Consider the following 72,089-nt stretch of genomic DNA (forward strand, 5'->3'; position numbering starts at 1 on the left):
ACTCCTGAAAATCCTCATATCATACATCTGGCATCCCTTCTCACTCCAGAGGAACAGCCTAAATTTATAGAGTTCTTCCAGAAGCGTCAGATCAACTTTGCATGGTCATATGCAGACATGCCTGGGCTTGATCCTGATTTAGTCATGCATCATCTCACAGTAGCAAAAGGAGCCAAACCTATCAAGCAGAAGCTTCGTAAGATGCATCCTCAGATTGCCGTGCTAGTCAAAACAGAACTCAAGAAACTCCTGGATGTTGGTTTCATTAGACCAATTGATTATGCAGAATGGATCTCCAATATTGTGCCAGTTGGCAAACCAAAAGGGGGCATCCGCATTTGTACAGACTTCAGAGATCTGAATAAGGCATGTCCTAAGGATGACTTCCCTCTACCAAATATCGACATCATAGTAGATTTGACAGCAGGACATGCCATGCTTTCACTCATGGATGGCTTTTCAGGATACAATCAAATAAAGATCGCACCAGAGGACCAACATAAGACAGCCTTCACATGTCCATGGGGCACATACTGCTGGAATGTAATGCCTTTTGGTCTAAAGAATGCAGGAGCGACCTATCAAAGAGCAATGACCACCATCTTCCATGACATGATGCATACTATGATGGAAGATTATGTGGATGATTTACTAGCAAAATCACTTACTAGAGAAGGACATCTTCACATCTTAGATAAAATCTTTGATAGACTGGAACAATACCATGTTCGACTCAACCCAAAGAAATGTGTCTTCGGAGTGACCTCCGGGAAGCTTCTAGGATACATTGTCTCAAGAAAAGGTATTGAGGTCGATCCAGCAAAGGTTAAGGCAATCATGGACATGCCACCTCCAAGGAATATCAGTCAGCTAAGAACACTACAAGGACGGCTTCAATCTATCCACAGATTCCTTGCACAATTGGCTGATAAGTGTCACCCATTCACACACCTGCTACACAAGAACATCCGCTTTCAGTGGGATGACAGATGCCAGCAAGCATTTCAGGCGCTTAAAGACTATCTCATAAATCCACCATTGTTGATGCCACCAGATCCAAGTAGACCGTTGTTACTTTATATCTCAGCGACAAGTACAGCATTGGGTGTACTACTGGCACAACATAATGCAGAAGGAAAAGAGTGTGCTATTTACTACATCTCTCGCACACTGGTGGGCTATGAACTCAATTACACACCTATTGAGCAAGCTTGCCTAGCAGTAATCCTGGCAGCCACTAAATTGCGGCACTATCTATTAACACACAAGGTACAACTCATTGCAAAGATTGATCCACTCAAGTATTTACTCAGCAAAGCAGCATTGACAGGTCGCTTGGCCAAATGGGTAATGATTCTAAGTGAATTTGACATTGAGTATGTGGACCGTAAAGCTATCAAAGGTCAAGTTATTGCAGATCAGTTGGTTGATGCACCTCTCATAGGCGATCATCCTCTCATTTCCAATTTTCCAGATGAAGAGATATTCATGATTACAGAAGCACAGTCATGGAAATTATACTTTGATGGTTCATACACTAGGCACGGCTCGGGGCCAGGCATTCTGTTTATCACACCTCAAGGTGATAGCATCCCGAAGTCTTACAGGCTCACATTTCCATGCACAAACAACATAGCAGAGTATGAGGCCTTGATCACAGGACTCGGATTAGCCATACAATGGAAATTAAAAGAACTGCAAGTATATGGCGATTCCCAACTAGTCATTCGACAAGCAACAGATGAGTATCAGACCAAAGATGATAAACTCATGCCATACAAGCAAATGGTGGACAATCTAAAGACATCATTTACTACTATCACTTTTGAGCAGATACCAAGAGATCAAAATCGAGCTGCTGACGCTATGGCTACCATCGCATCTCTACTAGATCTTCCACAGAATTCAACACGCTACGAGTTCTTGGTAGAACAACTTTGGATCCCGGCTTATGATATCCCCGAATCTGAAATGATATGTTGCCTTGTTGGTTCTGAATCCCCATGGTACGGTGAGTTCTACACCTATCTCCGCGATCACACCCTTCCTCCCAACCAATCAAATAACCAACGTAAAACCTTCATTCGCCAAACTGCTCGATATACCATTATTGCCGAAACCCTATACCGACGCGGTCTTGATGGTACTCTCCTTCGATGTCTGGAACAAGGTGAGATAACAAAGGCTTTGGAAGAGGTACATGAAGGAATTTGCGGGACTCATTCAAGTGGTCCATCACTCGCCAAGAAACTCTTGCGAGCTGGATATTATTGGCCATCTATGGAAAAGGATTCCTACTACTTTGTCAAAAAATGCAAGAAATGTCAAGTTCATGGCGACCTGATACATGCACCGGCCCAGGAATTGCAACCAATCACAACACCATGGCCTTTTTGTCAATGGGGTCTTGATCTTGTGGGTAAAATCCATCCATCTTCATCCAATGGCCATAAATTCATTATTACCGCCACCGAATATTTCACCAAGTGGATCGAAGCTGTTCCACTTACCCAAGTCACCGGCAAGCAGATCGCCTCATTCATCCTCAATTACATCATCTGCCGGTATGGTGTGCCCATGTCCATTGTCACAGATAATGGTCTTCCTTTCAAAAATCAGGATGTCCGTGAGCTTTGTGAGAAATTTCATATCCAACACCGCTTTTCCACTCCCTATTACCCACAAGGCAATGGTCAGGCCGAAGCATCCAATAAAAACATATTGAGGATCCTAAAGAAGACAGTCAATGATGCCGGCCGTGATTGGCATGTTCAATTGAATCCAGCGCTATGGGCATATCGAACTAGCATTCGGACCCCTACAGGTGCAACTTCTTATTCATTGGTCTATGGTGTTGAAGCTATCTTACCTATTGAGGTCGAGATACCATCCTTACGAGTTTCATTGCATAATCTCATCGATGATGAAGCCTACAGAGTATCCCGTCTTCAGGACTTAGAGTTACTTGATGAGAAGCGACAAGCTGCATACAATCACCTCAAAGCCTATCAGCAGCGCATGAGTAGAAGCTACAATCACCGAGTTAGACCTCGTACATTTGAGGTAGGTGATCTTGTTCTTCGAGAGAATCCTCGCAACCAACCAAACAGAGAACATCAAGGCAAGTTTGAATCAAATTGGCTAGGCCCATATGTTGTCACTGCTGTATTTGGGTCCGGGGCATATCAGTTGGCTACATCAGACGGAGAACCACTCGCAGATCCAATCAACAGCATGCACTTCAAACGGTTTTACACATAAGCTGTACAGAGCATCAGGCTCCCCTGCCTATCAGAAAATACCAAAAAACATTCAGAAAAATGTCCTGAAGAAAATATAAAAACATTCAAAAAAGTAAAGAAAAATCATGCATCCAAACGGTGCACAACCACTCCGGTGGCACCTTGGGTAAGAACGATGGTGAAAACCTGGCAAACAGGCGCCACTCGTAAAGGCTATGGCTCCATTATCTTTCAGACTTGTGGCGATCACATCTACTTCATACATACATCCATCCATCCATCAACCATGGCTTGTTATTCCTCTGCAATTATGATAGTACTCCATACATCTTGCATCCCGCTTTTTCATAGTCATGTCTAAAACTGGGGGCAATGCCTTTAACCTATTGATGGAAGTGGATTCTACATTGTCTCATGATTCATTAAGTTCTTCATTCAAACAATCATCAAAAATCCAAAAACATTCAAAAATATCTCGCAAAAATACCAAAAACATTCAAAACAATTCAAAATCCAAAAACATCGACAAAACCATTGAAAAATCACACAAAAACATGGCAACACCTTGTACATATTCATTCAAGCAGATGCAAAACCAACATTAACACAGTACTCACACAATGACCATTTATCAATCGACCACACAATCCACATCCAACAAATCAGAAACTGTCTTTAAAAACAAGGATGCATCCTTCCTTACCAAAACAAAGACAAAAGTGACATTTTCTTTGACAAGAAAATTATGTTAAGCTATCAAATGCTTGGTTGATTCGTGAGTAATTCATTTGTTTATCTGTATCGGGATCTTTCAGCATTGTTTTGTATCGTTTGCGCATTATTTTCGATGAAGTTCTGGGGCATGTACTAATGGTGTCTACGTGGGAAGTTCACTAAGCTACGTAATCTTATGCCAAATACAGTCATAGATCACTACGGCTTGCTGACTATAGCGTATACCTCGACCATATGAGCATGAACCATTACCAAGGATCCATATTCTTTATTCTTTATGTATATATTGTTTGTTTGCAGGTACAATTCTCTTTCTTTGGTTCCTCCTACCTCATCCAAACTGGATAAAGGTTTTATCTCTTATTACGGTATGCACTTGTCTCAGGATATGATCAGCCTAAGATCAAGGAGGACGATCCAAGTCATGCATGAACGGAGATAATCCTTGTCTGTTTCGCAAGCAATACTCAGGTCAACTTGATCCATTATATCAAGTTGCTTGTATTAACTTGCTATATCAAATCCATGTAAGAAATACTCTGGTCATCTTGAATCATTATGTCAAGTTGCTTGTATTTTCTTCCAACATTTTAAAGCTCAATGATGAAAAATAAAGCACCATGGATCGTCATTCCATCTCATCTGTATATACTACATTCCGTTGCATTCCAACCATCCATACATTCATAATAGCTGCATATCATGCATACATAGTCATAATAATGCATACTCTATTTTCCTCTTCTTCCATAGGAATGAGTCATAAGTCCTCCATATCTTCTATCTAGCATCGAATCCCCCCTCACCCTCCCTATCTTGATCATCAACATCATCCTAATCCCTTCATCACTTCCCATCCTCACTCATCCACAAAATTAAGCTAGTTACTCTGTCTACACAGATACATCGACTCCCACACACCTAGACTATCAACAGATACTCTGATCATGTATCTTCGGGTCTCAACAGGTAATCGATCATGGTAATCCTAGACTACATCAGGCATTTATCATAATGACCTAGTCTCAACGGGGTTGCTATGATTCACCACAATCATCCATCCCACGCACACACTATCAATTGATCAACCAATCAAACACAATCCAACGGACAATTACATCAATTGTCTACGTCTCAACGAGTATTTTGCTTCATATACCTTGACTTCATCGGGCAATTACATCAATTGTCTAAGTCACATCAGGTCACTTTGATTCACTTACTCAGACTTTATCATGTCCAAGCGACCAACTGACATCAACTGTCACGCTTTGACTTGACCGGGGCAATTAAACCAATTGCACCAGATTGTCCAACCAATTTTGATCAATTGTATAGCATCAATCCAAACCCCACCCTACATCTGCTATGTATCTCTTGCATGACCTCAGGGTACCCACTGGCTTGTTGTTTCTTCATATTCACTTCATTTTCTCCCATTCTTTCATCATTAGTTCTAATTTCTTCTATTCTACCTCCCCTCCGCTTTTCATTCTTTTTCGAGAGATCGCCCGATTTTTCAAAAAAATTCGGCCCATCCCTCGAGGGGGCATACCACCCATTAAATTTACATTTTATGGGGCATTTCTTCACACCTATTTTTCTTTCTTTGAAACGATGCGATAAACTGCACCATCTCAAAGAGGGGCAAATGTAGTCACATAAATCTGTCCACTTAATTAAATGAATACTTAGTATTTATTTGATTATTTAACCATCAATTAATAATTAATTAAATTAATATTTAATTAATTCATCTTAACCCTATTCTCCTATTAATTAAATAAATTATTCAATTTATTTGATTTAATTCACTTAACCAAATTCAGACCATTAATTAAATAAATAAATCATATTTATTTAATTAAATCTTCTCTCACATTTAAATAAATTAATATTTATTTAAAACCCCCAAAATCCCACCTCTCACATTTAAATAAATAAATCATTTATTTAAATCACCTTTATCCTCCACCCACTTGCATTTTCCTACAAATACAAGTTGCACAATTATTTTAAATAAATAATTTATTTAAATCACCTTTATCCTCCACCCACTTGTATTTTCCTACAAAAGCAAGTTGCACAACTATTTTAAATAAATTATTTATTTAAAATCCTATTTATCCTCACCCACTTGAAACCTTTAATGGTTTCCCTTAAAGTAGTCAAACTTGATGGCTTTAAAGTCTTCAAACTTGATGGCTTCCTTCTATAGTCTTCTTAAAGACTTTAATGGTTTTCCTTAAAGTCTTCAAGCCTTTAATGGTTTCCCTCAAAGTCTTCAAGCATTTTAATGCTTTATCTTCATTTTTCTCATTTAAATAAATTAATATTTATTTGAATATTTATCCAAATGCAACTTACACCATTTAATTGAAATAAATGATTTTATTTTAATTGAAAATACCAAAATTTCTCCCACTTGCATTTTCCTACAAAATCCACTTGTATGTCTAAACCCCTTCTAGATTCTTCTAAACCCTTCCTAATTAGCCTAAATCCATCCCCTAAATATTGTCACATTCCTAAGCAAATTGGAGTCACTTCTCAAAGACTCCAAAGTCTTTGAAAAGCAATTAATGCTTTGTGTGTTCAACAAATTAACCCTCAAAGTCTTGGATAACCTTTGAAAGCTTCCAACCTTCAACCACTAAATGGCTCAAAGTCTTTGATAACCATTGAAGGCTTTCAACCTTCAACCACTTAATCCCCAAAGTCTCCAATAACCATTAATGGTTACCTCAAACCCTCCCACATGGTTAAAACATTTGTTTTGACTCAACCTCTACCCAACCCAAAGGTCTCATCAGGCCATTAATGCTTTGACCATGATTATCTCTTAATCATTTGCACAAAGGTTTATCCTTGGATTAACTCTTAATCCAGTGGGTAATCTTAATTTAGACTTGACCCTTACCTTCTAGATAACCATGAAGTCTTCTCAGGCCTTTAATGCCTCCAACCTCTTCTCTCAACCCAATCCTATGTTGACACTTGTCACCATTTTATTGGTGCCAATTGTGCACATGGATCCCCAACTTTCAAACTTGGCCCTTGATTAAACCATTCAATCTTAACCCTTCATTTCCCCATTTCTTCTATAAATAGAACCCTTCTCCTCAAGCAAAAGGGAAGCATTTTTTAGAGTATTGTTGTTATACTGGCATTAGCATAGAGCTTTTTCATAGCATCACTATCTACTCTAGCATAGTATTTAGCTTTTCATTTCATATTTGAAGCTTAGTATTAAATCTCAATCCTCCATAAGCATCCATAGTGCAAAAAGTTGCTGAGAGCTACACTCATTTGGGACTTGGAGAGGAGAGGAACAAGGGAGGAGCAACTATGAGCATCTTGATTAGCTATTTCATTTTATGTTTATATGCTTTCTATTTCATGCTTAATATCTCTCTTGATATGCCTGTTTAGGATAATCTTTTGTTGCTAACACTAACGTTTGTTTCTTGTGCTCTTGTGTGTGTTGCCATCAAACAGGTTTTCTAATCCTTTTTGCAGAGCATCAGTTCCTAAAGGGGAACCGAGAGTCACGGATACTACACCAAGTGGTGAAGCCACTGATGCAAGTGAGGAAGCTATAAAAGTTAAACCATCAAAAAAGAAGAAAGGGGAATCCGATAGGGAACCAGTAGTGATTCCATCATTGTTGTTAATTGACACCTCGCAGGTTGAAAAGAAAAGCATAAAGAAGATGAGTTCTATTGAGCTCATGATGATGGCTACATAGAAAATGATGAAGGAAGGATCTATGGACAAAGGGGTTATTGATCAGTCTATCACTATTTTGTATAGACTTGTCCCAGAGTGCAAATTTGACAAAGAAGTGAGTCCATCCGACAAGCTTAAAAAAAATCATAGAGCACATTTCAAAGGACTTTTAGTCTTTATAGTAGATATCAAACCGATAGGAATTGGAGAGGTTTACACAAGAAAAGAGAGCTACATTTGATCAGATGATTGAGTCAAAGAGGAATGAGATTAATGATAAGTTGAAGTTGATAGATAATTCTTTGAGGCAGTGTACTAATATTTATAGAGTATGTTGTAACACAAGTTTACTTACTGCAGAGATAGATAAAAGGATTAAGGATATTCAGGAGGAGATTGTAGGTATAGTCAATTCTTTTGATGGATCAAATTATTTAACTACATCTATAAATGGTCAACATTTGGTTTTGGAAGCCCAAGTTTTAGCTTTTGAGAGGGGAAAAGATAAAATCATAAGGAGATCCAGAGGTCTTAGAGGATTGGTGAGTCCTCAGTTGGATTCATTAAGTGTACATAAGAAGTGTATAGATATGGCTGGTAAGCCCACATCGGCAGAGCTAAATGAGAAAGAGTCATATACCCATATGCTAAATGGACTTGTATCTATTTCTGACACTTTCAAATTAGGTTGGGATACTTATCTAGAGCTTTTGGAGAACGCCTATCCAGAAATTTTCAAATATATTCAACTTCAATAAGGTATTTTGGGACATTCATTGTATAGTCTTTCATTCTTCGTCTTGGTTTTGGTATTTTTTGGTAATTTTGGCATTGATGTCAAAGGGCGAGGTATAGGTGAAAATTATTTAGAAGATTTGGAGGTATGAAGTATTTTGTTCAGATGGATATTCAGCTTAGGGGGACCAGGCTCAGAATGAAACCGACAGATGGAAACCATGATCATTTTTCACATGAGTGTTGCCATCAATGTCAAAGGGGGAGATTGTTGGAAATTGACACTCAATTGTTTGGTTTCAATATGTTGTCATTTATGGAAACATGTTCTGGCTTCATATTTTGGTTTAGTAGTGTATTGGTAGACACTTCACCAGCACCAACACCGACATCGACACCGGAAGGTATCTTCACCGGTTGGAAGAAATTCTTTGGTTACCAATATTGCAGGCCAACATGGCTCACATTCAGGTTATCAGTATTGGAGTCCGCCATCATTTGGGAGATCCGACATCAGCAATTGATTTTAATAGTTATGTATTTATGTTATTGAGCCGACATGTATATTCATATTGTAATTATCTTTGTAAGCTGACATAAGGCATGATGGATTATAAAGGGGTATATAGGTCAGTTGATTAAATCATTTTGTAATAGGAAAGGATATGGAATATGATGGAATGTAATGTAATGCGATATATGAGAGAGATCATGTATGTGAGGATATTAATGTAAGAGGCTATTCCGGTAAGGGTTTAGGGTTTCATACCGAAATAAAAAGACCTTAACCGCAACTATACTCAAGCATAGGAGATGCTATCTTTGCAGTTCATTTATTTCTCCATATTGTAGTATGGATTTGTATGTAGTCAGTGAGGCTCCCTTTGTGATTGAGCAGCGTGATCTAGGCTGTAAGCCTTCCTGCATGTGCAGGCCCCTCTATTTTGTAATATCTTTTGATATGGCCAGTGGATTGATATTGTGAGTTACAAACCCCACCGTGGTTTTTCCTCTTTGAGGTTTTCCATGTATGATTCTTTGTGTTATGGTATTCATTTGTGTGATTGGCTTATTGGTTGCTTTACTTATTTCAATCTTATATGTAGTGGTATACCGGTGGGTGAATGCATCTTTTAATAAGGTTAAAATTGATCATTCTGGTAGAACACTGATTCAACCTATTAGGATTAATGATAGTCGCAAAGATACTGAGAGGGGGGGTGAATCAGTATCTAACTGGTTAGCAGAATATTTAAATTTATTAAGAACTTTGCATCCCAAAACAATGTATTGGTAAATAAGAATTAATGCAATAAATAGGAACAATAAAGACAACATAGAAAACACACCATAACACAAGATGTTTAATGAGGAAACCCGGTGTGGGAAAAACCTTGGTGGGATTGGTGACCCACAATATTCACTCACTAGCCAATGAATAAATATTACTTACAATGAGGGGCATGCACATGCAGGAAGGCCAACTGCCTAGAGCTCACTGCTCAATAAGAGTCACACTGACTACAAAAGTGGATTATGAAATCCAATACAATGTACTGCTTCAAATTAGCATCAACTATGCTAGGTTCAGTAGCGGTTTAAGCTCATTCTATAACCAAAACCTTCGCTGTCAACTATATCTCTTTATACAAAATATCATCCATATATTCTCTCCATGCATATTACCTTAATACACAAAATGACCTATAAGCTCTCATACATATATATGAGTCTTTTACAATTTTCCATGTCATCTTTTACAAAAGATAATTACATTTAAATACAATAAACAAAAGTTTATTCCCTGTCGGCTGGGGTGTCAGTATGCATTATTGCCATTGTTGGTGAAGTGTCTGCTGGTGTATGTAGATGTCTATGCCGGTGTCGGTGCCTGCCGGTGGCTTTACTAGATGAGTGCCAGAAGGTTGCTAGATGGTTTCCACCAATGAAAACACCACTATTCTCATAAGAGTGTAGAATTTCAACAATCTCCCCCTTTGGCATTGATGGTAACACTCATGAGAAAAATAAAAAAAACTATTCCAAAAACCGAAGTCCAAAAAGTTACCAAAAATATATGCTCCCCCTGAGTAGATGATCTCCTCTGATTAATCATTTTTCTCTATCCACTACTCCCCCTTTGACATCAATGACAAAGGTTGTCAAAAACTGTCAAACGAGTGCAACAATTTCACCTCAAAGTTTGTAACTTGTTGGTTACAATCTGGAATATATCTGCCAAAATCAAATTAAGACTCTGCATGAATCTATTGTTGTCATTCAGGGTTTCCTCAGTCTGTTGGATCATGCTGGTGAGATGATGCATGTGCTCTTCCAGTGATCTTTCTCCTTGAAGTAATGCCTTAGAGATTTCATTTCTCAGAGAGATGAGGTTGTCCAACTTAGGACCAAGTTTATACTTAAATTCTCTAGCATTAGCCTTAATCCTTGCCTTCTCTTTCTCAAATTTCTCCAATTTCTCCTCAAAACCTACTATTTCCTGCTCCATAACTGATATAGGTTTGGATGAACCAATTATGTTATCAACTATGTCATCTATTTCTTTCTGTAATCTGCTTATTTCTTTTTCTATGTCCTGTGTCAAAAGATGTGGTTTGCATGTTTCTCTGTACAACTCTTTGTATTCCAAAATTGTAGTGTTCAGTGCTGGTTATAGTGTATTCATGTGTTCTATGCACTTATTTATTGTATCCTCAAATAATTTATCCTTCTCCTTTTCAACTTTCTCTTTGAAGGTGTCCTCATTCACCTTATCAACCATTATTACATTGCCAGTAATAAATTTGGACAATGTGTCCAATTTACCTAAAGAATCCTTTACATGATCAATGTTACATTTCAGTGCAATCAATTTAAGAATTGGTATGGTGTCATCAATTTCCTTGTAAGCCAATGCATTACAGTCAATTATCTTCTTGATAGAGTCCAGGAGTACCTTTGTTACATTAATAGGTCTGAATTCACTTGATGAAGTACCAGATGTCTGACCAACTACCTTAATTACCTTTGTGCTTCCAATATTTGTAACCATTTTGCTTGAGTTAACCTCCAGTGGAACAGTCTAAGTTTGCATTTCAACTAGTAAAGGTTTGTCTGATTGCTTAGGTATCTTAGTGATTACCAGTTTCTCTGCTTCAATATGTACCTCTACCTCTGTAGGTTTCTCTGTATGCTCAACTGTCGGTATCTCAGTCTCAATAGGTTTCTTTGTGCCAGTATCTATACCTTCAGTATTCTTCCCAGTGTCCAATGGTTGCTTTGTTTGTAATGATTGCTTTGTTGGGATCTCAACCTCAACAGTCTCTACCAATTTATCAACAATGTTACCACTGTCAACATTATCATCCTTAGCCTCTGTATCGTCCTTATCCACAACAATATTCACTTCCTGAGTATCCACATTCATGGTGAATAGTATTTCAGATTTAGGATTAGTGTTATCATGCGTGATACCTTCACTTTCAGTAACCGGTGGATCAACAGTATGTACCGATGCAGTATCCAAAGGTGGTGGCTAGTTATCAGTTATCTTGATGTTTGGTATTCCACCAACTTTACCTTTCCCTTTGTCTTTATCCTTCTGATAAACTTTGAATGTTTTCTTTAGTCGGTTCAATTCCTCTTGTTTTTCTTTTTCCACAAAAAAGATCCCATTTATCAACAATCTCCTTTGCAATCTCATTTACTCTACCTGCCATTAAACTTACTTGTCGATGACCACTACCAAAAATGGATCTGTTAGCCTCACAAATCAGGTCATCAATCTCCTCTTTTGAGTTAACTGAATGTACAACTAGAAGTTTTTCAACTAGAAGTTTTTCAACTTTTAGTTTCTTGTCCAATTCCATCACTACAATCCTCTTAGCATCCAATCTTCTTTATAGTTCATTGGGAAAATCATCCACTACTTCAATTAAAACTTTCTTGTATATATCCAGATGTAAAATTATACTATTTTCAATGCTTTCCTTTTCTGAATCATTGAATGTGTTATACAATTTGCTTACTATTGGTGTAAATAATTATTCATCTTGGATATTATTACACCTTACTTAAGTTTACTTAGGAAATGCATTTCATAGTAGTTTGGGTATGAGACACTTGGGCCTTTGTGTCACATTGGGATCATGTGTGTAGGAGAATTTCCACCTTTTATGGTGTGATCTTGTTGTTGCACTTCACATTCAGTGGGTGATCCACCACATGTGGAATATTATATTGTTTCTCCTACCTACCCACACCTATTTCCTACCTACCCTTGTTTCTTATTGAGCCACATTTCATGTTTGTGTGCTCACATATCCATATAGCCTTGCCTATTTAAGCAGGCTCATATTCATTGTATGCAACAATTGATGATCCAGTTGATCAGTATTTTCATCTTGATAGAAAACAGTTTATTCCTATCATATATTTTGTCTCTCTTATTTGTTCTTTCCATTGCCTCTTTATCTTGGCAAAATCTCACATGGTATCAGAGCCATTAGAGTGTCATTGGTTTGCTAATTGAGAGAAATTTGATGCTATTTGGGGTTGTGTATTTTGGAGATTTCTATTGCAAGTTTTTATTGAAGCTTGATGGGTCAAATCTGAGGTCATCATTAAATTAAGGAGGTCCAAGAAAGTCAGTTTTGCCTTTTGTTTCATCCAAATCGAACTTCAGAGGCCAAATCTAGAGACATTTGAAGTTTGACACTGTGGCGGAAATTTTCCAGAAATTATAATTTTGCAGGCATTTTTTAAAATAGCGATATCTCACTCATCCGAACTCGTGTTTTTGAGAATTTTTTTTGTTTTGGGGTAGAATTTTGTGATCTATACAATGGTGCAAGAGTTTTCTAGTTTTCGGATACAGGTTTTTCAGAAATCATGAAATCTCGATTTTTACAACTTTGGAGGCTTCGTTTGGGCTCATATGGACTCCTTTTCAGGTGTCATTTTTTTTTAAAGTGCATATTTTTCATCTACTTTCATAATATGCCATCTATTTGTAGTGATTTTAAGTAGAAACTGTACTTTCAGTATTTGGCCATTTTTGGCATATTTGGTACTTGCATTTTGCTTGGATCTCAGTTTAGATGACTAGCAATATTTGTTGAACTCTCTTAGATCTCATTTTGAGAAGTTGTAAATTGAAATCAGAAGTCCACTTTGCCTTGTTTTGCAAGTGGCTCATTGTATTCACACTAAGTATAAAGTGCCAAAATCACCATTTTGGGGGGATTTCTTGATTGAGTATTTTGGGGGGGTTTCTTGTGTGATTGTGCCTCTCTATCTTGTGTTTTTTCATTTTGGTGCTATGGGTTCTCCTAAATTTCCACTTTTAACTCCTCATAATTATGCATCATGGAAAATTAAGGCATGGAGTAAACTAATGGAAAAAGGACTCATTCATTATGTAAATGAAACTATTACAGCATCACCTGATCCTAAGGCTGATCCTAATGCTCAAATTGAATGGCTTACTAAGAATGCTATGGCACTTGGAACTCTTAGAAAATATGTATCAGATGACCTCATTTTTCACATTGATAAGTGTACAACAATTAAACAGGCTTGGGATATTTTTAAGAAATTGTATGGTCAAGTTGATGAGATTAAGGGCTACAAGCTTGATAGTGAACTCACAACTTTGGATCCCAAGGATTTTGATACAATCCAAGATTATGTCACAAAAGCAACTGAGCTAAGAGAAAAACTAAACGATTGTGGAATTGACAAAAAGGATGCTCAATTAGTTTATAACTTGTTGGACAAGCTTCCTTCAAAGTATGCAACCTTTGTATCTAGCTTTCACACCATAGGTTAGCTCAAGGTTCCTCATACACTTCTCCCTCATTTGATTCATTCACGGAGATGTTGATACTTGAGCAATCTAAGTTGACCACGATGGGGATTCCCAAATCTTCAAAGTCACAAGCTTTGGTGGCTAACAAAGGGAATCAAAGTAATCAAGGAAAAGGCAAGAATCAAAAGCAACCTAAGTCTAAACCACAACAAGATGGAGCACAATCTTCCTCTCCACAAAAAGGTGATTCACCATTCTCACCTAAGAGGAAATCATATAAGGACAATCTTTTTTGTAGATATTGCAAGAAGTTAGGACATGATGAACATCATTGTTATAAGAAGGATATTGATGAGTTGAAGAATCTTCTTGAGAAGAATAGAATCAACCTACCTTCTAGAATGTCTACATCGGCTTCTTCTTCCAAGGATAAAGGAAAGGATCACTCTTTTGGGACAGATAAAGGAAAAGGACAAGCTCTTTGTGCTACTTCAAGTCATGATTCAGGGAGATGGCTTCTGGATTCAGGGGCTTCTCATCATATGGCATCTTCACAGTCTATGTTTTCTACATTTGAGCCTTACCACATGCTGCAGATTTTGATGGGCAATCATACATACATGGATGTGATTGGGAAAGGATCTATTGACATTGGGGATAACTCCTTCAATGATGTGTTGTGTGTACCCCACTTGACAAATAATCTTCTTTCCATCTATCAAATCACACATGGGGCAACTAGGAAAACTGTGGAGTTCACACCTGATTTAGTTATCATTGGAGACTTGGAGAGTGGAGCTATCATTGCAACTGGGGTGGTTGATCATGCATCTCGGTTGTACTCTTTTTCAGATTTTGGTCCTATTGATGAGGTTGATTCTTCCTATGTTGATGATTCAGATTTTGAGGAGAACTTTGGGCATTTGAACTTGGGGATTCTCACATGTGACCCCATTCTTGAGCCTTGCATTTCATCTCCTTCTATTGATATCACACCACCTATTGCACCTAATGATGCAACTAGTGCAACAGTTTTGCCTTCTTATGATTCAATGCAGCAGGATATTTCATGTCTTCTAGCTTTAGTTGATTGGGATGCCTACTTGACAGACATTGCAGGTTTGTTTGTGGACTCCTACATTATAGATTTGGGAGATACCATTGATGACATTCATCTTCTCTTTGAAGAAGATGATCCTTCTTTGATTGTTGCGAGGGATCACTTTGACCCTCTTTTGCATTCTCTACATGATCAATCTTTAGAGGTTGACATGATTGTGGATACTTTTGTACAACACTTGGAGGAGGTCTCTTTATCTTTTGAGGAGACATATGAGTCTTTGGATATTGTTCTACATTCATCTCCACTAGATCTTGGAGTGCCTTTTTCAGCAGTGTGGCACAGTTTACCACCTTTGGAGGGAGTACCTTTCAACATCGACATGGGGACACTTGAGTAGTTTTCAGAGATTCCTTTCATCATGAGTATTTTTTCTCCATCTTCCTTTCATGGTTGGGGAAACCTTTTGGATCCACCTTTGGTTTTGTTTCTTCCTAAGGGGACGAATGTTGTTCGACGTTCATGGAGCAGTTTCTTCATTCATCTTCGAGCTTCTATCATTGGTGCAGATTTCACATTGAGGGGGGGCTTCCTAGTCTCTCTTCTTCTTCTCTCATATGGGGGGGACTTTTTCCTCACATGGGGTTTTGTCCTTCACATACTTCTATGAGAGTTCTTTGTATCTAGTTTTCATCTCTCTTTTGGGGGAGGGTTTTTTCCCATTGGGTTTTTCTCTCTTTCCCTTCTTTGTGAGAGATTTCCTTGCATTGGTTTTCATGCATTTGCATTTGTACATGGGTACCTAACATGGCCTCGTAGCCGGGACCCATCTTGCATTGCTTAGTTGCATTGTAGACTTAAGTGCATTCCCCTAAGTTGCACTTAAGGGGGGGTGTTGGTGTAAATAATTATTCATCTTGGATATTATTACACCTTACTTAAGTTTACTTAGGAAATGCATTTCATAGTAGTTTGGGTATGAGACACTTGGGTCTTTGTGTCACATTGGGATCATGTGTGTAGAAGAATTTCCACCTTTTATGGTGTGATCTTGTTGTTACACTCCACATTCAGTGGGTGATCCACATCATGTGGAATATTATATTGTTTCTCCTACCTACCCACACCTATTTCCTACCTACCCTTGTTTCTTATTGAGCCACATGTCATGTTTGTGTGCTCACATATCCATATAGCCTTGCCTATATAAGCAGGCTCATATTCATTGTATGCAATGATTGATGATCCAGTTGATCAGTATTTTCATCTTGATAGAATACAGTTTATTCCTATCATATATTTTGTCTCTCTTATTTGTGCTTTCCATTGCCTCTTGATCTTGGCAAAATCTCACACTTACATTAGCCAAATTATCATCATCAGTTATTTCATTTAACAAATTATCTAATGAGGGTATGACCGGTTTTTGTTTCTTCTTGGGAGTTAGTTTCTTAGCCGGTTGCCTTACTGCCTGTTGTTTCTTCCTTAAGGTCCTTGTTTTTCTGGGTGGAGGAGAGGGTATCGGTGAAGTTTTTCTCTTCCTTTCAACTCTTTTGAATTTAGTTGGTATCTCACTGTCAGAAAATGTGCCGACCGGTGAAATGTGTGCCTCTGGTTGTAGTCCTTGTAGCTCACTAGTTGTTATACCAGTAATGTTCATAACATTTTCTTTGATTTCCTTTACCTGCTTTGATGCATCTCTTATATATTTCTCTCTTTTCTTCCTTTGCTTCATTGTTTTCACATTACTTTCAATTGTTTCAGCACTACCAAAAACTTCTTCTATTGGTTCTCTTGGTGCATCTAACAAAGCTTTTGCATAAGTCTCAATATTGTTGAGATCTACCTCATAGCCCATTTCAATTAGCCATACAATCCTAGGAAGTATAGCTTCCATCCATGTTTCATCCTTGATGACAAAACAAATTTCTTTATCATATTTGTCCACTACACTCTACAGTAGTCTTTCTCTAGTTTTCATTTTGGCTTGAAAAGCTTTAAAGTATTCAGTTATATTGTTGTCCTTTGCAGTTACCATGCTAGTAAAAGCTTCCTGTAATTGTTTTCCTACCGGTATGTCATATCCAAAGTCTTTTTGTCCTATACTAGGGATTTCCTTTGTGAAATACAACATTAATCATACTAAGAGATTACCAAAGCGAAATGTCCCTTTCTTATCTCCTTTAATCTTTTTCAAACTATCTATGAGTTCATCTTTCAGCCATTCACACACATCTATTTTTGCATTGTTGTTCATCATTTCATAAGCACTATTAATGCAAAGACTAGAAACTGAATTAAGTCTATTTGCATGAGTAGTCTTGTAACCTAAAACCATACTTATGAATCTCACATTGATGTCCTTGATGTCATTCACTCTTAGTGATCTACTATCTGATGTTGCTCCAGTTAGGGTCATTACTTTGTTATTAGGAGCTTTCTTTGTTTTATCTAGTCTGTTGTCGGTTGAGGGTAAACCTATTACTACCCTAATTGCTTGTCGGGTAAATTTGCAGACAAAGTCTAACCATAGAAATTCTCCATGTGCCCTACTTAGGACAATTCTCACTACATCTTCCAGAAATTTAGGGATATTCAGTATCTCAACAAAACCTAAACTCTCCACAATCTTGTGCTCGGGTTTAACGGTGCCATTTTCATCACAAATTATGGTTTTAAACATTTTCAACAATTCTTCAGAAGCTAATTCTTCAATGTTGCAATGAACATATATCCTAGGGTCTTCAGCATAAGCTACACCTTTAGGAATCTTCAAAAATGCTCCTATGGAATCATCTTGCTTAGCTACTTTGGGAATACTTTTAAACACGAGCCTAGGGTATTTTACGTTTTCCACAATAGTAGAGTTTGCAATAAATTTGGGAGCAGAAGAAGAAGCCATTTGAAAAATACCTTTAGCTTCTTGATAATGTCTAAATGCTTGAAAGAAATCGCTTCACACCTTTTCCTTGAATGCCTTTGCTCAGATTTCATGCTCTCTGCTAATTTGAATGTTTGATGAATCAAAAATAAGGGAAAACCGATGATTTATAATGAAATTTCTCTCAACAACCGCATTAAATGCTCACCGGTTAAGTGAAACCTTAACACATCTGCCGGTAAAGAAGAAATCTATCTTCTCACCATCGACCGAGGGTAATTTGCATGATATTCAATTTGCTGCAATACCCCCAAAGGGTTACTTCTCAATTGGATGAAGAATCTCCTATCGGTGGAGTAATACTCTATTCTACCGGTGAAGAAATAGTCTCATCAACATTTTGATTTGTCTTCCTAATCCATTGTTTTGAAAATTCTTGCTTTACCTCATCTACCTTTTCTTTGCCTTTCAAACTGGGTCCTTTATTATTTGCCGGTGAAGTCTTGCTTCTACAAAATCTTGCAATATGTCCAATTTTGTTACAAGCATAACAAGTCACATTATTCCTCTAAATAAATTTTCCATATCCTATGCCGGTTTGTGTTCTACATTGATTAGATAAGTGCCCAAATCTTCCACAAACATAACATCTCACATTCATTCTACAGTTTTCTGAATTATGACCAACTTTGTTGCATTTGGAACATTGACTGGTGGGTGCATTGATGTTCTAATTATTTCTGAATCTACACTGATTTGCTCTATGACCATACTTGTTACAGTTAAAGCATTTCCCATTAAATTTATAAGCACTAGGTTGTCTTACCGGTTTACTGTGATCATGATTGTTTGTAGTACCAAAACTTTCTCCAACTTCAAATCCAAGTCCACTAGTATCTTTATTAGGTTTCTGACTTTTTAGCATGTTATCAAATTCTTCTAAGCTTTACTTGAATTTCTCTTTGTCTTGATTTGCAGTAGCCAACTCATTTTCTAGAATTCCCTTTTAGCTTATGAGTTCAATTTTATCATGTTGCATGTGAATCAGATCTATCTTCAACATATCATTTTCATGATTGAGTCTTAGATTTTCGTTTCCAGCATCATTGAGTCTCCTAGTCAAGTCATCTTCATTCTTCTTTCTATCTTCAATGTCTTTACAAAACCTCATAGTCATATCTTGCATTTCATTCTTCATAGTATTGTTTTCTTGTCTCAACTTGTTCACAAGTTCATTAAGAGTTTCCTTTTCATCAATATCACTCTGCATCTTCTCATGAAGTTCTTTTCTTTTATTTCAAGCTATAGTAAGATTCTCCTTAAGTCCTTGAATGAATTCCTGTGCAGTCCTCAGATCATCTTCAAGTTTGATATTCTTCAACTTATCTGCATCATAGTCTACAAGAGCTCCTTCCAATTGTTTTCTTAAGTTCTCCATTTGTACCGGTGTCAGAATCTTCCTCAAGCTATTAGGATTTTGAAAATAGAGGACCAGACTCTGATACCAATTGTTAGGATTAATGATAGTCCCAAAGATACTGAGAGGGGGGGGGGAATCAGTATCTAACCGGTTAGTAGAATATTTAAATTTATTAAGAACTTTGCATCCCAAAACAGTGTACCGGTAAATAAGAATTAATGCAATAAACAAGAACAATAAAGACAACATAGAAAACACACCATAACACAATATGTTTAATGAGGAAACCCGATGTGGGAAAAACCTCGGTGGGATTTGTGACCCACAATATTCACTCAATGTCCAATGAATAAATATTACTTACAATGAGGGGCCTGCACATGCAGGAAGGCCAACTGCCTAGAGCTCACTGCTCAATAAGAGTCACACTGACTACAAAAGTGGATTATGAAATCCAATACAATGTACTACTTCAAATCAGCATCAACTATGCCAGGTTCAATATTGGTTTAAGCTCATTCTATAACCAGAACCTTCATTGTCAACTATATCTCTTTATACAAAATATCATCCATATATTCTCTCCATGCATATTACCTTAATACACAAAATGACCTATAAGATCTCATACATATATATGAGTCTTTTACAATATGCCATGTCAGCTTTTACAAAAGATAATTACATTTAAATACAATAAACAAATGTTTATTCCCTACTGGTTGGGGTGTTGGTATGCACTGTTGCCGTTGTCGGTGAAGTGTCTGCTAGTGTATGTAGATGTCTATGCTGGTGTCGGTGCCTTCTGGTGGCTTTACTAGATGAGTGTCAGAAGGTTGCCAGATGGTTGCCATGAATGACAACACAACTATTCTCATAAGAGTGTAGAATGCCAACACACCCCCCCACTCAATGTTCTTGGATTCCAACACTTTCTTTCATCAAATACACTCTTTATCCTTGATGTCAAAGGGGGAGAAAGTGCAATATATGGAGAAAGAGTTTTTTAGATGATTGAGTAAGGGGGAGTTGTGAGTTATGTTGTATGATATGTTTGTCATCAATGACAAAGGCGGAGATTCTTGGATTTGTGTGAACTTTGTCATTGTTGTCATTAATGTCAAACTCGGTCACTTGGACTGGTTTGGATGTGGTACGTTGAGCAGATGAGGTTGGTATATTTTTTGTTTGATGTTGTGTAGTGATAGAAAATGGGTACATGTATGATGCAGAGCTATAAAGATTGTATAGGTCTCTAGAGTCATTTCCAGAGGTGACCAAAAATATTATATCTTGATCATGTTGGTTTATGCTTATGTTTTTGGTCATGGTTATGTCACTTGTATTCTATGCTATGAGTTCTATATTTTGGAATTAGTGGCATTCATATTATGGAGTCATTTTCTTAATGCTTGGGAATTGTGCTTATGGATCCATTCCTATGGGTTCGGTAGATGCTTTTTTGGTCTTGGTTGTGAAGCATGTAGAAGATTAGTGAAGACCGTCTTGGTTGTCATATCTTTAATCAAAGCATTTATGGTAATGTGTCGATCTGATCAATTACATCATTGAATAAATCATTTGTTCTTGGCTAACATATCATTTTAGTGGTTATGCTTACCAGTATATATATAAAAATAGAAGGTGTGTTTAGAGGAGAGATATGAATGATCATATAAGGCAATGCGCGTGAATGAAGAAAATAGGGAGTACAGTGTGTGAAGTGTGAGTTGCAGACAGTGAAGCAGAGTCAAAGTGAAAATAGTGTTGTGGTAATCCTTTACTAGATCTATTGCAGTACAGTGATCAATGTTGGCACAAAGATTCTTTACTGGATCTTTTGTGAGTTAGTTTTTTGTTATCTAAGCTTATATTGGAACTATTTCTATGCATTTAGAGATGTACTTTTATTCATTTGATCCTTTTATGTTACAGTAATCATTCTGGTTGTGAGTTACTTTTGTAATTTTACAATGAGCCACCCTTTTTGTAAACACTATATAACTGGTTATATTATCTTGAGACTTAACACTCTCCGTGGTTTTTCCCATTTGGGTTTTCCACCTATAAAATCCGGTGTTCCATCTGAGGCTATTTTTTCATGTTTATTTTGCATTTTCCATTTCATGTTGTTGTGTTTAATTGATAAATTTGTTATAACAGTAAAAGGTTAAGTAGTTGAGAGAAGGTTTTATGAATTGATGGGAAAATTGATTCACACCCCCCCCCCCTCTCAGTATTACTGACCCTTCAACCAATCCAACAAACATAATGAACATCAACCGTTTTATGCTTACCATCAATTGAGATACTTCCTATTCCGCAAATAGGTGCAACTTCTTCTCCTACAAATTTCACTAATCCTCCATCATACTTCTTGAGATTAATGAACTTTTCTTTATCACCAGTCATGTGATTTGAACATCTGGAGTCAATGATCCAAGCTCTCAGTTCTACTTTAGCATGTAGTGCAGTCTTTTATCTTGCAGACTTCTTGTTATTTTCCTTTCCTTTTGATCTTCTGGACCTATCTTTGTTCTTCTCCTTTATATCCAAGAATAGAGATTATTCATTTGATTCATCACCATCTTCATCCTCTAATGAATGTGTCTCCTAGAACATAGGCTCCTTTTCCCTTTATCTCTATCATTTGTCATCTTCTTAAAGTCATGTCTTCTATATCTACTTTTCTTTTCATCATCATCATCAAACCTTTTGTAATCCTCCTTATACATACATTTCGAAGGATAATGACCAATTCTACCACAATTAAAATATTTCAAGGGTGGCTTATCTTTTTACTTTCTAGTTCCTCTCTTCAGTCTTCTTACAAAATTTGCTTCAATCTCATCTAGGTTCTCACTTGCTTTTGATTTATCTTGATGCAACCATAACCGGTAAACCCTCAAAAGAGAATTGATTGTCTTATGCAGCAAGAGTAACATAACTAAAGAAACAAGAAAACATAGCAAGATTATAGAAACAGATCATATTATTGTCTTAGAACCTCTGAAAACTAGCCGGTTATCATCATACAGTCATCATAAAACATCCGGTAGTTAACCTGTTACATGCAGGCTACAAGCTAGATACAATCCATTTGGAATTCTCAGAGTCAGATCACTAATCACCAATCTAAATATTTATTATGATTTCTACTTCCTCTGTCCTACAAATGATTACAAAATAATTTATATACCCTCTAAAACATATCTGGGTTGGCCATAATAGATTACATTTATCAATGCAGGAAAATGAAATGTGCAACTAGGTCAGCCCTAAGAATGAAAGAAATTCTTCCAGAAAATAACAACCAAGAAGTACAGATCAGCACGAAGGTCGGCCACACACCAAATAACATCAGACAAGACCCCAAATAGATCCACACGCCAAGAAAACACTCCAAAAATGAAGAAAAACCAACTAATAAGCTCAAGAACTGTCCCAGAACCTAGAAACAGTCAAACCGAGAGTGATAACTAACTGGAAAGAATCCAAATCGACTAAAAATCTGGAATTAAGCACATGAACTAGCCTGGAAACAAAAATAGGATCTGCAATGAAAAGCAAGCAACTACTGGCAGGAACACAAAAAACTGCACACTAAACTGAACAAGAACTAAACTGAAAGGAAATATTTTTGGTCGATGCAAGATTGCTCATAGACTGGGGATGCTCCTACATCATATCTTCTACCATCTTTGAAACATTAAATGTAACCTCTTTCTTTTCTCTTTTTATTTCTTCCATCTCTCCAATTTCAAAGGTAGATAATGTTCCAATAAGTTGATCAATTGAATAGTTATTCAGATCATGACATTCTTCAATTACACACTTCTTAGGTTTGTAGGGTTTAGTCAATATCAACAAGATCTTTCTTATAACATCACCTTCTTCTAACGTTCCACCAACACCTCTAATAACCTCTGCAATATCATTCACTATATGTATGTAGTTCTCAACACCTTCATCATCAACCATCCTCAAACACTCATATTTTTGTTTCATATTCATTAACCTGGCTTGCTTTATCTTAGGATCACCCTCATATGCATAACATAATTTGTTCCATATTTCCATAGTTCCTTTAATCCTTTAACCTTACCAAATACTGCATCACTCAAGCAACTGAATATTATTGTTCTAGCTTTTGCATTAGTCTCATGATTCTTAACTTCATCTGGAGTTTGAGGTCTATTCTACGGAGGCTTATAACTAGTCTTGATAATATCCCATATTCCATTATGTAAAGTTTCCAAATAGGATACCATCCTATCCTTCCAAATAGAGAAGTTTGTTACATAAAACAACGATGCCTTAAGATGAAGTTCTTGCACCATTTTAGGTCTACCTCAATTAAATAAGCTTTACATAGATGAACCTTTCTTTGATACCAATTGTTGAGCCCAAGGAAGGACTGAGAGGGGAGGTAAATTAATTATAAACAACAATTGACTATACTATGACAATACTGAAAACACATCAACCATTAACACATAAATGCCAAATTTACGTGGAAAACTCAAACAAGGAAAAACCACACTGAGAATCAAACAATAAATATGATTACAAAGTTTTAGGCTTACTACCAAGGAACGACAACATCTAATGGAATGTCAAAGCTAAGGCATGCTACCTTTGGGAAAGATACATAGACTTGCACAACTAAGGTACACTGCTTCAGGGCAAGATACACAATGTTGCTAAAGGACCCACTATCATTCAACAATAGAAGAAATAGTAGAACTAAAATAAGAAGGATCACCTGAACATGAGATTGTCCTTCAACATCAGTATCAAGTGACCAACATAATGGAAAACATATTTGATCACTTCACTATCTCAATGCACTGTCTCATAGAATATGTCACCTTCAAAGCCCTTCAAAAACTGACTTTCACACATCTGTAATCTCAAATCTGCTTGCATATTATTCAAATTTTCTTCTCATCAATTCATACTTTATCCCATACTCAACTCACACAACTGCACTCATTAAATATAAGATACCTCATCAAAAACCTAATTGAGGGTTGGCCACAATTGGAATAAACATTATTACATAAAATAAGCCACTCAGACCAAAAATATTCAAGGCAGTCCACTCCAGGAGAAAGAGGGGACCTAAATTTATCATGACACATCCTTCCAAAATGAATCTAACGATCTGCACACACTAACACATCCTCCAAATTCACCATCAAAAGTAATGTGTAGATAGGCAATAAAGCTTGTCAAACAATCAGCCAAAAAATATCTTTTGATGCAAAATATACTATGTAGATCTCCACACATAAAGTTGAGATCCTGTAGTGTCATAAAATTGTGACCATATTAGGGTCTTCACGTTGGCGATTTGAATCCCCAAACTTGATCGAAGACCCAAGACTTGCTCATCCCCACAAACTACACTTTTTCTACCCTTCGCACTGCCTGAACCTGCTTCCTATCCTGAGACAAGGGTAGGATAGGGGTGTGGTGCCCTTGTCCTTGCCCTATTTTGGGGCCCCTTATGTCATATTTTTGCATTGGAATTTTTATAAAGCGGGAAAATTTTCCCTATGTCGGCCTATGATGAAAAATCAGTCAATTAACCCTAATTGATGAGTATATAAGTCACATTCGCCCTCCCATTTGCATAAGTTGGATAAGTGGGAATACATTAGATCACACATTCAAGCATTCAAGAGAATTCAAGCATTCCTTTCCAGCATTGAGAATTCTCAAGTCTCCCTTCAAGGCTAGGTGTTGCATTCAAGTCAAGGATTCAACCATTGCAGAGGAGATCCCTTTCAACATTCAATTCAATACAATAAAATCTACCTAGATTCTATCTACAACCTCCCTTGAGGTGAATTACATTTCAGACTTTCATTTACATTTACTTGCAAGTACTTTCTTTCATCATTTGGTTAATTCCAAAACTGGGGTTTAACTTGAAGGCAAACCCCCAACCCTAACCCCTTTTCCTCTCTTTTATGTGTGTAGGTTGCAGGTGAGCAATTGTGTTTGTAGATTTGGACTCCATTTGTAGAGGCATAAAAACCATTTTTGTTTCATGGATTTTTCAAAGGACTGTGTGCACTTTCAGCACGGTCTCGACAAATTTTCCTCAAATTTGCAAGGCGGCTTTGTCTCGACATATTATAGCCAGATCTAGGTGCACAACTTCATCTCATGCTTCTATCTTGAGTTATAATTAGTTCTTTGCTACTTTTACACTTAGTCTTACAACACATAATTCAATCATTTTCCATTCTAAAAGAGGGGTTAGCTTGTCATTTCTATCTCATTATCAGTTCATTTAATATTCAATCTCTTTTCCAAGAGACTGGATCTATTGAATTTCCCCCCTCTTTTAAATGTAATGTGGATAAAGTGTTTGAAGGGAAATCCGCAGTGAAACTTTTATCTCTCCTCAAAGGGAAGAAAAGTTTTCCTCTTGATCTCTCCATCATTCACCTTTTTCACCATTACAGATGCATAAAAACCTTCTAACACATTCTCCAATTCAAATCCAAACCAAAGAGCATGATCCAAACAAGATAACTCAACCAGACACTCCAAACCATAACACAACTAAATATTCCAAACACAAATAAACATATCTCTCTTATGAAACACAAAAACCAACAAAGTAACAAACTAATAATATTACACAAGCCATATAATCACATCCACTAAATCACATCATAAATTTCAACATATCTAGAGGCCACTGAAGACTTTTTGGATCAGTCTGATAGACACCCTTATTGCTAGATAATAAAAACAACTAACTTCTGCAATCCAAACTCTTCCTACATATTGCCACAAGCAACCCCAAAATATCAAACTCAATTGCAACACCAAACATAAAAAGGAATATATTTGAACTAGAATCCATCCGAACAACCAAGTTTGACATCAAAGACAACCATACAAGCTCATGTTTCCAACAATGTTGATGTTTTAAAATAAAATATGATTCACATTATTGAACTGGAGATTAATTCAAGGCAAGAATAGGTCCCAAAATACTTAGAGGAATTAGAAAATTAAAATAAGTGCTAAGGAGAGTGTGAAATTGAACTCAATTTATGACACTACAATGGTCTATAAAACACCCAACACAACACAACTTGTTGGCCAATGATATCCATATGAATCATGCACTAATAATCTAGTATAGTGTAGTTTTCTATCTTGACCCTTGTTGTTGTTTACCTCCTTGAGGTGTTGGCCATCTAGTATAATGTGGCTTGCTAGTTTGATCATTGTTTTTGTTTATGCATCTTGCTCATTGATCACTTGGTATAATGTGACTTTCTAGTTGTGATCATTTTGTTGCAATATATGGATCACCCAACATAAAATAGCTTTTTGGCCAATGAAATCTATGTTGTATACATGAATCAACCAACATAACACAAGTTTTTGGCTAGTGAATTTGTGTAGCTTGGAGTGTTTGTGGACCCCTACACATAGCATGACTCACTAGTTGATGGACCATGGAATATCATCTTAATGGTGTATTCTCTTGTCTCTTTCCAGAAGCTCACTTGCATGTTTTTCAATAGAATTTCTAGGGATGATACTTAGCAATTGAGACCACTTTTACATTGAGGTATCTTCACCTAGTCGACTTGGATCTTTTTAACTAATATTTTTGGTATTATTTTCTTTTGATTTTTTTTCTTTGTGTGTTTTTATGCTTTATGTGCCTTGTGTTTTCTTTGTAAGTGGATCCTACTTTGAGTGTTCTTGTGTGAGTTGAAAAGATGCTAAGCTTGGGGGATTGTGCATCCCTCAACTTAGTGTCATCTTATACCTAGTGTGCCTTGCTCTTGGTTGATCTATTCCTTAACCATAAGTATGAGCATAAGTTCATACTCCCACTAAAGTGGGGGCTAAATGCAATGCCATAAATTGTGTACTATAACAATTTTACATTATATTTGGAAACTACTATAGTGTGGTTTTCCCTAGATCATTTTAAGCCCATTTATGGTCTAATTCTACCCTATAATTTTATTGTTAATCCTACAATTTAATCATCATCAAAGGAAAAATATAAGACTAGGTCCTATATTTAGGGCCTTGACACTTTTTATCCCCTTTTGGATGTCCCCTTTTTAGTGGACCAGGGCACCCAATGTCCTAGTAACTCCAAAAGAGGCCAAAATTTTAAATAGTATGAGTGTTATACTTCATCATTCATGATCTAATCTTAATCTTTTTATTTGATAATCATTTGCTAGCCTGCATTCAAAATAAGCTTTGTGATCCCTATATAAAAAAATATCTTCTATCATTCATAAGGTCCAAAAAATTAAGAATTTGACAAGCATTGCATTCTAATCCAATCTAGAGCTACTAAGCAGTGGACTACACAAATTCTACATTCAATTATGGATTCATTATTTTAATTTATTGTTATCATGTTATTGCATTAACACTTGCAAGACTTACAAAAGAGAATTACATCACTTCCTTTACATGGAACTCCTTGACAGGGTTTCATACCTAAGGTAATTTTTTTATTTCAACATTCAACCTTATAAGGGATCACATTCTTTTCATTATCATAGATGATGTGGAGGTGGGATAAGAAACACAAGGTTTGACTTAGGCAATACCTTATGTAATACAACACAACCATTTCCCCCATTTTTTGTGTGCAAGTTTAGATCTAATAGTGGGAAAGTTATAGAAGTGCATAACAAATATTGATAGACTGTGATAGATTTTGAATAGACAAAAAACCTTTGACTAGGGCACTTAGAGCCCTTGAACTAACATTTTGAGCTATATTTTTGGGAGATAGATGTACAAAACTTCTTAATTACATTTTCAATCATCTTCCAAAGTTTTAGACACCTCCAAACTAGGGCACCCAACACCCCTTTCCTGCACAATAAGCTCCATATTTCAAATCTAGGTTCCTCTTTGTGTATCTATTCCATATTTTCCTTATTGTTGATGATTTCCATTCTATATTTTTTGTGAAATATTAAAACCAATCACTTTGTCTTCATTGACCTAGATCAAATACATAGACTTCACTATTTCATTCTTTTGCAACAAAAGAACAAAATCCCAACACCTAGATCTCATTTGAGGATAGTAGTTAGGCCTATTCTTGCACCAATGTTACAAAAGAACATTGAGATCTTTAGGTTACATTGCTTAAATTTAGGGATCTCAAATCCCTTTGGTTTAAATTGAAATTAGAAAAATAAAGATTAATTTGAAAGGCTTAACAATTCTTACTCAACTACTGCTATCACATATTTGAAATACCAAGCCATGAACTTTTATGTAGAGAATGTAAGTAAAAGAGATTTAGAATCGATCCAACACTAAAATATTATATAAAAACTATTATGATAATGATGATGACCAGAACAATATTCTTAAAAGGTAAAAATTGGTTCAAGGATAAAAACATTATAATGAAAAATAAGAAGCAAGTGAAAGCACTAATCTAATAGAATTAAAAAAGAATAAAAAATAGAACATCCACTCATAGAAAAAGTATATAAAAAATTATATTATTCAATGTGTCACAAATCCTAAATAGTGAATATAAATTAATGAATAAACCTCAACATGATATTCATAGTTACTATATTCACCCCTAGATTGAAAAAAAACATTTAATGTTTTTATTTGTCAATAAATTATATTCTTCAATATGTGATAAATCATAAACAATGAATGTAAGTTAATTGATAAACCTCAACATAAGTTTTGTAGTTACTATATTCACCCTTGAATTGATAAAAAAATATGTTTTTATTCATAAATACATTATATTCTTCAATGTGCACAAATCATAAATAATGAATGCAAAGTAATTGATAAACCTCCACACACAATTCATGGTTACTATATTCACCCTTGAATAGCTTTAAAAAATCAATAGTTTTACACATAAAAATGTCATATTATTGAAATAAATAATAAATAAAAATGTAACACAACATTCTCACCACTATTTTGATGTTGATAATTCGTTGTTGATAGTCTATGATTATGCTAAGGGTCAACACCTTGGTTAACGCTTCTTTACTAATCAAAAACATTCTCATTATTATTATTTTCTGGACATAAAATCACCTTTCCAACATTAATTAAAAAAACTAAAAAAACTTGGAATACCACAATGTAATTAGAAAGAGGAAATATCCAAGAGTAAAATGGACCATTAATGTATACCCTAGTTTTATGTCCCCCACAAAATTAATAAGACATTACAAATATGTTCAGGTAAAGTGAACAGTGATAAAAAATCAGAGCTAGAAAATATTAAAAAAATCGGAAGTTAAATCATCACAACAAAGAATGAATGAATTGGGCATTTAAATTAATTGATAAACCTCGACATGAGATTCATAGTTACTATATTCATCTCTGATAAAACATTCAATATTTTTATCCATAAATAAATTGTATTCTTCACTGTATCACAAATCATAAACAATGAATGTAAAGTAATTGATAAAGCTTGGAACTTAAACTGCCATAGGAAAGAATGAATGAATTGGGTATGTAAATTAATCGATAAATCTCAACATGGGATTCAATTATAACATTCAATCTTTTTATCTGTAAATAAATTATATTCTTTAATGTGTTGCAAATCATAAACAATGAATACAAATTAATTGATAAACCTTCATATGAGATTTGTAGTTACTATAATCATCCTTGAATCGATAAATTTTTTAATATTTTAACCCCATAAAATGACATATTATTGACATAAGTAACATATAAAAATATAACACATTCTCACCAGTATTATTTTTTTCACTCAAAATCACCTTTACACCATTAATTTGTAAAAAAAAAAATTGGAAGCCCACAATACCTAATGTAAGTAGAAATAGGAAATAACTAGTAGTAAAATGGACCATTAGGGGAAGCGTAGCTAACTATGTGCATCCACAAATTCTAAACTGTAAATCAGATTTTGACGATTTTTTTTATTGTCTTGGAAAGTGACTTAACTACTTATAGCTATTGTTGTGGCTTCTAGGTGGTGACAATGCATGTTGTGGGATTTGTAATGTGTGCAAGGGTCAAAAAGTACACATTTCAAAGTATCGCCTAAAGGTGCCCCAATAACTGTGCACTTAAAATTGCCAATACTTATGCACAAATGCTCCAATAGTCATGCCTTATGGGTACCAATTAAGGTGCACAAATGGATCAATTATGATCTAAAAATGCTAAAAAATGTGTGACTATTAATACATGTAAAATTTATCATAGACTTTTAATTTATTTTTTAAATTTCTTTAAAATTAATAATTGAAAAATTTGATATACAAGAAAACTATAAAAGGTACTCATAGTCTTCCCTAATATAATGCACCCCACAAAATTAATAATAAGATGTTACAAGGGGTGATCCGCGTAGTACAATTATTAAAACACTTGCTTGGTGAAGCCGCCACCAAGGTTCAAATCTCAGTTGGGCTACTATGCTCTCAGACTTGGTACTTCCGCTAGATTTGAACAACAATAGTATTTGTAACTCTCTGAGCTGGTGTGCTCGACATTACAAATAGGTTGGGGTAAAGTTCACGGTGAAAGAAAAACTCAGAGCCAGAAAATATAATGGGCTGGTGTGCTATTTGTAACTTGTTGGACTGGTGGGATCGCAGATTTGAACAACAATAGTGTATAGTGTTCCACGTTACAAATAGATCGCTGACCGGTGTGCTGGCAGATTTGAACAACGATATTACTGGACATATCCCAATTTCACCGTGAAAGAAAAACTCAGAGCCAGAAAAAACAAAAAAAAAAGCGACTGGGGAGTTAAACCGCCATAGAAAATAATGGATGAATCGGGTATTTAAGAGGGCTCCTCCATTTTAGCCCATCCGAGTAACAACGATGAAAACGTTACGTAGCGTCTCATCCTTCTCACCATCGCCGACAATTTAGAGACGGTCAATATCAGTGTACAATCTTTTTTTGTTTTCTATGCGAATCCCCCCGTGACTCTTGTTGCTGATTCATCCCCATTTCTTATTCAATCTTCATTCAATAGCACAATCTCCCTATGATTTAAGGCCTAAAGGCAGGCAAAATCTTTTTATTCAGCCATGGAGCGCATAGAATGTTGTACCAATCCCAATGGTCTGAACAAGCAGAGGACCAATATGGGCAAGGTGAGGCCTTACAGAGGAGTAAGAATGAGAAAATGGGGTAAATGGGTTTCAGAAGTCAGGGAACCCAATAAGCGCTCTAGGATATGGCTAGGGTCATATGCTACTCCAGAGGCTGCTGCAAGGGCTTATGATACTGCTGTTCTTTATCTCAGAGGGCCTTCTGCTTCCTTGAATTTCCCTGAGGAGGTGCTTAAACAGGAGTTTAGGGACCTCAAGGCATGTGACCTCTCACCTACTAGTATTCAGAAAAGAGCCCAAGAGGCTGGTGCTGCTATGGACCATGCCATACAGTTGCAGAGGGGTTTGCCTTGTAAGCCCAAGAAAATCATTCATGGTGGTGCTGCTGATTGTAAGGTGAGTAAGGTTGAGGTTAGGAAAGACAGGGAAATTGAGGAGGAAGAAGAGGAGGAGAATGAAGAAGAATCTAATCATAATAATAACCACCATCCTGTGGTTTATCATGACTGGTTTGCTCATGAGGCAGAGGGGCCATTGTCATCCTCACCTTCATCTACATCTACTACAACAAGTGTTAGTTCAGTAGGATCAAACAGTGGGATGAATTCAAGGCAGTTGTTGGCTTTTGGACCCAGTAACAGTTTTCCAGACCAAACACTGGGACTCAACAGTTTGTACAGGCCAGAAAAAAGGGTCTGAGTATTTTCACAAGGAAATACAATAATTTTTTTTTTTTTTTTTGCACTTTGTGGTACCTTGATTTTTTTTTTTTTTTAGTGTAACATGAAATAGGATTATTTTCAGAAATCTTACAAGAATGTTTCTTTCAGAAACATACTGTGTATGTGCATCAATGTATTCGATTGTACTAAGCAATCCATCACAACGTGTCTGATTGCACCATCACAAAGAAGAGAAAATATGATTTTCCTATTTCATCGATGGATTATAAGACTGAATTTTTTTTAACCCATCAGACAGCTTTAAAAAAAAAAAAGTTATATGTACAATAATTTTGTTTATATATTTATTGTTCATATTTATTGTTCATAAATGAAAATCGAAGAGAAAATCAATAAACGGGTTGGAAAAAAAATTAAATTCAGTTTTAGATTCTTAAATGGAGCTGGTCTTTGCTTTCTGCTACTGTTCCTGGATTCTATGTTCTTGTTTCATGCCATTGCTGTTCTTTAAGTTTTTGTTTCATTTTATTAATTTTCTCTTATCACAATTAATGCAGTAGAGAAGATTCTAATTGTTACTCATGTTTGTTTTATTGATAAGATAGTTTTCGAATTCAATAGTATGTTTGCTTTGTTTTATGTTAAATCGATTTTTGAAGGAGAAGGTTCTAGTTAGTTATAGATGTTATGTGTGCTTTATTGATAAGATAGTTTTTGGACTCAATAGCATATGTTTGCTTTGTTTTATGTTAAGATTTTTGAACAATAAGGTTTTGGGTATTAACTGTGTTTTTATTGATAAGATAGTTTTTGGATTCAATTGTGTATGTCAACATGTTCAGACTTATTAATATGTATCATATTTTCATTTTTTCTTCGATTTTTTTTTATGTACACACTGAATGATTATCAAATTTACACTCAGAAAACATAATCTTATATCAAATGAAAGAGAAGCTTGTGCAATATCTTGTAAATTAAAGGATGACTGGAAATATTTTCTGTTGATGTTTATGTTGGTGGGGTGATTATAAGTCTCCTCTCATTAATATATATATATTTTTTAATATCATGAGATAAGCCAGTGGTCCAGTGTAGCTATCCGACCATACCATGTCTCGATCTTACTTTTTTGTCAATTTTGGGATATAGAAGGAACAAGCTCGATCTTACTTTTTCATGGAATTTTGAGATATGGAAGGGACAAACTGAAACAATAATACCTCAATGGATGATTGAACGACTAAACAATGCAATCTCTAAATAATATAATATTACTGCTTATTTGATTAAGCTCCAGTTCCCTCCTCTGTGGCTAAATTTTTTTCAACCATATTAACTAAAACTGCATATTAAGGAACAAAACATGTTCTAAGATACAGCTTTAGTAATGAACTAAGCCTCCCCTATTACGTTTTTGAACTGGAAAACTTCAATACCATATTATCTGAGCATTTAATGAATGGCATGTTGTTATGGTCCTTGTTTGGCTCTGTGAGTTATTGCTAGGCATGTGCAAACACAACTTTGGGGCAGAATAATGAAGCAGAAGAGACACTTCAAAAGTTCAAATTTTTTTTTGTTTTCTTTGAAGCAACCTTGGCTTGTATTCCAAGGCAAAATGCTGACATAAAGTTATGGAATGAAATATTTAATGAAAAAAGTTGCTGGTGTAGAAAGCATGCATGTGATGAATGGTCGGTGGGGAATGCGGTGGGACAAATTATTTTTAAAGAGTAAATTGTATAAAATTTATGATAGGTAGTGGGCAGATGGAGGTGGTGGATTAGGCAGTTATAGATGTCGGTGGTGACAGGCACTGAGAAAAAAAATCATACATTTTTCTTTTACTTGAATAAATGGGATGAATGTGCAATGTCGGTGCAGGCAATAAAAGGGCCCAGCTTAACTTTTCAACTCACTAAAAGTAGCTTTCTATATTTCGTCACATCCATTAATTTGGCCACAAGTCAGGTTTGGTGTGTTTTTTATGAGCCCACGTGCTCTGTTTTTATACCAGTTGCACTCTAAATCTCAGGATGCCCATGTGCCCTCTGTACCATGCACCCTTGCACACACAATTTTCTAACTGTAATTTCAATTTTGATTGAGATGTACCTTTTTAACAGTGTTGGTTTAAGAGGTAAAAAAAAGTACTGTCAACAGTTTTGCAGAGAGGAGATTTTTCTTTCCTTTTTTGAATTTTTAGTAACAGGGAATGAATGAAGTAAATATATTTGTTTACAATTTATCAATCATGAGAAAAGATTTCAGAAATTAGATGAGAGGACAGATAAGACTACACTCAATCAATTATAATAAAATATTTCAGAAGTAAGGCAAGACAGCGAACAACTAAACATGGAAAAGTGAAATGTAATCAACTAGCAATTGCACCTTGGTGTGCAATGGGTACGCCGAAAACAAGATTATTGATCAAAACAATAAACATTAAAAATAGAAGAATATTTGTAAAAAAAAAGAATTGATAAAGTGACATATTGTAAATCATTTTTTTAAATAGGTTGAACAAGTTTAATAATTCATCATATAGAGATAATTCATTTATGACCAATAGAATGTCATTGAAATGAAGGATATGAAGATTCATATGTTAGAATTTGTGTTATATATAAATCTGAAAAAAGGATCAATGGTTAATGGTGTTTCAAATAAGTATGTAGAATGTGTACAATATAATAACAAACAATATGGAGTTGACCACATGGTTTACATTATCTATGTTTGAATATAAGAACTTGAAATGTTCTTGGAACCTGTCAACCCAATACAAAATCAACATGTATAGACAAGATCCTAATTTTTTTTATATCTTCCCCATTAGGTTTTGCTTCAATTGATTTTTGATCCTTGTAAGAGGATACATAATTACATAGTTGATTTCTAACTATAAAGAAGAATAGTGGTCAAAATTTTGATAAGTTTAACAAGTTTAATAATTAAACCTATAGAGATCATTCATTAATCGTCAATATCAAGTCCTTGAAATCAAGAATGGGAAGATTCATATGTTAGAATTTGTAGTATGTACAATATGTATCTTATCAATTGTGTTAATGATCTAATTGTAAAAAAATTAAATGAAATAAATTTTTAAAAATAATTTTTAAAAAACATAGGAAGCATCAATTTATTTGATCAATTAAAAAAATCCATACCCTGTTTCTTGGTTATGGTTGTAACATTTAAAAGGAGTAAAATAATCAATGTCAGATGAAATATCTTCTATTGTAAATTTGCCATTTGTAGAGAAAAGTTTAGATGTGCACAAAAATGATCATTAAGAGGCAAGCTAATTTAAGAGCTACCTAAACTATCAAATGCACTAATACACCTTTATTAATAGAACAAAATAATGTTTCAATGAAGAATTTTTTTTTTTTAAATTAAAACAATTACAGATGGAGCATTGTTTTGACAGACATTTGCAGTAGGAATGACTAGGGATGATTTAGCAAATGGCTATGACATAATTCTTTGTGATAATTTTTCAATGAAGAAATTTTTTTTAAAAAATTAAAACAATTACAAATGGAGCATTGTTTTGACAGACATTTGCAGTAGGAATGACTGGGGATGATTTAGCAAATGGCTATGACATAATTCTTTGACCACAACTCTCATTTATTAAGAATCTCATAGACTTTTCCCAATATTTACAGAAAATAAAGTAGTCTAAAACCTTTCATCAATTTTTATTTTAGGAAATTTATTTTATTTTAATTAAAAAGGTGTAAGATGCTTAGGAATTTTGGAGTGGAGACCATATAAATTTTTATGTCCATCTAAACATTCTTAAAAGATTAAATGTGTACTAGGAAATTTATTACATGGTAGGGCAATGGAGTTTGATAATGATTAGTAGGTTCCTATCCTTAATTTCAAGGAATTGATATTGGTGATTAATGAATGATCTCTATAGGTTTAAATATTAAACTTGTTAAACTTATGAAAAAGTTAAATTTTGCATTATGTCACTTTATCAATTATGGTTTTGACCACTATTCTTCTTTATAGTTAGAAATCAACTATGCAATTATGCATCCTCTTAGAAGGATCAAAAATCAATTGAAGCAAAACCTAATGGGGAAGATATGCAAAAAAAAATTAGGATCTTGTCTATACATGTTGATTTTGTATTGGGTTGACAGGTTCCAAGAACATTTCAAATTCTTATATTCAAACATAGATAATGTAAACCATGTGGTCAACTCCATATTATTTGTTATTATATTGTACATATTGTACATACTTGTTTGAAACACCATTAACCATTGATCCTTTTTCAGATTTATATATAGTACAAATTCTAACATATTAATCTTCATATCCTTCATTTCAATGACATTCTATTGGTCATAAATGAATTATCTCTATATGATGAATTATTAAACTTGTTCAACCTATTAAAAACTAACCAAGAAATTGGGTATGAATTTTTTTAATTGATCAAATAAATTGATGTTTCCCCTTTTTTTTTTAATTTCATTTTCTTTAATTTATTTGATTTCATTTTTTTAACAATTAGATCATTTACACAATTGATAAGATACATATTGTACATACTACAAATTCTAACATATGAATCTTCCTATCCTTGATTTCAAGGACTTGATATTGGTGATTAATGAATGATCTCTATAGGTTAAATTATTAAACTTGTTAAACTTGTCAAAAAAAAAAAAAAATTGCATCATGTCACTTTATCAATTATTGTTTTGACCACTATTCTTCTTTATAGTTAAAAATCAACTATGCAATTATGTATCCTCTTACAAGGATCAAAAATCAATTGAAGCAAAATCTAGTGGGAAAGATATGCAAAACAAATTAGGATCTTGTCTATACATGTTGATTTTGTATTGGGTTGAGAGGTGCCAAGAACATTTCAAATTCTTATATTCAAACAAAGATAATGTAAACCATGTGGTCAATTCCATAGTGTTTGTTATTATATTGTACATATTCTACATACTTGTTTGAAACACGATTAACCATTGATCCTTTTTCAGAGATATATATATATATATATATATATATATATATATATATATATATATATAGTACAAATTCTAACATATGAATCTTCATATCCTTCGTTTCAATGACATTCTATTGGTCATAAATGAATTATCGCTATATGATGAATTATTAAACTTGCTCAACAAATTTCAATCCCATTAAAGAATGAGTGGATTTGTCCGTAAATATTTACCAGGATGTGTAGGAAGGTAGTTGTGTTTAAGGCCATGTACTTATTATTGTTATTATAACTTTAAATGATAAGCGTAAAACATGAATTCATGCCATCAATAAACTGAAGAGCTAAATAATTTATACATAAATTTCAAATTTCAAATTTATAAAATATTTATTGCCATATAAGAATTGTCTAATAATCCAATGGGCTCTCTCAACGATGGTTTAGATATATATAAATTGAAATTTTCATTTTTTTATAACTATTATTCTCCATGAAATTTTTATCAATTTTTTAACCCTCCACTAATTTATTTTGCCTAGTGAACAATATCAGAGGTAAAGAGAGGGATATAGAGAGAGTAGGACACATGGAGTGAATAAGAGATAGTGGGAGAGAAATATAGAAAGGATAGAAGACAAGTAGCGCAATATAAAAAGAGGAAGTAATAAGGAGAGAGGAGAGATAGAGATAAATAGATAAATAAGAGAAAGAGATTTCAAAACATATTTCAAATTTCTTGTTAATTATTTATCTCAATTTATTTTCAACTATTTATTTTAACAAAATAAAAATAATAAGTTTTGTATAATAATAAAAAAATATGTTTTATTTTCAAGCTTGAATCTAAATTAAATAATAAAATGGAGAAAAATTAAATGTAAAGTCAAAATGTATCAAAATCGAAATATTAATAAAAATAATAATTTAAAAAAAATTAAAATAAAAATATTTTTCAATTTTAAAATTAAATACTTTATTTTAATATTTTTTTAAAATAAATTAGTATAATACTTTTTTCCAAATTATATTAAAAAAATTAATAAATATAATTAAAATGTATGTAAATTTAATAATTATTTAAAAAAAAATTAAAATAAGAATATATTTCAATGTTAGAATTAAATATTTTATTTTTAAATGAATTAGTTTAATAAATAATTCAAATTATATAAAAAAATTAATTTTACATTATTATTAAAATACATCTAATGATCTTCATGTTCAAATGGGTTTTTTTTTTAAAAATCTATTTTATATTATGTAAGCTTTTATAGGTAAAAGAGGCATTAATATTTGGAAGGAAATAATTGCAAGAGGTTGTTGGGGGTAGAGTCCGCTTGGGAACGTGTCCTCAAAACTTTAATTTTTTAAATTTAATTTCCTGCACCTAGCGGTACTATGGCAGTGTATAAACAGATAAAGTATGAAGTCGCAGAAAAAAGAGCAGATATGATTTACAAAAAGCATTATGGCGGACGGGAAATGGCAACAGGAAAATGGAGACGGGTTCGAAAATCGATCAACGGCTGCAGACGTCCCAATCGTCTTGCACGCCTCTCGGGAAACGTAGATCATTGATAGACAAAATCAGCTCGGTGCATTCCATAGTAGGAGACGCCTTCGGCGTAATAAACAAATGTACATATTTATGTATAATTAATAAAAAATCTTAAAAAAGATTTCAGAAATCTCAATCAGTCATAATAAAATACTTCAGAAATAAGATGAGACAATGAGCAAGTAAATATAAGGAAGGTAAAATGTACGAACAAGCAAACACATATATTTATTTACAATCAATCAATTATAATAAAATACTCTAGAATAAGACGAGACAGTGAACAAGTAACCCCTACCCATAAAGCCATGGAATTGGATACTGTGGAAGGAAAGCATAAGACTCGCTCACCAAACAAGAAAGGGAAAACCACGACCAAGAGGGCTAAACTCACTATCCATAAAGTGGGTTTTGAGGATGAAGCAGTTGAGGAAACTGGCACTCCCAGGAAGTCTAACGGACTTGCTTCTCATCCTACTATAAAAGGGAAGAAAAAGGACACTAAAGATTCGGGGTTTGAGGAGGCAGAAGAGCATAGGAGTGAAGAGATGGATAATAAGAGCAAAAAAAAAAGGTGTTGTCGAAGAAGAAAGTGGAAAAAGGAGGGGAGGATTCGAAGACTGCTAATAGCTTCACCCATGTGTCTGAATCTGGTAAAGATGGACCCATTGACCTTACCTAGTATATGACGTCGAATGTGGTGGAGGAGACTGCAAGGGACTCATTAAGGACTTGTAAAAATAATCAATTGGGGACCTGTTTGAAATGTACTGAATTGGAAGTAGAGGTAAAAAAAACTAATGGGAGGTTGCCTGAGCTGGAAAGCAAAATGGCTAGCATCTCCAGGTTTAGCCTGAGGGTGATGCATAGCTTGGCCACCACCTCATGCCTTCTACAATAAGAGATGCTTGGCCAGGATGACAAAGTGGATGGGGACTGTAAGGAATTGTTCAAGTTCCTCATTGAAGATTGGTCAAATGTGTTGTAGTAGGCAGGGTGCAAGATTGGAAAAGCTCATTGGTGACGTGGTCCCTTATGCTTTTTCTTTTATTGCTTTAAGTCAGGCTTGGATAGACTCTAAAGACTTTATTATTATTATGGTTTTCTTAAAGTAGTTCGGCTAAGATTGCTTAGTGTAGACGTATAAAAATGACCATATTCCTAAATGAATATTTTATGTTCATGTCTCTATTTAATTAAATCCAATTTAATTAAATTACCCACATTCCTCTATTTAATTAAGTAAATTATTCAATTTATTTAAATTAAATTCACTATACCCATTTAATGAATAAATCATTTTATTCAATTAAATCCCCCTATCCACTTTTAATTAAATTCAAATTTAATTAAATAGTTATCCTAAATTGAATAAATCTAATTTATTTAATTTCCCCAAATTACAACCAAATTGAATTAATCATTTAATTCAATTAAATCCTACATCTCCCACATTGCCTTCCTAAACCCCTTTCTAATCCTTTCTAGACTCTTCTAATCGCTTCTAAATTAGCCTAACCCATCTTCTAAACTTTGTCACATCCCTAAGCAAGAGAAGGTCACTTCTCAAATTCTTCAAAGTCTTTGATAACCATTAAAGGCTTCCAACCTTCAACCACTTAATTCCTCAAAGTCTTTGATAACCATTAAAGGCTTCAAACCTTCAACCACTTAATTCCCCAAAGTCTTCATAACCATTAATGGTTAACTCAAACCCTCTTACATGGTTAAATTATTTCTTTTAACTCAACCTTTATCCAACCCAAGGGTCTCATCAGGCCTTTAATGCTTTGACCATGATTATCTCTTAATCATTTGCACAAGGGTTTATCCTTGGATTAACTCTTAATCCAATGGGTAATCTTAACTTAGACTTGACCCTTACCCTCTAGATAACCATAAGGTCTTCTCAGGCATTTAATGCCTCCAACCCCTTCTCTCAACCCAACCCTATGTTGACACTTGTCACCATTTCATTGGTGCAAATTGCAAACATGGATCCCCAACTTTCAAACTCAACCCTTGATCAACTCTTTCAATCCTGACCATCCATTGCCCTGTTTTTGCTATAAATAGAGCTCTCATTCCTCCATTTTGAATATCCTTCAAATTTGTAGTATCACACTTATGCTCAAATACATTCAAGCTTTCATATCATTTTTTATGCTCATCATTTTAGCCTCTTTTAAATCAGGAACTAGACTAAATATGCATGTTTAGAATAATTTCTTTATCATTTTAGCTCAATCATAGACTAAATATATCATGTTAGGATAGTATTTATACTAACCTTGTCATCTTATCATCTAGTTTATTGCATTTCTACAATCATGCATAGCTTATGATGCATCTCATATTAAAACCAACAAAAAGCATCCCTCGTTCTTGCATTTGCCATCCCTAAACCATTTTGCTCAGTGATCTGAGAGCAAAAACATTGGTTTGAGGGACATTGTAAGATAGAGAACCATGGGACCAACCTTGGGAAGCTGAGTAATACTTCATTACTCCATAGCTTGCACCAAGAAGTCTTGTGTGTGTGTAGACAGGGATTTTGGAACATTTTTCACATATTGAGTTCTATCAACTCGCTTTTTCCGCATACATTTCTAGTGCCCACCGTGGGGCCCAATCCCATATATCAAATCGATTTTTAAAATTAACCACTTTTGTAGGTCCGTGGGAAACAAAAATCAGCGCGTGAGAAACATTCCCTAGCGCATCCGGTTAACAGTCTAGCGCTTCCCGCTTACTGTTTAGCGCGTGGGGTCTCTACTCTAGCGCATGAAGTCCTTTCTTTAGCGCATGACCTCCACTAATCTTTTCCTGTAGGTCTCAGCGCGGAAGAAAAATAGAGTAGCGCATCTGAAAAATAGTTTAGCGTGTCGGGTCTATTAGATAGCGCATCCGCTTCACTATCCAACGCGTGAAGTCCATCATCCAACGCGTGAAGTCCATCTTTTAGCGCATCAAATCATCACTTTTCCTGTAGCTCTCAACACGGGAGAAAAACAGAGCAGCGCTTTCGATGCACAAAGTAGCGCATCCAGCAAACAGTGTAGTGCATTTAGACATAACTTTAGTGCATCTAGGTTATATTGTAGCGCATACAGTTCTTTTTGTAGCACATCACAGACAGAAGGCAAAAATAAAAAATTGTAACCGAAATTAAATTTAGACTTGTAGAAGTCCACCAAAATCCGGATTTTTCTAACTATTTGACTGGAAATTTGTACGACTTTGACAATTTCTTGCAGGTAGAGCTGGAAAATTTTCTTTTATCGATTTCTTTTGTTAACCACCAAAGATCGAAATTTTGCTTTGTTGACCAAATTATTTTCCTAGATTAGAAAATCATCGTTATGAAGGATTAAAAAGAACATCATGCTTGTTGGAGCAACATCTCCAAATAGAAGTTAGCAAATCATTGTCTTAAAGGCTAAAAAGAACAACTTGATTGCCTTGTCTTGAAAGTGGAAGGAATATGCTCTCCCCTTAATTAGGTGATCAAAAATCCAGACCACTCTTAAAAGCTTTCTTTACTTCAAGCAATAAAACCTTTAGCAGGCCTACCTTCCCGAGGAGTTAAAATCAACTCTTAAAGTCGTTTATGGCTGGTGTGAAGGAAACGACCTAAGTGGGGCACGAATTTGACGCTAAGAATTCCAACCCACTATAATCAAACGTGGAAAGTGACGAAAGTCTTTTTCAATGGTTGCATGCAGTGATTAGCCTTCCCCCAGTATCCTTGAGATACGTAAAGCCTTTGTTCTAAAGGTTGGGAAGCCTCCTGAGGGAGTTTATCACTAACGGCCAAACGGGAAGCCTGATTACGAACCATAGAAATAGAAGCTTTGAACCAAGTCAGTAACCAGACATTTATAACATCATAGTGCAAGGGTGGGGAAGAATCCACCCCCAAGATTACTCACCATATATCTCCCAAGATAACTACTCAATTGTGAAGCGATTCACTTTGGGTTAATTTCTGGCAAAAGGCAAAAAAACAGGCGCCCCCTAGGGGGTGACACGGTTGTTTGAGCTGATGGAGTATTGAGACTAGTGGGCTATGATGTTATTTATGACCCTTGACTAAAGAGTCTTTCTGAAGTATATTTATTCGTATCAAAACCTGTTAAAACATTGAGGATTTGAACACATCCTCGCAGAACATACACTTTTTGTTAGATTAGGCAAAATGGTTGTACTTTTTGTGTCATGCTTGCATTTACTACTTCATAAAATCATCCATCGAACTTGAAAATTTCACAACAAAAGTCCAAAATTTGAAAAAAATCAACTAAAAGAAAAATCAGGGCAGTTTAGCGCATAAGAGCAACTTCTTAGCACATGCAGAATTTTTATTAACGCATCCAAACGTCAAATTAGCGCGTTGGTTCCAAACAGTAGTGTTTCATATCAAAGCAAAATAGTGTGAAATCATTTAGCGCATCAAAGAAACAGTCTAGCGCGTGGAAGCATCAGCTTAGCCTATGGAGGCTAAACAGTAGCGCATCAGGTTCACAGGTTAGCGCGTTGCAGGCCTAGGGTAGTGCATAGCTTTTTCAAAATAAATAGAAAACATTTTGAACATTCAAAACCTTAGCGCGTGTCTGGGGGCAGCCTAGCGCGTGTGGTCCCTGTTTTAGCGCGTGGGGTAAATTTTGTAGCGCATATAGTCTCTGTTTTAGCGCATGATCCAAAACACAAAAAATAGAGGGCAAAACAGTGAAGAATTTAAAAAATTTCAAAAACATTTTTCCAAAGCCTTCTTCATCAGACATCATTTTTTATCAAACAAGAGTAGCAAAAACAAACCGTTAAGACTGTTTCTTAAGCCAATTTGTGTCAAAACAAACGTTGTAAAATCCTAAACAAATCACATGATAAAACATGTCTATCTTATCATAATCTAGAAACCTCATCATTAGTATCAACAAAATTCTTTACCATCTTACGGATTTTATCTCACAAAAATGCTTGTTTAAAATTTTCAAGTTGCCAAATCAAGTTTCCATATCGGGAAGCTTTTATCCATATCATTTGGCACACTTTGTCGTGAAGGGGCATCTAAACCTTCACTCTGACAAAGTAAAATTTGAAATTTTTCAAACAAGATCAGCTGAATCCAAACCAATCAAAGGAAACCATTGATCACTCATGCATGACTAATCCTCATATTCTAAGAAGAAAGAACCTTTATCGTACCATCACGTTGAAGAAACAACAACCTAGTTTTTCCAAATTCATCAAAAGAAACAAGTTCTTATACATCAATCGTCAACTTTTCAAATCTCATCGGGTATTTCTTCATCACGTCAAACGTTATATCCAAAACAAATCCAACGAATTTGACAAGGAACCCTTGAAGACAAGAGCCTACTGTCAAAAGTCTACTTTTAATCAAACCATAAACCGCGGCGGAAAAATCAATGTAGCATTCTTGTCCGACAAGTGTATCACTTATAACATATCTCGAACAGAACCACCCACCCCCGAGCAACATATCAACGAGGCTTTTGTCCCTTTCATCACTGAGAGTTTCTACTAAAATGCTTTTTACTCGCTCTCAAAGAAACAAACAAAGTGAGACACACGCTGAGTCTAGTATGAATCGAAGATTGTCAAATCCTTTTGAAGTTCCACCCTTAGAAGAACTTAAAATTATTGAAGCACTTCTTTAGGAATGTCAGGAAAACCCCTCATTTCAAAAGCTTGTAGAAAGGCTCATGGAAAATGACAAAGAAAAATATCTGCTCATGCTTACAAGTAAGGGCGTTAAACTTCCCAAAGATTTAGACTCAAACATCTTTAAAAATGGATCTCGACAATATGCATATCAAGAACAACAAAGAGAAGAAGAAACCCGTAACTTTGAACAACACATCCCTGAGCAACATATTCCAGAACAACGCATACCAGAAATGCGTATACCCAAACTAGAAACACCAGAGCAAAATATACCATGTACCACACCTTTTCATCTGAGAATAAATACAAGGGAAGAACTTTTCCCTCGACAAGACAATATGCCTTTGGCGGCCCTTACTCAACAAATGCAAATGTTGCAAAGGCAAATACAGGATATGCAACAAGGGACAACAGTGCGGTACTCTTTAAACGAAATATGTCCTTATCCATTTGACAAAAGATTGAACATGGTGCCTTTTCCTCCAAACTCAGACGTTCTCAAATTTGATAAATATGATGTGAAAAGTGATCCCCAGGATCATGTTCGAGAATTTTGCACAATGAGCCTTGAATTTGCTCATGATGACACCTATTTGATGAGGTTATTCCCCAGAAGCTTGGGAGGGCAAACCATGGAATGGCTATCCAAAATTACACCACCTGTCAGATCATTTGATGAATTGGTTAACAAATTCATAACCCAATATTCCTACAACATCCAACATGCCATAACTATGCTAGATGTTTGCAACACCAAACAAAAGAACAATGAAACATTCATGATATTCCTTCAACGGTGGCGACGTATGGTATCCAGATATCCTCGAGATATTCCCAAGAAGGAGAAAATGGAAATCTTCATCGATAACTTGAATAGTGAAATGAGTTACAGACTAAAACTTCAATGCATACCATCTTTCGCTAAATTAATTGAGAATGGCATTCAAGTAGAAGAAGCATGTGTCAAAAAGGGAACACTCAAATTTTACAAGGAAGGAACAAACTCATCAAATTACAATAACTAGAACAACACCAACCTTGACAAATCTCGATTTTGGACTGGAAACAAAAACGAAGGCAACAATGAATCATATGATCCCAAATCTAAGCAACCAGTGCTCGCATTATCCGGAAATCCTCAACACACGAAAAATCCTAAAACTGCTAATCCAAATGCTAACAAATATGCACCTAACACCGATCACGAACAACTCAATACAAACAACACCAATGATACTCAAAGCAAAAACATGAATCCAGGACCTAACAACAATTCACGCAACAACACAAACAATTTCCAAAAGCGTATCTTCACACCACTGGGGCAATCACTAGAATCAGCATTCAGAGAACTTTTGGCACACAAGATTCTTTCTTTGCCTCCAATCAGCAACTATGAACCCCAAATCAAACCGCCTTGGTGGAATGATTCACACTATTGTGATTATCATCGTAACAAGGGTCATCAAATGAACGATTGCATGAGGTTAAAACACATGGTGCAAGATATGATTGATCGAGGTGACTTGACAATAGATGGTCTCAAAACAAATAGTGATCATGGAGCCTTTAAAAATCCTCTTCCAAATTACAAAGATGGAGCTTCAACCTCGGATAATACACGCGGAGCTCGTGTCAACCATATCTACAACAACACCATAAATCACATATCATCTGAAGAACATCAAGTAAATGTCATCATCATCCGAGATAAGCATGATCATGAATCTGTCAATGTAACAACCCGAACTTAGAAATATGTCTTGAAAGGACATACTGCACCTACAACTATCACACCAAAAATCCAATATGAATTGGTTAGCCAACTACGTAAAACTCCAGCACAGATATCTATACTAGAATTGTTGAAACTACACCAAAGCACAAAGACATATTAGAACAAGCGCTATTGGAAACCAATGTACCTCCAAATTTGGATACAGATAGATTTCAAGCCATGGTCGCCCATATGACTGGACCTCATAACCTCACCTTCTCAGAACATGACGATGCTTCCTTAATCCATCCGCATAATACTCCTCTCCATATCGAAGTCATTGTTTGTAAACACCGAGTAAAAAGAGTCCTAATAGATGGAGGAGTCGGACTTAATATATGTACTTTAAAGCTTATCCTTGCATTAGGCTTCTCAGAAGAATCTATTGATCCCTGCAAGAAGATTACCATAAAGGCATATGATGATGAGGAAAGGTCCTCTAAAGGAACTATGATATTACCTATTCAAGTGGGACCAGTACAAAAAGATACTATATGTCAGGTCTTGGACATAGACCTTACCTACAATATTTTGTTAGGACAACCCTGGATACATGAAATGCAAGCAGTACCTTCTACATCTCACCAGTGTGTCAAATTTCCTTATGACAAACAAGAGGTCTCCATATCTGCTGATCACAATCCATTTCAACATTGCAACGCAATGGGGGCAGCCCAAGATAGTTTGGTTCCTCATAATAGAGAAAAGCAGCGATCTTCAACATCAGATCAACAAACAGCAAAATCCAACTCCTTATGGAGAGACTTCAAACAGAAAATGCAAATCAAAGACCAAGGTATGGGAGAATACTCTTTGGAGCCTTTATGTTTGGCCAAATTACCAACATCACCTAGATCTCGTGGATTGCCTACTACATCAACACATCTGGTCACTCAACCCATCACCAAATTTGATGGTACCTTCATCCAATTGGGCACTCTGGCACATGAATCAGAAGACAAGGATATTCTTAGCTGGTTATACAAAGATGAGAAAGAAGATAATAGAGCAGTTGCTCTAGATATTGTTCTACCTACACACCTATATGGAAAAGGATACTTAATCATGCAGTAAATGGGATATGACGGTAAAGGACCTATTGGGAAACGCAAGGAAGGAGTCACTGAACCTATAAATCTTCCTTCACAACCCAATAGAAACAAAGCAGGATTGGGTCGTGAGCTCACTTTCCTATTAAAAAGGCCACCCAACCTAGCTACAAAACCTCAATGGAAAGTAAAGACGAAGTACAAAGAGGAATCCTGGCAGGAAGCACTCTTTGAATCAGCAGAAACAATCCACAAGGCACGGGAATGTCAAGATCAGAAGTTACATCAGGAAAAGCTTCTAAAACACAAAAGGGCCATGTTTGCAGTAGTAGCTCATATTCAAACACCAATATCTCAAGAATAAATAATATCATCTCCGGATACTTTTGTTTCTCCCTGAAGAAGTACAGTCTATGAACAAATACAGAAAATAGAAGACGGATCTGACACAGAATCAACAAAAACTATCAAAATGGTATCTATCATCAAAAATTTGTTTTCACCATACAACATACTAGTTTACAGCACTGATAGAATCTGGGATGATGCCTCGGAGACTGATTCCAATGAATATGAATGGGGTACCTGCTCCAATGCTACTACAGATATCCCTAATGATACTGATTCTATATCTCTTTCTCAAGACGAACATAGCGCAATAGATAGACCTCTTGAATTTAGACCACAGAATATCTATGATGCCACGGAAAGCGAACAGAAACATTATGAACAATTCTATGTAGAAGATAATACCATCGAAGACCTCGACAAAATCCTGGACTTCTTTAAAACCAAGACCAATCATGATGAAAACTTTGTCCTAACACTCACAGTAGCCGAACTTGATCCACCTAATGATTCCTTACCGCTTGTCTTTCCTGACCTTATCGACTGGGATGAACCTAAAATCCATGATATACCAATTTTCCCAGATGATGAATCTATTATCCATTACCTATGTACCATAAATCCAGAAACAGGCTCTACCAGTGAACAAAATAACAATGTCTACAAACCAGGGAGTGCCAAGTCTCTCAGTCGCAAAAATGAACCAAATAAAGGATTTGATGTTGAAAACCAGTCAATGGCAGCTCTAGATCACAAAAAAGTAAAAATAAAGGACGCATCTGAGGGTGAAAACCTTTTTAAGGTACCTAACGATGGGAGACTTGACACTCTTCCTGAGCACTTTCATGAGCGATCACCCATATTGATTGAGCCTACTCAATCAATCAACATTGGTACCAGGGAAGTAGTTAGAAACCTACACCTTTCAGAATCTCTGACAGAGGAAGAAAGATCAGCATTCATCATTTTCTTTAAAGAACAACAAATTAACTTTGCTTGGTCATATGCTGATATGCCTGGAGTGGATCCACACTTAATCATGCATCACTTGTCCATCTCTTCAGGAGTTAAACCAGTCAAGCAAAAGCTACGAAAGATGAATCCACAGGTGGCACTCATGGTCAAAACTGAACTAAATAAATTATTAGACGTCGGATTCATCCGACCCATTGACTATGCAGAATGGATTTCCAACATCGTTCTAGTATCAAAACCAGATTGTAGTATCAGAATATGCACTGACTTTAGAGACGTCAACAAAGCTTGTCCAAAGGATGACTTTCCTCTGCCCAGTATCGACATAATTGTAGATCTCACAGCAAGCCATGCAATGCTCTCACTAATGGACGGTTTCTCAGGCTATAATCAAATCAAAATAGCCCCAGAAGATCAAGATAAAACCGTGTTCACCTATCCTTGGGGAATGTACTGTTGGAATGTTATGCCTTTTGGCTTAAACAATGCAGGAGCCACTTATCAAAGAGCAATGACCACAATATTCCATGACATGATGCATACATTTATGGAAGACTATGTGGATGATTTACTCACTAAATCCTTCACCAAAGCAGAACATCTCAGCATCCTAACAAAGATCTTTGATCGATTGGAGAAATTCCAAGTCAGGCTCAACCCTAATAAGTGTGTCTTTGGGGTTACATCAGGCAAGTTACTAGGCTACATTGTCTCAGCTAAAAGCATTGAAGTAGATCTAGCAAAGGTACAAGCCATTATGGACATGCCACCACCAAAGAATATCAGTCAACTCAGATCTCTACAAGGATGACTTCAATCAATCAGGCGATTCATCACTCACCTAGCAGATAAAAGTCTACCATTTAACCATTTACTACACAAAAATGTACCATTCAAATGGGAGACCAAGTGTGCAGAATATTTTTACCAAATCAAACAGTACCTGATGAATCCACTAGTTCTGGTATCACCAGTCGCAGGAAAGCCTCTTAGCCTATATATCTCAACAACAGATATATCGCTGGGGGCACTATTCACACAAGAAGATCAACAAGGGAAGGAACGCGCCATATATTATATCAGTAGGACATTGAATGGCTATGAAATCAACTATACATTCATCGAAAAGGCTTGCCTAACAGTGGTCTTCGCATCTCAAAAATTCTGACATTATATGCTAGCACACACCATTAAGCTAGTCGCAAAAATTGATCCTCTCAAATATCTACTCAGCAAGGCAGCTCTTACAGGCCGATTGGCTAAATGGGTCATGATTCTCCATGAATTTGACATCCAATACATAGAAAGACGAGCAATCAAAGGACAAGCAATTGCAGATTAGTTGGCTGAAGCACCGCTACCAGGCAAACACACCATGGAGATTGAATTTCCAGACAGGGATGTTCTTGTTCTTTCTAATACACAATGGACCCTATACTTTGACGGATCCTATACACAACATGGTTCAGGTGCTGACATTCTGTTCATCACTCCTGAAGGACACACTATACCAAGATCATATAGGCTTATGTTTCCATGCACAAATAATGTGGCTGAATATGAGGCATTGGTTATAGGTATCAAAATGGCAGTAGAATGGAAAATCATAGAGTTAAAAGTCTATGGGGACTCACAACTAGTCATCCATCAAATCAACAACAGCTATCAGACAAAGGATGACAAGCTACTACCCTACAAGCGAATGGTGGATGACTTCAAACAGTATTTTGTGCACATCACCTTCGAACAAATACCAAGGTTAAACAACAAAGTAGCCAATGCAATGGCTACTATCGCTTCATTACTACAAATTCTAGAGCAACAGAGTCATTATGAGTTCCTGGTAGAGCAAGTGTTCTCCCCAGCCTATGACCACTCTGAATCCCAGGTTATATATGCCTTGACTGGTTCAGATTCCCCGTTATATGGACCAATATACGACTACCTCAAGCACAATATCTTACCAATTGACCAATCCCGTAACCAAAAACGTAACTTTATCCGACAAGCTGCCCGTTACACCCTTACCGCTGATACTTTGTATCGTCGAGGTCTAGATGGTACTCTTCTTCGTTGCCTTGATTGTAATGATTCTGATTCTGCTTTACACAAGCTTCACGAAGGTATTTGTGGCACGCATTCAAGTGATACTACTCTTGCTAAAAAGCTTCTAAGGATGGGATACTACTGGCCTATAATGGAGAAAGACTCATATCACTTCGCTAAGAAATGTCCTAAATGCCAGATCCATGGTAATTTGATACATGCACCAGCACAGGAACTGTAGCCATTTACAACATCCTGGCCCTTTTGTTAGTGGGGACTGGACTTAGTAGGAAAAATTCATCCTTCATCTTCACATGGACACAAGTTCATTATAACAGCAACAGAATACTTTACCAAATGGATAGAAGCAGTTCCCATGACCACAGTGACTGGGAAACAAATTGCCTCTTTTATCCTCAATTATTTGATCTACAGATATGGTATTCCAAGTTCAATCATCATAGATAATGGATGGCCTTTCAAAAATCAAGATGTCCAAGAACTATGTGAAAAATTCAAATTCCAACATAGGTTCTCTACACCATACTACCCACAGGGAAATGGTCAAGCAGAAGCATCTAACAAGACAATACTGAAAATCCTCAAGAAAACGGTGAATGATGTAGGCAAAGATTGGCACGTACAACTCAATCCAGTACTTTGGGCATACAGAACCAGCATTCACACACCTACAAGAGCAACACCATACTCCTTGGTATATGGATCAGAAGCCATTTCACCCCTGGAGGTAGAAATCCCATCTCTCAGAGTATCTTTGAAAGGCTTAATCCCAGATGAAGAGTATCGAGTTAACCGACTGCAAGAACTTGAACTATTAGATGAAAGGCGTCAGCATGCTTATACTCATCTCAAAGCATATCAGCAACGCATGTGCAGGAGCTACAATCACAATGTCATTCCCCGTAACTTCAAAGTTGGTGACCTAGTTCTCAAAGAAAATCCAAGAAATCCGCAAGATCAAGAAAAGAAAGGGAAATTTGAACCTAACTGGTTGGGTCCCTATGTCATCATATCAGTCTATGGATCAGGTGCCTATCAGCTAACAAATTCAGAGGGAAATGTGCTCGATGAACCAACTAATAACATCCATTTGAAGAAATACTACACTTAGTAGTCTAGTGCATGGAAAAGGCCAAAACAAGCAAAAAAATCAAAAAATTTAGAAAAAAAAGAAAAAACAAAGTACAAATAAAAACAAACGATGAAAACCTGGTAAACAGGCGCTCTTGTAAAAGAATGGCTCCTCTATCTATCTCCATACCATTTTATCCGTACAAACACTATCAGCCATCGCCCAACACTTAGCAAATATCAATTCAGGACATACTTAGCGTAGTCACTATCCTAGTATATCCATATATATCCTCTTACCACAAATACACCATGGCTTGGAAATCACTGTACATATTCATATCAAGAGGCACACTTAGCCAGGGGCATTCAAATCGTCTCAATATTGCAAACATTCAAGACATCAAGGCTATTTGCAAAACTCAAAAGCATGACATCCAACAAACCAAAAACTACGCTTCATCGCAAAACAAAACAAAACAATTCACAAAAATACCAAGGATGGATGATTTTCTGAAGCACTGGATGTTGCATTATTGCATAAAAATCTTAACTAGTTTTGCATTTTGAACTTTTTTGACTTATTGGATTCTCTTCCTTGTCTCACTAAATGCTTCAAAGCTAGAGATCATGAGGAGCTTCCAATATTTTCTTAGTCTTTTGTCTGGGAGGCGATCACTTGTATTGTGTGAATACTTGCCTCAAGCCGTGATACGCCGAATATCACTGAGGGCCTGATTCCACTTCACGCATACAAATGATCTAATTTTGTCTGTTTAGGCAATATGCACTCAGGTCGTCCTGGTTCAATTATACCTTGATGCTTGTGCTATCTTGCAAAATCAAATATCATGTAAATTTTTCTCAGGTCATTATGGTTCAATTATACCATTATGCTTGTATAAAATTTTCAACATATCTTAAACAAATCAATGCTCAATGATGATACCTACAAAGAAAGCAAACAACATATGGCTATATCGGATGGCAAATACAGAATGAGGATGCTACCAAAAACATAGTTGCATATCATTTTACAATTAATTGCATATCATTTAACATGTTTGCATATCCTTTTACATTTAGTTGCATATCAAATCGTACATCTCATTTTCAAGATACATCTCATAGCATATAAAAACATACATCCTGCATCATACATTATATCATATATTTAAGCATTGCATCATCATAACGAAATAACCTACATAGCATGCATCCATATAAACACACCACATGATCAAAGAAAATGGTGCCGTATATATATATATATATATATATATATATATATATATATATATATATATATATATATATATATATATATATATATATATATATATATATATATATATATATATCAAAAATGATCAAAAGGTACAAAATGTATCAACACTGTGTCCAGTACAAAGAATAACAACGATAAAAAATACAATAGAGACCACGTCTCTCAAGTATGACTATCCCCTGACAGAGATGGTCTAGCTCTAGATGCGCCCACCCCTGGATCCCCAGGAGGGTCCTATCTCGGTGGCCTTGTAACACCTCGGATCTTAGACCGCGACCCAGTATCTCGAGATCGATTGGATCTCGACTATGTAAAGCTCTGTACTCGCCAGTCCCTGGGTACCACAGCCTCATAGTGCCGCCGATAGTACTCCGCCTCCTGAGCTCTTAATGCTAGCTCTCTCAGGGTGTCTCTCATCGGACCACCTGCCGCTGCTCTTTGCATGCTGGATACCAGCTCCTCCGCTCTCCCCCTCCGCTCTATCTCGGTGTCCCGCTTAGTAGTCAACTGTGAAATCTGTCGCTGATATGTCAAAATCTGCGCCTGCAGCTGCTGTACAGTCACCTGTAGGGTACGGATCTGCGCATCCTCAATATGTGTAGGGACCCAAACCCGTAGTGGTACCTGTGCAAGGGCAACCCCTCCAACCCTGCCTATCCTCGGTGCTAGAGGTGGAAGCACATCCGTCCTCCTCCTCTATGCTAGCCACCTCACCTCATCACCACCCCCCATTGCAGCTAGCACCTCTCCCACTCTCCCCTCTCCACTGGCTCCAATAGCCAATCCACCTCTCCCCCTGTCTATCACCCCCTGTTTCACCGCTCTCTCCACACCCCTATCTCCTCTCCTAGCTCTACCTCCCCGCCTCCCTCTGGCTCCTCTCCCTCATCCATCTCCTCCATCCTCTCTATCATCATCATCATCTTCCTCTCCCTCCTCATCAGAATCAAAAGCTGGCCTCATCTCCTCAGGATCCGATATCCTAGCCACTGCCCGCGCAGCAAACAATCTAGAAAACTCATCAGTCATGCCTGCATCTTGAATCTCTGGGGCATAATCCCATATCTGCCCCGCCAAACCGACAAACTCCTCCACCGCCATTGCACTATCAATGGTCGGTCCCCAATCTGCTACATCCTGCCGCCGTCGTGCATATAGGCACGCTCCCTATGGAATACCCTGCTGGCGCCCAAACTGTCTCAAAACTCGGGTCACCACAAACCTCTCTATCACAAACGGGGTCCTCCCGATCAGGTATCTAATCATAAAAACAAAGGGCATCTCTAGCCCGTCCTCCGCTCACACCTCGCATCCTGTATACGGTCGCCAGGTGACCGTATCTATATCATCGAGCACTCTCCTCCAATGCTCTAGTTTGCCCAGCTTGGGCTGGACAACTAGACCCCTGTATCCATACGCATATGCGCATCCCACGGAACTGTCCCTGTCTGCTAGTGGCCTCGCCACTGGAATGTGCTCCCAGCACCATACCTATAATAGTGTCACGCCAGCTGACAAACTACCGTAACCGAGGTATACCACCTCATGCAAGCCCCTGTACAGATGGGCCAGCATAGCTGATCCCCATGAAAATCTCTAGCCCTATGTGACCATCTCCTCCAACACCAGCCCCCATCCCACCGAGAATCCCTTTGACCTGCGATCAGGACAAAGGAATCTACCAATGAACCTTACTAATACTGATGGCAGTGGCGCATAATCCAGGTCCAAAAACTCCTGCCACGGGATCTCATAGCCACAGACTGTCTCGTCATGGAAAATACGGTGCAGTACCTCTGCCCCACCCTCCTCTGACTGCTCATATGGTAGTAGTGCACCTACTATCAGAATCTGCAAGGATCCTGTAACAGTCCTCTGGTGTGACTGTCATCTCTCCGATCACAAAATGGAAGGTATTTGTGTTGCTATGCCACCTCTCTGCCAATGCTGTTAGTAGCCCTCGGTTCACAGTGAACCGAGGCATATCTAAAAGGGAGGTCAACCCACATCTCTCAATGATGTCGAGATCAGCCTGAGACAGCCACGGTATCAATGTTCACGGTCTCGAAAATCTCTCCCTCGACTGAACCACACCCAATCGCTCCTGTCAACAAGCAAAACAAATCTAATATCAGTTTCCACATCAAAACAAAGATATCAAAATCAAACTCACATCAACAACATGAAACAATTTGCTCATCTACATCAAGTTCAAAATCCTATCATTTTATATCAACTTGTAAAACAACTCAAGTTATCAAAAACCATATCAAAACTTGTAACAGAACTCAAGTCTCCACAATCACATAAACTTGTAAAACAACTCAAGTTTCCCACCCATATCAGCTTGTAACACAACTCAAGTTTCCAACCCATACCAGCTTGTAATACAAATCAGGCTTCACACATTGAACTTGAAACAAGGTACACAAATCAATCATATTTTGATCAAAACACCACATTGATATCAATACATAACTTGAAATATCGTAAATCAAAACAAGTTATATTAACACTCATATTGGACAAATGCATAAAATCATGACAGCACGACACAACAAATTTACAAACCACATCATTTTGCAAAATTTTCCCAGATGCGCTAAAACAGACTCTCGCTGCGCTAAAACTCACCCATGCGCTAGGCTGTTTTTCCTATGTGCTAATCTATTTACCCTATGCGCTAGACTGACTCTACGAGTTAAATCTTCCCCCCATGCGCCACTTAACCTACCCTATGCGCTAAAACCTACCCACGCGCTAATCTATCCCTCCCAAGTGCTACCTGTTTGACCCTATGCGCTAGGTTAGCCCTACGCGCTAAACCCCCTTACCCATGCGAACCCCTGTGACCCCTATGCGCTAGGTCTACCCTACGCGCTAACCTGCTGACCTAACGCACTACTCGACTATCGCCATGCCCTATTCTGCGTCTATGCGCTAACCTATATTTCCTATGCGCTACCCTATTTTATTTCAGACGTACCCCTAAAATAAACTTGATGCGCTACTTGAAACTTCGTATGCGCTAATCTATGCTTTAGACGCGCTAAAACGCTAAACCCAAGTTTTAAAAATCAAAAAATGACTAAAAACGACCAAATCCAAAATCAAAAGAGGGTCAAAAATGTTGACTTACTGGTGGTCCATACGCTGTTGGTCTTCGGTACCTCCGAACGCGCTCGAAACGGTGTCTGGAATACGAAATAGGCATTTTCTCTTCAGACCAAATTCTCTTTTTCCAAAGTCAACAAAGCACAAATGAATCAAATCAAAGCTATTTTCCCCCTTTTATGGGAGGAAAATAAAATTAAGGTTAGCCAAACGGACTTGAAATATGGTCGTGGTCTCCCTTATGCCCTAAAATTTGTAACTTATCGGGAGATGAATCAATTTACACACATTTTACATCAACCAAATCTTACACACAACATGCAACTCATCAAATCCAATCAAAAATTTTCAAAAAAAATTGATTCATCTCCCGAGGGGGCATCACCATCAAAATATCAAATCTAGGGCATCACGCATCAAATCAAATCTGGGGCACGACTTGCAAATCAAAAGAGCGACACAAAAATTGCATTTGATCATAAATCATGATAACGTATCATTTTCTTTGAAATAACATGTGCACACACATCACTTCAAAGAGGGGAAAAATGTAGACGTATAAAAATGACCATATTCTTAAATGAATATTTTATGTTCATTTCTCTTTTTAATTAAATCCAATTTAATTAAATTAACCGCATTCCTCTATTTAATTAAGTAAATTATTCAATTTATTTAAATTAAATTCACTATACCCATTTAATGAATAAATCATTTTATTCAATTAAATCCCCCTATCCACTTTTAATTAAATTCAAATTTAATTAAATAGTTATCCTAAATTGAATAAATCTAATTTATTTAATTTCCCCAAATTACAACCAAATTGAATTAATCATTTAATTCAATTAAATCCTACATCTCCCACATTGCCTTCCTAAACCCCTTTCTAATCCCTTCTAGACTCTTCTAATCGCTTCTAAATTAGCCTAACCCATCTTCTAAACTTTGTCACATCCCTAAGCAAGAGGAGGTCACTTCTCAAATTCCTCAAAGTCTTTGATAACCATTAAAGGCTTCCAACCTTCAACCACTTAATTCCTCAAAGTCTTTGATAACCATTAAAGGCTTCAAACCTTCAACCACTTAATTCCCCAAAGTCTTCATAACCATTAATGGTTAACTCAAACCCTCTTACATGGTTAAATTATTTCTTGTAACTCAACCTTTATCCAACCCAAGGGTCTCATCAGGCCTTTAATGCTTTGACCATGATTATCTCTTAATCATTTGCACAAGGGTTTATCCTTGGATTAACTCTTAATCCAATGGGTAATCTTAACTTAGACTTGACCCTTACCCTCTAGATAACCATAAGGTCTTCTCAGGCATTTAATGCCTCCAACCCCTTCTCTCAACCCAACCCTATGTTGACACTTGTCACCATTTCATTGGTGCAAATTGCAAACATGGATCCCCAACTTTCAAACTCAACCCTTGATCAACTCTTTCAATCCTGACCATCCATTGCCCTGTTTTTGCTATAAATAGAGCTCTCATTCCTCCATTTTGAATATCCTTCAAATTTGTAGTATCACACTTATGCTCAAATACATTCAAGCTTTCATATCATTTTTTATGCTCATCATTTTAGCCTCTTTTAAATCAGGAACTAGACTAAATATGCATGTTTAGAATAATTTCTTTATCATTTTAGCTCAATCATAGACTAAATATATCATGTTAGGATAGTATTTATACTAACCTTGTCATCTTATCATCTAGTTTATTGCATTTCTACAATCATGCATAGCTTATGATGCATCTCATATTAAAACCAACAAAAAGCATCCCTCGTTCTTGCATTTGCCATCCCTAAACCATTTTGCTCAGTGATCTGAGAGCAAAAACATTGGTTTGAGGGACATTGTAAGATAGAGAACCATGAGACCAACCTTGGGAAGCTGAGTAATACTTCATTACTCCATAGCTTGCACCAAGAAGTCCTGTGTGTGTGTGTGGACAGGTATTTTGGAGCATTTTTCACATATTAAGTTCTATCGACCCGCTTTTCCCACATACACTAAGATTGTAATTAGCTATGTTAGTATGTTGTGGAAGTGTTGTTATGGCTAGTCTCTTTTTGTTTGTTGTAGGTGCTCTTCTAGTTTTGTTTTTTATCTTCGTAGTATACGATTAATGTGTTGCTATTGGTTTTCTGGGTGACTTTACGCACTCTAGGTTGTTGTATTTTGGGATAGCACCCTTGTTTTGTTGCTATTAATATCAAAAACATGAGAAAGGTAAAATGTAATGAATAAGGAAACAAACATAGTTATCTATGATTAATCAAAGACTATTAAAAAAGATTTCAAAAATCACATCATACAAGCAAATAAATGTAGGATAAGTGAGACAATGAACAAATAAGCACATGCATTATCTACAATCACTCAAACATAAGAAAACACTTCAGAAATAACATGAGACGACAGGTGAATATAAGAAAGGTTTGATTTAGCAAATAAGCAAACAAACATACTTATCTATAATCAATAAACCATAATTAAAGACTTAAGAAATAACATGAGCCAATGAGCATGTAAATATAAGAAAGTAATATGTAACGAACAAACATGCTTATGTGCAATCAATCAACCATAATAAAAGACTTCAAAAATAACATGAGACTACAAGCAAGTATATATAAGAAAGATGAAATGTAGGAACAAGCAAACAAACATACTTATGTACAATCAATCGACTTCAAAAAATGACATGAGATGATGAGCAAGCAAATATAGGAAAAGGTAAGATGTAATTAACAAGCAAACAATCATTTTTTTCTACACTAAATTAACCATAATAAAAGATTTTAGAAATAACACAAGATGTCGAGCAAGTAAATATATGAAAGGTAAGACATAACAAGCAAGCAAACAAATCTAAAAGAATTCAACCATAATAAAAGACTTCAAAAATAACATGGAATGACAAGCAAGCAAATATAATAAAGGTAAGATGTAATTTGAACAAGAAAACAAACATATTTATCTACAATAAATTAACCATAATTAAAGACTAGAGAAATAAAATGAGATGATGAGCAAGTACATATAAGAAAGATAAGATGTCATAATTTTCTACAATCAATCAATTATAAAAATAATAAATAAAAGACTTCAGAAATAAGATTTGACGAGTGAGTAAATGTAAGAAAGGCAGTACGTAATGACCATGCAAGAAAACATACTTATCTACAATCAATGAACCATAATAAAAGAATTTAGTAAAAACGTGAGATTACGAGTAAGCAAATATAAAAAGGTAAGAGGTAGCAAATAAGAAAAGATACATACTTATCTACAATCTATTAATCACAATAAAAGACTTCAGAAATAACTTGAGATGAGAAGCAAGTAAATATAAGAAAGGTAAGACATAACAAGTAGGTAAAAACAAACGTATTTATCTACAATCAGTCAAACATAATAAAAGATGCAAGAATTACCGTGAGTTAATGAGCAAGTAAATAAAAGAAAGGTAAGATGTAAGGAACAAGCAAACAAATCTAGACAATCAGTGAACCATAAAAAAAGACTTTAAAAGTAACATGAGATAATGAGCAACTAAACATAAGAAAGGAAAGACGTAATGAACAAATGAACAAATCTATAGCCAATTGACCATAATAAAAGATTTCAAAAATAACATAAGAAAACGAGCAAGTAAATATAAGAAAAACTAAGACATAACGAACAAGCAAACATACATACTTATCTACAATCAGTCAACTATAAAAAGGACTTAAAGAATGAGACAAGACGAGGAGCAATATAAAAAAAAGTAGGATGTAACAAACACGCAAACAAACATATTTATCTACATTCAATCAACCATAATAAAAGACTTGAGAAATAACATGAGATAACGAGCGAGTAAATAAAAGAAAGGTAAGACGTAAGGTACAAGCAAACGAATTTACACTTGATCAATCCTAAAAAAAGACTTCACAAATAAGATGAGATGAAAAGCAAGTAAATATAAGAAAAATAAGATGTAATGAACAAGCAAGCTAACACAATTCTCTACAATCAATCAATTCATTCATAAGATCAAAGTAAATATTAAAAAATTAAGACGTAACATATTTATCTACAACCAATCAATCATAAAAAAATCGCTAAATGAACATATATGTACAATCAACCATCCATATAAAGCCACTTCACCTTATTGACATAGAAATGATGACCACATTTCAATGAGAGAGAGCAGACAAATATAAGCTAATGAGCTGCCTTGGGCCTACACTTTGATTCAATTGCCTGCACATGATGCCGCCATTAAAGTCTTTTGAAATGCTTTTAACTTGTTATACACCTGTCACTCACGCGTTACTTAACCAACACTCTACAACTCTATCAATGAGAGGATAATGTTCGACACCGTTTTTACCACGCATTCTCAGGGATTCAAAATAGACTACCAAATGTCTGAGGACCCTTCATTACACAATCAATCATGAATTATTTCAAATTTTCAAACAAGATGAGCATAAACTCTCAAAGTTATCAACACTCACCAGTCGACGCTGACTAGATGATTTTTTTCAAATGAATGCCTCTCATTGGTTTAGACTTTACTTTCTCATTTGGTGTATCGAAAATATCTCCTTTAACCTTGTTCATGACAAATCTAGTTGTCTAACAGGACATTAATTGGTAGGATCTCTCTGGTTGCTCAAGTGTCTTTACATAAAATTGGACTAGAATGAAAATTCGGTTTCAAATATGTATGAGGCCCACTTTGATTACAATGTCTTAAATGTAATGATTAGTTAGTTTATGGGTGGTATATGTTCTTTTCAAATTTGATGTATAATATTGTTAAGTTTTAGGATTAGATTGGATTTGTAGATGTGCATTTGATCGAGGTCAGTTTCGTAGTTGTAGATTTTAACTATAATTCTTAAAATTCAAAATTTAAATTAATGTTTTATTGATCATTTAACTAATTGGTGTAAGTTGATCTAAGTTAACATTTTGTTGATTTGTGGATTTAGTTACATGGTAGTTAAGGACATTCGCTTATTCATTTGAAATCATGGTATAATGTTGGAGATCATCTAGGAGTTATGTAAGGACTTGTAACTAAGCATTCATGACAACATTTAGTAGCACATCATCCTAGGTCCATTACATGCTTTCTTTTTGTTTTTGAGTTTTTGTCATATTTAACTACACTCGAAGCTGCGTTAATCGGAAAGAAATGATTTAAGAGGGCCCACCTAGACACCTAAGTGATTGATGCTTAGAGTGTGCTAGTTAAGTGCAGTTGTTTGTTAGAGGGTTTACCAAGGAGAACCTAATCCTTCTTGAATTTTGTAGATTTCCTAAAGGCGCGCCTAAGCACTATCTATTCTTACACACATTCATATAACAAAACTTGGGGTGAAGTGGGTTCTAACAATGCATAATCTGTTGGTTGAAATACATAAATTTTACTTTTGGTTCATGCATAGATCAAATTTCCACTCATATAGATAAAATCTACACTTATATGAATGATCTAAAGTCAAAACTATACAATTATAGAATGTAACATCCTTTTCTAAGCCAATCCTAAAATTCTAGAATATTGGTGACCAACTTCGAACATCTATCACGTCACTTCAACATCATCAAATTTTGAAATAAGTATCTCATTTTATTTATTTCATGTTGTACATTTAATTTAGTTATTAATCTTAGGTCTAAAACCCTAAACATTTTTTTTGCTAGGGAAGTTAGTAGCGGGTAGCCAAATGACCTAGAGCTTAGCTCAAGACAATGTGGGACCACCTACCCCTCTCCCCCACTCCCCTATTGTTGTTTAATTATTCTTCCTGAGAGAATTATCTTTATTTTTGTTATATTTTTGGTGAACTTAGACCTTCTTCCATTAGGGATTTCAAATATGATTTATTTTTTAAATTTCACACTATCTAGATCACAGTTGATTAGGGTTTATATTTCCTCTCATTTTTATTTTATAACTTTATCCTCCTTTAGGGTTTAGTGACATCTTATTTTTTCTCACCTGATCTTATCTCTAGGGTTTCATTTGCAGATTCATTTAGATTTCAATGCTCAAGTTGAATTTTTAATCAATTTGAAATTAGATCTTACCATTTGTTTGACCTTTAAGATTTTGCATGTTTCATACATGTCAAGAACTCATTCTCATTCGCATACTCCACTAAGAAGAAGCCCTTGCATGAATCCTCAAATGGCTCAATCTACTAAGAATGATGTTCCCATAACTAATATTGTATGGTACCTTATAATAACTAATTATTTAGGCTATATGGTTTGGATCTATGCTTAGGGATGAGATCATCCTATAGTAAGAAATGATTAACTAATATGGGGTACATTGAACTATCAACCAATATTGTAAACTTGAGATGAAACCAATACTATATGTAAACTATGATGTTCTTGGGTTCTAGTACAATGTAAGATTCAAGTAATTTACTAATCATTAAACAAACTACTAACAAGAATATATAGTTATACTAAATTGTATCTTCAAAGTCATAAGTAATTAAGAATAATAACTAAGAACAATTAATAAGTATAGTGAAAAGGTAAATGATAAATTTCTATTGAAAATATGTGCTTATGCAAACTAGTTGCTACAAGAATACTAATATATTAAACTACATGAACTAATTAACAAATGACAAAAAAAAATCCTATGAAATAAACTACTAAGTGGCATCTTACCTCAAGTGGGCCTTGACCTAGATAGTTGTACTCACTAAACTAATAGTTTAACAAAGTGACTACTCCAAGAACACTTCACACATTCTCATTCATAAAAAATGATCAAATACAAACAATAGTCTATAATTGGAAAACAAAGAAAATTATAGAATGGTCGATCATTTGATCATCTTCTACATTACATATATAAGCTTCACTTTATATTAACAATTTGGAATGGATTTTTCACTCATTCCTATCAACTAGGAAGAATAAATTATTCAATTGAAAACACTAATCAAAGTAGACTCCTAATATAATTCTATATTGATAATAAAGAAAGACCTGATGACTTCGATGAAAACATTAAATAAATCACTATTGTTAATTATGATCATAAAATAATTCTAAATGCTAAAGACAAATTTTAGTAAGCTAGGAGTCTCATGTTGTTTCCTTGGTAAATTCCTACTACCAATGCCCATCATTGTAGTCTTGTTTACATGGATACCAAGACACCTACTACTTCTACATTTCTTTGGCTATAAGAAATGTACACGATTCCCTTGGTCATTCCTATTGCAATAACATGTTAGTCTCTAGAAAAAGTCCTCATAATGAAAATCACATTATTCAATCACATTCTTATAAATAATCATCCACATGTATTATATTTAAAATCTCATCAGTAAATATGTCTAGTGCTTAACAAATAGTCTTAAACTTAGGAAAGTATTACAGTTTCCATGTAAAATATTTTTAGTTTAAGAGAAATAGAGAATTAATATGTTAATAAAAGAGACAATTAAAAAATCTCATAATTTTCCCCCAACTTAATAAGTTATTACTTGTTCTTGAGCACGAGGAAGTATCTGATTTTGCATCAATGCTAGCTCTCAGAAGTCTCTTGGGATTGTTATCCTTGTATTTTGAGTTAGTGGGTTTCAATAGAACCCTCATGCCAAAAGTTCCCATCGTACTCCATCTGGAATCTTTTACTTCTTCGCAATAAGGTGCATTCCCTTTCTCATGTGGAATAAGCCACCATAGCAATGATGGATGTATTAAGAGTGGTACCCATTGTACATCATAATCCTAAGTAAGCCTCATAAATTTTCTTTCTTTGTAGATGGCTGCATGGTAGTTATATAGGGAGTGGGGCTTCTTTCCTGTTAGTTCACCAGTTAGCTCATGCCATCTAGATGCAAGAAAACCTAGAATTTTGTATGTGTTAACCTTCCAAACATGGCGTGATTGTCCTACCTTGTTGCCATAACTTCCTTTTGTGTGTCTAGTCTACTAATAATTGTAACCCAAATATTTAAGATTTGATCTAAGCTATTTTTTCCTAGCCTCAAAGGTAGGGAAATTAACTTCTCTGGTTCTTCATAGCCTTGCATTTGTTGTCCCCTTTTAGCTTCATTTTGAACAAATGAAGGTAGTGTCATCAATTGTGAACCATCCACAAAAATAAGTGGATTGTACTATATATCATATAACACTACATAATTGTGTAAGTAGAACTCACATAGAGAATTTTAGATTTCTTGGGTAGATTCCTTAAAAGTATCAAATATTGTTTGGTGGTTGTTTAGGAAAATGGTAAAATCATAGTACAATTACATAAATTGGAAGCTAAAAAATTTTAATCTCAAGAACAAGGATTACACCCTTGCAAATGGCCTATAGCGCATAACTTATAGCACTCTAAGAGTCATTTGGTCTACTTTTCTCTTTAGCTTTTTAATATCCCTATCCTTTTTTTGAATCTCTTTTTTAAAAATTTGTGTTGTAATTGTTTTTTTCTTCTTTCCATTTTGTCTCTTGCAATTGTAGTTTTTGCACTTGATTCCACAATTGTATAGGGTGATGACTAACCGAGAGAAAATTATTATGATAAGTAAATCCTATTTGTTCCTCCCTAACATTCTTTGTTGATTCCCTAGTAGCCATAACAACTAACTTTTCAAGCCTAGTTTTTTGCTACAAGCTAAAACCTTATTCATCCTATTGCATGATTAATTCCTATTCCACCTCTTGTTGCATGTCTAATTTCTCAACATCCCGTGATAGCCCTCCTTCTAGCCAATTGGGAATCATTTTGTCAAATGAGTGTATATTAGTGTCATTATGAGGTTGTTACTTCTATAAACATCAAAAAATGGATAAGCTTTTTTATTTTGTCATGTCATCACCCTCACTTGTCCATATTGATTAAATAATTATTTTTAATTATTTAAGTAAGCTAACATTTATTCTATTAATTAAATAATTCTTTATTTAATTAATTCATTATCCTTTTCCTCTAATAACTCAATAATTTAAAGCTATTTAATTGGCTTACACTTCTCTCTCAAATTAAATAAACTCAAATATTTATTTAATTCTTCCCATCTCAAATAAATAAAATTAATATTTTATTTATTTCCTCTATGCATCTACACCTTATCCCTCCACCTCATCAATCCATGTGCATTATAGGTCTCACCCTCTCTTAAATTTTCTCAACCATTGATCTCTCAATTTAATCTCTACCATTGATCTAATATATATGAGGCATATAAATAAGACCTTCACCTTCTCATTTTCTACTTATCACTTTTGAGTACCTAGACTTTTGCCAAATTATTAAGCATCCATCAAGCATTATCACTATCGAGAGCTAGCACTATCATTATCAAGCATCAAGCCTTCATATTACCATGATGATATCAAAGTTATGATACAAAATCTGAGAGCAAATCTACATAAAGAATCCAAGCAAATCTCAAGTATCAATGTAGTCTCCTAAAGCCTTTGTATTGGTATTATTTCTTATCATTTGATTATATGCATAGATATTAGATTCTATTTCATGTTTGTGTGGATTGTGAGTTTGGATCTTGCATTGCATTGTTTCCATTATTTTGATTCATTTTTTCATATCATTCACATTTTAATATCAAGCTATCGAGTGGTTTTGACATTTACCTCATATGATTCAGTCCTTTCATGTGTTGGTAGGAAAATTTATTTCATTTTTCATACAACATTGAACATGAGGTTTCTATGGCTACCTTATGAAACACAAAAGAAAACAATGGGTAAATACTTCCTCCTTTTTTCAACAATGGGGAAATATAGAAAGGAAGTGTCCTTACCACATTCCTAAAAAGAAAACTATCAATATATTTGTTCAAAAATTATATTCAAAATTTTTATTTCATTTGAAGGTTCAATGTGTTTAAACATTTGATGCAATGATAGAGAAGGTTGTTAGGACCCGAAGGCAACTGATAGGAGAGGGGGGGGGGGGGGGGTGAATCAGTTTTCTACTTATTTCAACTCAAATATAACTTAATCAAACTGATATATAATACCGGTAAACCAAAATTAATGTCGGTTAACATATTAACAGTTAATATCAATATCGGTGAAACTTAATACATGAAACAGAAAGAGAAATAACATCCACAACACATAACTCAGATATTTGTACGTGGAAACCCTGTAAGGGGAAAAACCACGGTGGGAAACCTTACCCACAATCAGATGATACTATTGCAAATAGTATGTGTATACAAATGGGGTCTGCACATGCAGAAAGGCCAACCACCTAGAGCTCACTACTCAATCACAAGAATAGGAGTCACACTAACTACAATTGGATGATTAAATCCAATGATAATGTATTGCTCAAAGTAGCATCTCCAATGCTGGATTCAAGACTGATTAAGCTTTGATTATCTCCTTCTCTATGGTATGCTCATATGATCTTCAATATTCACACATACCATGTTACAATACCATAACCATATACCTTTTCTTCCTTCTACCTTCTTGCTTCTTCCTTTTCCTTACCTCACAAATGAGATCTTACATATATACCAAAACCTAAGACCAAATGTGTAGGTCGGCTAATTAAGAATATTACAATAAAATCAATTACAAGTAAGTCAAGATGCAATGCATCATGTCAGCTAAACAACAATACCAATTGATTAAACCATCTCCATAACATGTCATGCTGATCTAGAATGGATAATGCATGTTGGTCCATAACCTAGACCAATTTGCTAGTAACAACAAATATGTCAACTCGATTAGACCAATAACCAAATCACCAAAACCAAGTGTCCAAACCATGTCTTCGATATAACCAAGTGATCTCCAGATGATAACAAGTCATCCTCAGTGCCGGTGAACAATATAACCTGTCGGTGAACCAAATACTGGTGACTGTGCATAAGTCATTGAACTTGCCAGTGAACATAACCAAAGATATCTAGAAGGATAAGTGCAGATAGGTGTTGACATCAATGACAAAACCAATGCAACAAATCCATAATACCAACAAAGGTATCACCATTTATAAGGCCCTTTTTGCTAAAGGTCTTATGAATATTTAAAAAGATAACAAGTACAACCACTCCACATCTAATGATAAACCTCATCTTTGGGATAAGAATAAGAATGTTGTGAATTATGCTATTGTGGAATCAAAAGATATTGAATTTTCATATAAAATATCCACGAACACTTAAGGTATTACACTTTATAGACAAGGTAACATTTCAAGGATGACTAATAGCCCTAGAATAATGTTAACTCCTCTTGAGTAATCTTAGGATAATGCTTTACAAAAACTTGTCCAAGCTAACATGACCACATTACCTGAAGAAAAAAATAGTGAATTGGTAGTAAAATGACCATTCTATAAAGATAATACATTTTTTCATTATTATAGAATTAAAGGACATAAAAATTCAAGTTTCATTAAATTGAAACATTTGTTCCAAGATCTAATATATAGTTGTGATATTGCTCTTGAAAATACCCCTTCCACAAATGCTGATCTCGAGACTTTCAAGGATCCACTTCCTACACATGGAAAAGATGATTCCTATAACAAGGGCAGCTCCTCTAAGCATGTTTATTATTCCACCACGGCCTTTGATTATACCATAGATCATATACAATAATTTTTACCTTCCCTAGAATCTATTGATACCATCCCAAATCTAAGTCAAAGTATTGCTTGCGATCTAACAAAAGATTTAAAGTTGGGATATTAAATCAAGATCAAATTATCCTTCTTGATGCATCCATTCAATTGAAATATGAAGACATATTCCATTTTCACCTTTATAGCCTTCCTCCATTACAAGAACTAGGTATTTCATCCATGTCATCTCAATTAAAGGTCAAAGTGTTCCTCCATTTCCATTTAAAGATCCTAATACACCTAATTTTATTCATGATCCTAAACCTCTACAAGATCCAATAATACCTATCCAAGAAATGAATATTAAATAACAACCTAAAATAACATCTAAACTTGTTCATAAAAAATATCTATGCACTCTAAGCCAAAACTTCCATTAGACATCTCCCATTCCATCTTCCTTATCCTATCCATATTGTCCATCATATATGTTTCATCCCACCTAAGTATCTCCATCCCATCTTTCATCTTGGTTTATTTCTTAGCTTTCATATATGGTTATCATTTGCAAGCATATCAAAATATCCATTGTCATGGCTCCAAGAAGAAGATCAAAACTTATAAGCCTAAGGTTTTAATAAAAAACAATCATATCACAAAGAACCTCCATCTATCCATCCTATCTCGCATTACCTCATTCCTAACTAGAGACATCTCCTTGACCTAGTTATGGGAGTCGATCTACATCATTATCTTGAGAAACATAACATCACAAACAAACACCTAAACTTGAAACCAAAGAAAAACAAACATCAAAGCTATACCTATCACAAGACAAGAACATTTGAGATTTCACAAAAATCTTGTGTGAATGACTTATGTTGAGTCCACTTTTTGGATATATTTCTTTCCTTATCTATTACATGTCCATAATTATTTATCTAGATATATTTTCATTGAGAAGATGCATCCTTCTTATATTAGTCCTTATCTAGCTATCTTTTCCTTGACACATGCATCTTTACTATACTATGCGACATATTTGTGCATTGAGCTCATCCTTTTTGGTAAGGGATGTGTTGGATGTTTGGCTTGCTTGCTACTTGGTATTTTTTCTTGTCGATTTATCTTTTGCATTTATCATTTTATCTTGACCCTTGGAGCTTTGATTTGATTATCTTAATATTTGACTTAATTTAATATTTCACCTTTTTATCTTGTTGATCTTTTATTTTCACCTATTTTGAGGAAGCTTGTGAAATCTTGTATCCTTATATCATGGTGGAGAGTGAGGAATGTGGAATGATATTTTATTCTATGCTTTTTCTTGTTGATACTTTCTTTTCACCTATTTTGAGGAATCTTGTGGAAGTCTTGATCTTGATATCATTGTGGAGAGTGAGGAATGTCACCATTTTATTTTTTATTTTTATCCTTTATCTTTGATTATTGTTTTCTTATGTTCAATTTTCTTCCTAAACAACTCAATGATGATATAAAGCATAACAAATAACAAAAGGCGATCCATACATTTTTCATTTCTTATTGTATCCATCCATTTTGCATATCTTATCATATCCTATCTATCTTGCACTTTTCCCTATCCGTTCCATTATCCATATATATTGATTTACCTTGCACTTGATCAATGAGATAACTTACATGTAGTTTCATCTAGTTGCATCCGCACACATATTTGGCACATTCTTTTCTTTCACATCTCTTTTTGAGAGTTTGACTTGAAGTCACTTTTTTAGCCAATCTCTCAAAAGGGAATCTATATATCCTTCAGTACTTCTTATATCCTATCACTGAGGCATATCATTAGTATCTTTTTCTTTGAAACAACAATATAAAAATCATTGTCTCAAAGAGGAAAAAATGTAGACATCTAAAGATGGCTATGCATTTTCATCTTGTCATGTCATCACCCCACTTGTTTATATTGATTATATAATTATTTTTAGCTATTTAATCAAGCTAATTTTTTCTCTATTAATTAAATAATTTAATTAATTCATTATTCTTTTCCTCTAACAATTAATTAATAATTATTTACTTATTTCAATAGCCTTTTCTAGCCATAATTAATTAAATATTTTTATTTAATTTATTTAACCATTTTATCTTAATTATTTAATCAGCTAACACTTCCCTCTCAAATTAAATAAATTCAAACATTTATTTAGTTCTTCCCACACCAAATAAGTAAAATCAATATTTTAATTATTTCCTCTATGCATTTACACCTTACCTTACCCGTCCACATCAAAAATCCATGTGCATTATAGGTCTCATCGTCTCTTAATTTTTCTCAACCATTTTTATTATTTAATATCTACCATTGATCAAATTTTCGTGAGACATATAAAAAAGATCTTCACCTCCTTGTTTTCTACCTAGTACTTTTGAGTACTTTCACTATCATCAAATTATCAAGAATACATCAAGCATTATCACTATCAAGAGCTAGCACTATCATTACCAAGCATCAAGCCTTCATATTATTATGATGGTATCAAAGTTATCTTACAAAATCTAAGAGTAAACCTACATCAATCATTCAAGAAAATATCAAGCAACAGTGGAGTCTCCTAAGGTCTTTGTATTGGTATTATTGCTTATCATTTGATTTTATGCATAGATATTTGATTTTATTTCATGTTTGTCAAGATTGTGAGTTTGGATCTTGCATTGCATTGTTTTCAACTTGAGGAGGAGACCCACATTGCATAAATAATTTTTCTCTCTCAGAGCTAGTTTCCATGTTAACAATCAATAGTGTTTAGCTATTAGGTGTAGTTTTTACGCTCATTCCCTTTTTCTTTAGGTGATAGGATTTCCTATTGGTTTTAGGGGAAGCCTATTTCCCTTTTTTTGTCCTTATTTTCACAACCTCTATTAGTAGTAGTAGTGGGGTTAGATTTTCTCTATTTTATTTATTTAATACATGAAAGGGGTAATTTCCTTTTCTTTCTTGCAATAGGGGAAGAGGCTGATTTTATTTTCTTTCTTGTCTCGCTAGAGACTTGGGCACACTTTGGGCTCCTTATTTTAATTACTGGGGTAGGTTTGGAGGTTTTAATTATCTCATCCTCACGAGGATTTATGGAATAAGCGGTATCTACCTATTTAGGGATTACTTTCAATGAGGGAGTGGATGCTTGAGATGTAGAGGCTTCAATATTATCACCAAATTTTCCCTCTTTTAGCTCTTTCCATTGGACACACATTCTAGTAGTGTGTTTAAATATAAAAGGTTGGTCACAAGGTTCCCCATTATCTCTTATAACTTTCTTTATTTTGGTATTTAGAAATTGAATGTTCACACTCCTCTTTACCAACAATTGAATTAAAAAATGACAAGATAGTGCAATGGCCTTATGTTTTTGGAATTCAATGGCCATTCAAGCAAGAAGGTGGCAAAGATTATCTAAAATTTTAACACACTAGTTATGTCATAGTTGAATTTTAAAAGTGAAATAGGTTTAGTATAGTAGGGTATGCCTCCTTGTTAGCATTATGTTATGTGTTTTCATTGATGTCAAATTATGTCCTTCGGTTAGGTTTGGATGTGGTATATTGAGCAGTAGTGGAATTTTGGTATGTATGTGATGTCGGTGGTCATTTGGTGATTTCCCATAAGATTTGGCTTCTCGAAAGATGTGTTGCTGATGTTACTCAGTGCTATTTTTGGGTCCGACTGTTACAAGTGTGGTTGTCATTGCACCAAAAGATTGACTTGTTAATGCCTGATACAACCAATTGACTTATAAAATCCACATGAGGTGGTTAAGCCATGTCACAAACCCAAGAGTTGTGTTGCACAACACAAGGAGACCAAGGACACATTGTTAGGTCCTAGAGACAACTGAGAGTGGGGGGGGGGGGGTGAATCAGTTGTCAAATAAATTCAAACCAAAAACAACTTAACCAACTTAATGCTTTATACTGGTAAACCAGTCTAATATGCCGGTAGATAGTTTTAACAGTTAATTGCAATACCGGTAAGGATTAATGCATAGAAAGACAAAGTCATCCACAACACATAACACCAATATTTGTACGTGGAAACCCTGTAAGGGGAAAAACCACGATGGGAAACCTTACCCAC

General features: G+C 35.3%; 1 protein-coding gene across 1 annotated transcript; it reads left to right on the forward strand.

Moving 5' to 3' along the window:
- The first annotated feature begins 31,494 nt into the window (after nt 1-31,494).
- Nucleotides 31,495-32,473, forward strand: LOC131062785 (ethylene-responsive transcription factor ERF010). Its single transcript, XM_057996516.2, has one exon. It carries the CDS (start codon nt 31,713-31,715, stop codon nt 32,433-32,435), a length of 723 nt encoding a protein of 240 aa, XP_057852499.1. The 5' UTR covers nt 31,495-31,712; the 3' UTR covers nt 32,436-32,473.
- The last annotated feature ends 39,616 nt before the right edge of the window (nt 32,474-72,089 follow it).

This window comes from Cryptomeria japonica, chromosome 9 (assembly GCF_030272615.1).
Source record: "Cryptomeria japonica chromosome 9, Sugi_1.0, whole genome shotgun sequence".
Classification (NCBI taxonomy): Eukaryota; Viridiplantae; Streptophyta; class Pinopsida; order Cupressales; family Cupressaceae; genus Cryptomeria; species Cryptomeria japonica.

Excerpts from the sequence above, each read along its gene's own strand:
- LOC131062785 (XM_057996516.2), top strand. The coding sequence starts at position 31,713 with ATGGAGCGCATAGAATGTTGTACCAATCCCAATGGTCTGAACAAGCAG.